This window comes from Struthio camelus, chromosome 4 (genome assembly GCF_040807025.1).
Source record: "Struthio camelus isolate bStrCam1 chromosome 4, bStrCam1.hap1, whole genome shotgun sequence".
NCBI classification, from domain to species: Eukaryota; Metazoa; Chordata; class Aves; order Struthioniformes; family Struthionidae; genus Struthio; species Struthio camelus.
Window position 1 is genome coordinate 42607561 of NC_090945.1, and position 72089 is coordinate 42679649.

General features: G+C 38.7%; 1 protein-coding gene across 1 annotated transcript; it reads right to left on the reverse strand.

The window, feature by feature from the left end:
• Positions 1-30815: 30815 nt before the first annotated feature.
• On the reverse strand, positions 30816-53232 carry NAF1 (nuclear assembly factor 1 ribonucleoprotein). Its single transcript, XM_068942411.1, has 8 exons — positions 52030-53232; positions 49280-49421; positions 46005-46098; positions 42210-42292; positions 40994-41154; positions 38394-38445; positions 34558-34663; positions 30816-31553 (listed from the first exon to the last, which is right to left on the reverse strand). The coding sequence occupies exons 1-8, from the start codon at positions 53145-53147 to the stop codon at positions 31141-31143; spliced, it is 2169 nt and encodes a 722-aa protein (XP_068798512.1). The 5' UTR covers positions 53148-53232; the 3' UTR covers positions 30816-31140.
• Between the last annotated feature and the right edge of the window lie 18857 nt (positions 53233-72089).

A 72089-nucleotide genomic window follows, 5' to 3' on the forward strand; every position in this document is an offset into this window, starting at 1 on the left:
TAAGTGCACTGGGAAAAATCTAGTGCTATGACATTACAGTTCTCTTTCAGTCCTCCAGAGGAAACACCTGACCACTTCTATATTAATGTCTTAACATTTTTTTCAGCTGGTCAGCTCCAAGCTGTTGGGTTTCTAAATGACTGGACATTACATTAAAAAAGTTTTTCTAAACATGTCAAATCAAAGTATAATCACAGTTTTACATTTTCTAGGGGATTTTTGTGTGTTTATTCCACTCATCAGGATGGGTCAAATCCAGGGCTGCCATAATTCAGAAGAATTAGACCAGCAAAAAAGGGACACTTAACTCGGAACACCAGAGCATCTGACCAGCTGGTATGTTTGCACAAAAAGCTTCTCTCCTGCCTTGTGCTGATCTGATTCATTCCTTTCTTAGCAGGTAGCAGGCTGAATAGCATAAGGAGCACCGCAGAGGTGTTCTGTACACTCTGCAACGTTCTGCCTTACCACCAGCCCAGAAACGCAAAGGGAAAGTCTTTTCCAAACCTCCAGGCTTGGTCTTTCCTTTTCTTCATAATTTACTCTTTCTGTGCTTTTTCTGTTGTGCAACAATAAAATGCAAAAAGTACTTCTAGCATCACCGCGTGGCATCATGTAATACATATGCATAAACTACAACATTTGGATCTGCATGGCCCCAAGCTTCCAGTTTCCTCAAATATTCTCCCATTATTGCCTTCTGCAGATCCCTCAGGCACATCATTTTCTTCGCTTTTGCACCCAAAGCCTTTTAAGTTGCAGTTCCTATCTCTTCACGGACACTGGCTGCCTCTACCAGCCTGCCAAACAGGAACAGGAGCTGGCACCAAGGACTGCGTGTTTGGACCTCAGTAAAATTGCAAGACCCTGCCTAGCATGGCAGCGGAGTAGCAGCAGGAGTTTACATTTGGCTGAGGGATGCAAGGAGCAGGAGGAACTCTCCCTGCGAACAGAGATGTGTTGAAGTCCTTGCCTCATATTATTTCTACTTCAAAATAGTTTGAAGTAAAACTTGCAGAATTTTCTGGAATTCTCCACTAGGCTTTCTCATCCTTTTCACCTTTCCTCCTCTCTAAGTCAGCTGAAACCCCCAGTCTTGCAGTTTGGATGCCTCAAGAACTACTACATCAGGCTTTCTTACTGTTTCTTCAAAAATAAGGATCTCCAATGTTTTCCTCATCTTATCCCAGTCCTCTTCCTTGCCCTGCTTCCTCCTAAAAAGGATGCTTTCACTTTGAAAATAAAAGTCTAGTGATACATTAAAATGGTGATAAAATCCTATCTTTTCAAAGACTATTTCATTAAATCACGTTAGTTTCTTCTTCTTTATATGAAATAATGTGTACCTATGTATTTTTGTGTCTATATCTCTTCAGAGAAAAAAATTGCTGAGAATTAGACTTTGGAAGGTTAATAAATGCATTCTTTTTGCTATTATTAATAAAAATACAAGTATTATATGTGAAAATTTGGCTTTCTCAGACAAGATAATATTGACCTACCTTTTTAAGAAACTTGGAATGCTGTTTTTAATTTTGTCCATTTGATACTTTTACAGGGTAACATCTTCAGCAATAGGTCTTTGAGCATTTCCAACAGTGCAAAAGCCAGGTCACAGTATTTTACTTACTTCCTTCTGATGGCTAGCTTAAGACTTTGGATCATTCCCTTATTTTAAGCTGCTATTTAACTTCCATGAAGAAAAGAAACATCTACAAAATGATCCTTCCTCAGTTTAGGAGATTTAACTTACATCTCTGAAATATAGAGACTTAAGAGTTTTGAGAACAAGTGGTGTTCTTTTCAGTAACTCCAATATCTGTATGCTATATATGTCCATGCAACCACTCTGCTTTAGGTTGGGGGTTCAGGAGGCCAGGGAGAGAAAGGGCATTTGCGGGGGAGCATGAGTTGTTTGTTATTTAAACAGATTTTTTTTATTAAAATTAAAATAGTGGTATATTGTTAGCCCTTATTATCAATGTTATTGATGAAAATTCCATGACCACCTTAGAATTTGAAAAGGGTTAAAGAAACTCTGCAAACAAATGCATCAAATACACAAATACAAATTATCCCTGAGAATGTACAGTACTGTGCAACATTTGACTCAGATTTTTGACTGTGACATGTATTTCAGTTTCTCAAACCTTCATTGAATCTACAGTCACCATCACAAAAATAAGAAACTCCTTGAAGATTACTGCTAGTAACCTGAAATAAGTCAACTCTAATTGGGCAACATTACAGAAGAGCAAGATAAAAAGATTGCAGATGTCACTATTCAGATAAACGGAACAGAGAATTATTCAGCAAAAGTGGAAGTCTCGCAAGTTTCCTGGAAGATTTCAGAACTATTTAGACCACTGCATTTATTTGTAACTGTGCTGTCTAAGTTATGACCTTTCTTCTGGAAATACTTCTCTAAAAACCAAAGATGTTATTTTACAAACAAGTAAACGATATCATTCGTTATTCATTTAAACCATTAAGGTATGGCTATTCAAACTTATCTAATCCTGGTGACAGAACATTGTTACGTTGTTTGAGCTGTGTTGCAGAGTGGAAGAACATCTGAATGTCTACAAACTAAGCTATTTAGCTCACCACTCCATGCAGTACAGTAAAAAACACTTAGCATGCATAACACTTCAGATTTCCTAATGCTTCCATCCAGCCACTGCATTCACTCAAAATACCTGCTTCTTTCTCCAAACTCTCAAATTACAAATTACCTCCACGATAAAAAAAAAAAGAAAAAAGTAGTATTTCAAGGACTAATATGTGACCTTTGTCATTCTCTCATAAAAGAGCACTGGATGCAATACTTGCCTCCCCTGTCCCAGTAGTTGCAACATGTCCTCCAGAACAGAAAGCACAGTGTGAGAGCCTTGCTGAACACCGCTGGTTAGAATCCTGCAATTTCATTTATTCCTTTATCTGCAGTTGCAGTAAACTAAATAATTTAGTCATAGGAATATACAAGCCAAATGTTGCTTTATGCTGTAAATAGTAAGACTTCACGCACTAAAGCTGTAACATGGATGCACATCCATAGATGAATGCACTGACAAATTCATTTTCATTCTTTATCCAAGATTCAAATACACAGGCATCTCCAGTACTGAAAACGCACATTACATGCAGCCTCCCAAGATTACTCATATTCTACAAGAAACTTGTAACAAATAGGACATGGTGCATTTTAACAGTAGCATAGAGGCTTAAGCAGACTAATTATCAGAGCTATCAAGTGCTGCCATCCTATAAGATTTCAATTTTTGCAGCCTAATATTTCAACAGTAGCAAGAAAGAAAAAAGAAATTATTAAGGTGACAGCTCAATTGTGCAGCAAAAGTCACATTATATAAAAACATCCAGTGAAGAATCAACTGCTTATTGCTGAACTTCTTCCTTTGTAATCTTAACACACGATTTTCCTTGGTGCCAAGAAACAGTCAATAAAAAGAAGCTTTTGTTCTTGAATAGCACCTTTGTTCTTTCTAAGCCTTAGCATGTTCTTCAGTTCCTGGATGCAGGAAGAGTGGAAGATGAGATTTAACATGGAGAAGTTTCTATTGCTTATGTGAGTATAGGTTTAGTCTCATATCTGACACTGACTCATATGCAGCTGGAAGAGCATGTTGGAAGTAATTCTGCATAACCAAGCTATGACTAAAAATCAACTATGATTTCAGAAAGCTGTTAACATTAGCATTCACACTTAAATTCCATCTATAGTGATAAAAATCACCACAACTGGTGGAAAGCATTTCCCCTTTCTTACCATTTATCTTTATTTCAGGCCAGGTACTTTTGGCTAAACACAGCCTGATGGGACTGTTTTCTGCAACAGTAAAAGATGTAAATTTTTTAATTGCATTTATTGAGGTGAGCAAGCTGCACCTAATAGCCAGATTAAATACAAGATATAAAACATCCTTGTCAGTACTTACTGAGCATGAAGAACACTAACCCACTTAAACTCAGAATTGGGCCAGAGTTATGTAGAAGTTGCATCCAAAGCTGGGGAACCTAAGAAATTTCTCAGTTCTCAGGTCCAGTACCTACCACTCTCAGTACCTAAAGAGTACATCAGGACAAGATACAGAAAATCGAAATTCCTTCTGAGAGACGCCTGCACCAGGAGCTACAGTGTACTTTGACAGGTCCCTAGGGCTGGCAATCAGAGGACTCAAAATGTGGCAACTCAAACTGAGGAGTGCAGCTGCCATAATTTAAGCACAGCTGGCAAGACTGATGCCCTGTATGTCATTCAGCAGGCTCCGCTAAATGGAAGTTGATTCTCTTTTCATATTGATTAAAAACCTTTCTTATTCCACTCATTGTAATATAATTATTCCACTTTTATATTTAAAAGAAAGGGACAACTTTTTCAAATTTCACTCATCCTAAAGTCACTCATAGGGCTGACCACTCTTAGGGGTGGTTTTGCTTGATTACTTGTTTTTACTTAATGCTGGCAAAAAAAAAAATGAGAAATTGGCTTTTGTTCTCAAGCATAGAATACTTACTTATCTGAACATTTTCTTCACGATATTTTTACATGGAATCTGGGGTTTATATCTTACAGAAAAACTACATTATGCTTATTTTTCTTTCAGAGAAAATGTTCTTATTTCCTGATGTAGTAGGAATGACACACCTGCTTATCTTCAGATCCAAGACTACTATAATATGGTGCAAATGATGCTTAAACTACCTAAAGCCTGTGAGCCAATATGAGTATTAAGGTATGGTGCAACTTGAGTGTGCATAATCTAACTTTATTCAGACTTTCCCCATGTAGGTTATACAGTTATAGAAGATATAGAAATATACGTTTAGAAACATACAATTACAGGTCTTTTTCCTCCCAAAGAAAGTAAAATGAGCATTAGTTTTATCTACAGTGTGCTGTAGAGGAAAACTATTTTCTACAAAAATGTCTTTTAAAATACAATTCAGAGTATTACCAGAGCTCCAGAAAAGACATGCTGAAATTGCATTTACTTTTCCAAAATGCTTTGAAATAATAAAAAACAAGTTTAGAAAGAACTATATGGCTATATGACCAAGAAGGAAAACTACATTTTGATGCTGAAAAAATGGAGTATCACATCAGAGAAAGAATGTGATATTTCCACATATGCACAGGGAGAATATTATTAAAATATGATATTCTTCCATAATGCTAATTTATAAGACATTAAAAATAGAATTGGTTTTGGAAATAGTTTCAAGAACACTTAAAGATCTGGAAAACTTGCTTTAGAACTAAGAACCTAAGCTATTTATCTGCCTAAAGGAAAGACTCAATAATCTTTCACTATCTACATGGAAAGAATATTTCTGATTGTAACAATCCTTTAAACGGGAAAAAACAAGATATAATCACAATTGTTGTAAATTCCCTTTTCCGTTATAAGGGATAAGGCATGAGCTTAAAATCAGCCTTACTTCAGTTTGAGAACTTCTGTAGGGGGATAGTCTAGCTATGGGAAGTTCAGTGCCTGAAAGCTTCAGATTCAGTTTTGAGGTTTCCAATAGAGAAATTTTGAATTATACCAAGGAGATTAAGCCTTCAGAGAATAAACTACTTCCATTCATCTTATATAGCTTTATATCAGGCCTGTAAGAAAGATATACGCTGAGGCCCCAAAAAGCGTGTCCTTTTAAGCTTGTCATTTTAGTTCCATGAGAACCAGTGATATAACATGCATGATATTATGAAGCAGTTCAGTTTGAGCTAACCTTTTTCAATAGTTATATTTTTTTCTTTCATCAAGATACTGACTAGAGATACTGCCATTATCCAGGACTGATCCTAACTGCAAGTTCCTGAAAGATAACACAATCGTACCTCCAGCAGCCTGAAATTTCACTGTGAATTCAGCTTTTTGTTTGTTTGTAAAGTCATATTCTTCCTGAAAACGCTTAATATTTGCAAGCAACTAACTTATGTTCAGACTGTGGTTCACAAAAGCCTTGTAAAGAACAAGGAGGTCTGAGCAACATGCAGAATCATAAAAAGAAGAGCAAAAAAGAGACCTCTGGGAGTGGACTCTCTCTCTCTCAGCAACCCTTTATTTTACTACCAAAATATTTTTCAAGTACAGAGCCACATGATAGTTCTGCACCTGTACATTGCCAGTGTAGCTGCTGATATGCACTGCAGTGAATTTTGAAAGCCTGGATTGTGACAAAAGAGATTGTCTGGCAGGCACCCAGCTTGTGCATGGTCATCCAGCCAAGTCAGCCTTTATTACTTGTCTTCTATTTCAAAGCCCAGAACTACAAAAAAAGAAATTTATAGCGACTTCAGTACATTCAGTATGCACACAAGCAAGGCTCATGATACACACGCTAGTCAGAGGAATATAGTCAATTTCAGCCCCTCAGTAAGGTCAGCCCATCCATCAGTGATGACACGCGCACAAAATCCCATAGCTCATAACAACTAGGTGGTAAGGCCTCACATGCTAAGAAAACTTACCCAACAGCCTTGAAGGAGGTGGTTGACAACTACTGAGGCTTTATGTCATATACTGTGAGAAGAGGAAGGCCTGTAGACTGGAAAAATCACTCAAAGCAAATCCTGCAGATGAAAAGTGATAGATTAATTTTTATGTTTCTTTGTGGATGGTGGTACTGTAAACTGAACCTATCCTGTACTGCTTGTAGATCTGGAACAACATTTGGTAGATGATGGTCCCAGGAACAACACTGCAGGTGAGTAGTAGGTAAGGATGTAGGAAGTCTGAGGATAACATCATGAGTCTGTTTTCTTTCGAATAGTGAACCAACCCAACCAAAACGGTACACTGCCTGGGGGCCAGCAGCGGGCCGACATTTTCCCTAGTCTTCCTTTTGCTATTGATGTATTTGAAGAAGGCCTTCTTGTTGTCCTTGACATCCCTTGCCAGATTTAATTCCAACTGGGCCTTAGCCTTCCTTGTCGCATCCCTGCACGCTCTGACAACGTCCCTGTATTCCTCCCAAGTGGCCTGTCCCCTTTGCCACATTCTGTACACTTCCTTCTTCTGCTGGAGTTTGGCCAGGAGTTCCTTGCTCATCCATGCAGGTCTCCTGCCCGCTTTGCTGGACTTCTTACTCAGAAGGATGCACTGCTCTTGAGCCTGGAGGAGGTGATGCTTGAATATTAACCAGCTTTCTTGGACCCCTCTTCCTTCTAGGGCCCTACCCCAGGAGATTCCCCTAAGTAGGTCCCCTGAAGAGGCCAAAGTCAGCTCTCCTGAAGTCCAGCGTTGCAATCCTACTCATTGCCCTGCTCCCTCCTCATAGGATCCTGAACTCCACCATCTCATGGTCACTGCAGCCAAGGCTGCCCCCAACCTTCACATCTCCAACTAGACCTTTTTTGTTTGTTAGGACAAGGTCTAGCATTGCACCTCTCCTTGTTGGCGTCTCCACCACCTGGGTCAAGAAATCATCAGTGCTTTGCAGGAACCTCTTTGACTGTTTGTGTCTAGCTGTGCTGTCTTCCCAGCAGATGTCAGGGTGGTTGAAGTGCCCCATGAGAACCAGGGCCTGTGACTGTGAGGCTACTTCCAGCTGTCTGTAGAAGGCCTCATCGATGACTTCCTCCTGGTCAGGTGGCCTGTAGTAAAACCCCACAACAGCGTCGCCCAATCTGTTCATTTAAAATATATTCTGTTCCCTAAATGGTTAGTTCCTTTTGCTACAGCATTTTCATTTATTTTCTCCAGTTAGTCTGAACACTCAGAGGAGAAAATATGAATATCCCAAACCCAGCTGAACATTCACAGCAACTGACTGTCCAATTTCTGTCCCAATTCTAGTCTAGGGCTAGAGACACTACAGACTTCTTATCCACTCATGTGGAGAGCAAGAGTTCAGAGCAAGGAGTGAAAACAACGTGCAGTTAATTCAGTAACTTGGACATCAGTCTCAGGTGAAAGATCTACAGTGCAGAAACTAACAATAAGTATTTAAAAATAAAAATTAAAAAGAGTAAGCTTCACTAATGTTTTTAAGTCTCTCACACTGATCACCATTTTTGCTGCTAGTCTATGGTATTATCCTTGCCTCAGAACACAAAATGGATCCTTAGGAAAGGCAACCTTACTTTATTTATGGAAAGAAAAATAACATTTCTCACATCTTTCACTGTAGAAAGTGTTTTACCTTCTACACTATGGTTCCAATTCCTCTTAAATTATAGATGGTTTATCTTTTAACTATTTCTTTAATAGTGTTGAATTACTCTCTGCAGCTGAATCTGCAATAAAACATGTACAAAATTTACATTATGATTCATAACCTATTTCTAACTGCTTGTAAAATCATTTTCACTCTTGCTAGATTTCAGACTCTCCAAAATAATCCTGCGGGAATTTTAAGTTCATTAAGCTGCAAGTTCAGAACACTATAGTGTTCACAGAAGAATTTAAAACTTCTTGCAAAGCTTGCAAGCATTTGGCTTCTCAATTTCAGAAATAAAAGGGAAACCATTCAGGAACCAAAAAAAGGGGGTGGGGGGTTGCTATTGTCTTTTGGTACTGTGAGATCACAGGGCTATGAAAAGATTAAAAAAAAACTTTTACAAGCATGCAAAGATAAGGTCTCCAACTGCAAAGATAAGGACAATAAAACACCTAGCTGCATCACACCTTCCAAGAGCAAATTCTTGACCAAGAATTGAGTATCTGAACTCACTGGAGGTTGTTTTATATCAGATAAATGAAATGAGTGTCTCAAACTGAAGCAGCTTTTTTTGTTTTAGGTCAACATAATATAGTATATTAGAATTATTGCTAATGCTCACTTGTGTCCAGTGATATTCCTGAGCCCATGCAAGTTGTGATCCATTGCTCTATATACTGATCCATTGCTCTATACACTGAATAAATAGAAAATAAATGCCAGTTCCTGTGACAACGACAATACAATTTACTAGGCAAATAGTAAAAGTTGACATGGGACTCTGCAGAACTGGGGCATAATGAGTAAATTTATTAAGATCATCGCAACTTCTTTGATCAGTACCAGTGGCTAGTTAAATCACATTTATTGCTTTATGAAAAGGACAAATTTTCTAATGTAGAGTTCAAACAAAACACTGCCATATTTGCTTAAAATGAACAAAGTGTAAACAACGATGCATACGGAAGCCAGAAAAATTCACCTCTGCTCAGAAAAAGTGCTTGTAAAAACTAAGGCTTAGGTTCAGAAAAATCTCAAACATGAATTTATGGTCTGAATTTATGGTTTCATGCTATATCTTTTGAACACTATTCTCTGTGCTGAATCAACACTTGCACAGCAACAGCAGCAGGGAAAATACTGGCACTTTCGACTCCAGTCAGCAAGCGCAGAGGAGTCAGGCAGCCTGGCAACAGTAGTACACGTAATCTTTAAAACTTCATCCATTTAACTCCTCAGGGAGAGGACCCTAAGTGAGCTGAGGCTGCTTTTAAAAGTGATAGGACAGCATCTACAGTCACTAATCAATTTAAAGTGAAATAAAATACATTTAGAATGGTTGAACACAGTACAAAACTTCTGAAAAATATTTGGTCTTTTTTTAAATTACTTAAATTTACAGGTTATTGCTGAATAGCTGTTACCTAGAGGACCCCTGCAGAGATTTGCTTCTACAGTATTGTATTCCTTACAGAAATAGTTCAGGGTAGGCTTTAATTCTTTATTATTTCTTTGAAATATTTGCCTCTCAGTAGAACAATACAAATAAAAAGCAGAACAAAAAAACCCCACAATATTACTCAAAGAGTGGGAGGGGGATCGATTTTTAACATCACTTTCCAAGCCCATTTACACAACTCTAAAAGTTAAAAGAAATTAGAGGCTGATTGATAGCACTTATAAATTCGATACAGTGTGAATGAGAAGATGACCTACAGCAAATTAGCGATAATATGTCGTCATTTATAAATGCAGTTAGTACCAGCATTTCATGTTGGGTGTCATCTGTGAGCTCTTCTGAATGTTTAGGAAATGCAGATAGTTTACAGGCCACACTTATCAGAAAATGTTAAAAACAACAACACTGTGCAATGGAGAGATTTTATCAAACGCTGAATTTTGAGTGACACTAATACTACCTTGCAAAATGCAATTATACACTTACACACACAGAGATGCTATGTTCCGAAGGCCTTAAATTTAACTTTAACATTATGACTACCACTTGTATTTGCTTTCATTACACCTATTTTAACAATAATTTTCCAGTCTACAGATTCCTAATGCCGTTTTGCACACCTATGCTGAGTGACAGCTTTTAACTGAGCAACTAATAGGAGAATCAATATCCAAAATTAAACAGCAGTGCTGCAATTGTTCAAAACCATAAGAGGCCTTCTCTCCAGTCCTAAGACAAGAAATGAACGTCTAAATGTGATTTCTTTTTAGTATCCGTTATTATTTCTGTCTTGTGAGATTTAATTTCTTCTCCTCAACTCAAGAAACAAAGACTGATTAAATGAGAGGACTGTGTGGTCTCAGAAACCTTTCCATCAGAAAAAGGTCTGGTCAACCCCCTCCCCCCCACCACCCCTTTTTAAAAGCAGAGCTTCTGCCCTTTCCAAATCAGTCATCCCTGAGAAACAGAAGGGAGAACTGCAAAAGCTGAACTTACAGAAGTAGTGGAGGGAAAGGAACCATTCTGACCTTTTTCCTCTACTCTCCTCCCACCTCAATTCCTATAAAGCCAATGTCAGTACATGAGTAAAAACGTCTGCTTTTCCTCTGCAGGAACCCTTACTATGAAAGGGCTGAAAATACTGATAGGACTGGAACTTCTGGCATCACTGTGAGAAAGCCTCCAGCTCCAGTTGAAATAATTCAATTCAAACTCTTTGAAAGTTAGTAAAACTGCAACTCTTGTCTCTTATTTAAAGAAAGAGTCCTTGTTTACAAACAAGTAGAGCATAGGTAGTGTCATTTACACTCCTTACAAAGATCAAATCCCACTGAATGAACTGAATCAACCAAAATATTATAGTGACAGGCACTTCAGAACTACATCATTAAGCCTCTTCTGTAAGTATGATGTACATCTTAGCCCTATTGAAGTGCAATTAAATCAAAATCAAAGAATGGAGTAGTATGCCTCTAGAGAAATAAATTGGTCAAAGGCTTATCTTCATGGCAATATCCAGCTGCTCCTCAAAACTTGCTCTTGATCTAGCTCTGCTTCTGACCTGCTGTGCGACCTTGAATAATTCAACCTTTCACCTCTGTGCCATGAACCTCTCTCAAAATTAAACTACACTAACAGGAGATAGGCTTTTCTTGCAGCATAATGCTGGCCAATTTCTGCTAGGTTTATTGACCACAGTAAAGAGTTATATGTGCTTGATTACCTAGTAAGTGATTATAATAATTTCCTGGCGGAAAAGATAGTCTATTTCACCGATTTTAAATGATGCTACTACCTAACACTAAAAGCAAACAAGGCTTCACATCCTCCTTAAAATTATTTGCCAGAATAGGAGGATGGAGGGAGATTATAGAAAGGTCAATAATTAGACTGATGCTTTGTCACTGGAAATAAAGTTATATCCATATCTACGGCAATGAAAGTCTACTTAGGACCTTGTAGGTAACACAGCAAAATTGATATATACAAAGAGTAATAACCTTACAGATGAGCTTGCATAGCAGGATGTTGCTTGCATAGCAAGCACAAAAAAGCAGTAATGGATAATAAGCTGAAACTGAATGAAAGCTCACATCACTGAATTGTGCTTGGTAAGGGGGCAGGAGGGAAGAAATTTGCTCATTAGGATTAAAAACTTTTCTAGGACACTGTTGTTAATTTTTTTCAGATCCTTTACAGTTTAAGCTTCTTCCTGTTTGCACTAATTTTTTCCCCCTCCTCTCATCAGAAAGCCTTCCTAAATCTCCTGCACCTGCTCTGGCAAAGTCCCAAGCCTTGATCACTTTAATGAGAGTCATTTTACAGCTTTCGTAACTCATAGAAAACCTTCAGTCTTTATGGTTAGTCTTTTACATGATTTCTCTAATGACTTCTCAAGGTATGATCATCATCCTCTATACAGTAGCTGAGATCATCCACAGGATTATATTTAGTTGTTAGCAGTACAGCTACAGAGTAAATTACATGGTGTGCGTGGCTCTTCCTCTTCTAATTCCCCAGGAGTGGCTTATTTAGTGTCTGCTAGATTCTTCCCACCCCCCGCCCCTTACATCTTTTTCTACCAGCAAGGAGCTAATTTTATTCTTATATATTCTTTATTCTTGTTGTTTCTTGTGGATTATAGTACATTGCATTACTTCTCTGCCAGTCAGATATACACTCATCTTCTCAGGTAAGGCCTCTACATTTTTCTTTCACAGCTTCTTTTTAGCAGTTTTCTGCTCTGCTTAATCCCTTTACTCTTTCGCTTGTTTGACATGCACAAATGTCTTTAGAAATTTATCTGTAGAGGTTTTACCCCCCCCCCCTTCAGTTTATCTTTGCCTGACAAAAGTCTTTGCTTGGATCTCTAACTTGTATTTCTCACTGTTGGAAATGGCACTGCTTCCATACTGATCACTATTCAGGTACTGATCATTCTTGACAAAATCCAAATTAACAGTTATGTTTTACACTCAAGCTAGAGGAATCTGGACTGTAGTCACACAGTTAACTACCTCTGCCTTCAAAGAGTAAGAAGCTTTATAATAGTAGAGCAAATATAAACAACCAGACTGACATAGTTTATACTGCATCATCTTAAAGATTTTGTCTTATTATCTTATGATAATGCTCTATGTTGCGTGAAAACAAGAGGTATTTAAGCTAGCTAGATATGCCAGCTTATTTTTCTTCTTCTAGACATTAGCATATCCATCTCATTCCTGGTCTAACTAACTGGGCAGTTAGTTTCTGCTTGAAAGATCCATGCTTTTGTATTTAATCACTGAATATAATAGGAGCATTGGATATAAATACATATTTTGAAAGACCTATTTTTCTTTAATCCAGTCTGTATGCAGCAGTAGACTTAGCACTTTTTCTACTGCATCCAGTAGATTTTATTCTATATTACTCCCTTTGGTTCAAGCAGATAGCTAATATGCAAACCTAGTTTCTTTGCAGTAGCAAGCAAAATAACTTGAGTCAGGCATACTACTTAACATAATCTCATTTCTAAACAAGATAATAAAATAGTGTAATATTTCTCCCACACTGAGAAATAATAACAACAAAGCATGCAATCTTATTTCCCACAAGACCACAAAAACAAAGAGCTACTTCTTTGTGTTTTAGAAATCCCCAGAGCTCCACTCCAGGGAGCCATATGCCAAGATAACAAACCTGTTTTTCTTCCTTTACTTCTTACCTCTGTACTTGACTCTCCAGGTTCTTTGCTGCTTTAACTCTACATGCATGTATGCTTTCCTGCATTACTCCTTCCTCTATGCTCGGCCAGCACAACCATTTGTGCAGCTATGCAATGAGCCAGACAGACATTACTGAAGTTGAAAAAGCTATCTAGCAAAAAAAAAGTGGTTAGCTTGCTTAAATTGGCATTGCCCCCAAGAAGCTATTGACCAAATTTCAGCCTAGGAGAAGACCCAAATTTTTAGTAGGGTTTTTTTTTTTTTTTTAAAGATGTAAGACTAATCTGTGGGCATTTTCCTCCACTTGCCTAGAATCTGTAGTTTCCAATTATTTATTGGTGAATACACATAATAGACATCTAGGACTAATGAGCAGTAGCTAGGCATTAAAGCGCTCATCACACTTGCAACATTGGATGAGTCTGTGCTGGTCAGATGCCAGTCAGTGGGAGAAAAATGGATCTCTCTTGGTCCTCAGAATAGGCTAATCCTCAGACATGCTGAGCTGTCATCCTCTGATTTCCATTTTCTCCCTTAGGGTTTAATACCTTTTCACATCAGTGCTCTTCGTCTTGAATCCTTCAGGATTAAAATAACTCACACTTTAATTTTCACAAAAAAACTAAGCCAAGGTCACACAGCTCTGCAGCACCAAACTAGGCCTTCGATCACAAACTGTTGAACCCAGGCTGTCTCATACCTTTACACATTCTACTGTTTCCATCTAAGATGAGACTGGTTTTCTCTACAAAGTTAATCCAACTGTCATTCTCTTCTGAGAACCCCACTTCATATAATCTCAGTACAAGCAAACTGTATGTACCCACCTGCAAATTAGTTTGGCCTCACTGATGCTATACAAATTTTTTTTTTTTTTACATCAAAGTAAACAACAAATGTTTCTTTTCTCAACCTAAAAACAAACTATGGCAATCCTTGCAAATCAGAAATGTGTGTGTACATATCTGCACGGGAAAATGGCCGACTACTAACCAGCATAAAGCTTCCAGTCAGAAGTCAGGCCTTTAACATTCATGAGTGATACCTTTTCTTCACTTACAAAGTATCACACTCTTCAAATATAAAAACAAAGTATATTTCAAGTATATGAGAAATCAAAGGTGAAACGAGGCAAGAAATAACACATTTGAAGTTGCAAGACTACAAAAACTGAATTCTGTTGCCAAGGTTTATTGCATACACTAGAGACTCTTCATACCCTTCCTTCCGTTCCCCAACACTTTAAGTCACATCCTCATGCAATCTCCTCCTAGGCCAGGAGCTGTGTATATGCACCCTACTTGCTCCTATAATCTTCCCCATTACTAAGATTTGCCTGAGATAGGTCATTTAATGACACTTTTTGAAGCGATAAAAGGGATTATGGTTATGCAAATATTAATAGGTCCTCTCAATCTCTTATGTGATTACAGGCTTACACCTACGAGAAATTTTTGTGGGATCTGCACTGAAGGCTAAACCTCCATTGCCGAATTCATTGAACTAGAAAAATTGTGTTCTTTCAGTATAGTTTGGAAAGAGTAATTTTGCTCTGCTATTGCAAAGCATCGCTTTGAAAGCACAGCTGAGTCTACCCTAGGAGCACTTTTTTCTGGCAGAGTACTGTGATATTCCTACACAGGTAACATATTAAACTTTTGAGCAGTATCTGCTTATCTACGTATTCCAACATGTTGTTCATTGTTATAGATAAACTATAGAAAGAAGCCTTTTTGGGTGAAGAAAAACGAAAGGAGAAATACAGTGAGGCAAGAAGTAGAGGTCAGGCAAGAGAACTCCTGCCCTCTTAAAACCACCAGCGCTTCAACTTACTTTAACAATTGTCCATGATTCAGTCAACTTTTTATGCATTTGAAACAGTACATATATCCAACACTTCTATGTGAAACATTTTCAACTCTTTTAGGCCCCGATCAGAAAATATATTTACAAATTCTGTGGGGTGTTTTGTTTTATTTTTTTGAAGGGATGCAAATAGACAGTTCTGTGTGTCTGAATCTTATTTACTATTGATTCAGACAATCAGCCCCCTGTATCTGACGGCTCAGGGAAGGAGGATTAAATAAAGTTTGATCCTGCTTCTACTATATCCAAAGCAAATTCTAGTAAATGTAATTGGATATATAATATCCTCCTAAATAGTGGACAACATCTAGAAAAATGTGGAGTTTCTTTGGGGATAAAATAAGTCTCTTGCCATGTTGAATTTTCCAGGTTTTTCCTGCTTAGGTATTATAACGCAACTGTTCTACTTGAAGTCTCTTTGGTTTCTGCTTGATATTATAAGTGAAAATAAGAAAATACTTGTCAAGTGGTGTTCTTAATCATCAAGATTACTTGATCATCAAGAGGTACTGTAATTACAAAGATATCAAATTGCTTTTCAAGTTTAAAAAAATATATCTTCTTTTATAATCACAACTTTAATGGAATTAGAAGTGCCATAATGCATGCCAACAGAATTGAGTACAGGAAACATGTTACAATAGGAAAATTAAATTAATCATTTTAAAAGAGGAGCAGTAAAACTGAATCTCCAGATTATCATTTCTTGATTATCACTGACAGTTTGACTGTGCTAATAATCTGGAAAAAAGTGCACTACTACAGTGAAACTGCAGTTTCATCATACTGATATGTGGATGTTAAAATCCCCCTAAACAAGAACAGTAACTACAGTATAGAAGACCGTCCACTTCGGGGACAGTACGATAAGCTTCACTAAGATCTGCCTAAAATCTTTTCTCTTATTGGTAGGTTTACTCTTCAGTTGGATCAGAAAACTGATCCCGCTGTAAAAATGAGCAAGGAACAGAGAGAACACAGTGGAGAGCACACCATCTTTTCAGCATCAGTGCATTTTTACGTCCACTTAAACCACTCATGAAACCACATCCCGATTACTGCCAAAATAAGAATGAAAATGGGGCAGGACAACTTCCATGCGATAACAAGGCTGCACACTGAAGAGCTGACATACTGCATGGAACAGAACAATGAACCACCATAGAAAGGGGCTTGACTGACAGGAGCGTGGACCCCTTTGTTCAGGCATTTGCACAGGGAAGACAAGACAAGGCACATCTATCCTAGCAGCCACAAGGAAAGTGAAGAAAGTGTTAATTGGCTTTCCAAAGAAAGCAGCACTTTGTCTTAAGGTATAAGATAATTTAAAATAATATTTTACTCTACAACGCAATGGAGTAAGAGTATGAACATGCTTAGCCACTATGACTCAGCAGCCTAGAGGTAACTTGTTAAGCAGTAATAACTCAATAATTTGCAATTATCTGTCTACAGCTATGTTACATTAGTTCAGAGTAACTAATGCACACGTGTGTATATCTCTACATATATCTATCAATTTATGTTGATAATAAAACATGAGATCTAATATTTTATTTCCAATAAATGAAGTCCACCAAGATAATTCTTCCTTGATTAAAAGGGAACTTGCTTCCCAAGGTTGCTTCTGAAAATAAGAATCTAAAAGCAAAAAAGATGCTTCAATGATTTTTTTCATGTCTCCTCTTTTATTACGTTATAGCTAGTTCAGAGTCAGTCCTGATTATTCTTTGTTTACTCACTTATGTTCTGTATTCTACCCTGAGACTGAAGCAGAATATCACAACTTAGTTGAATTAGTGGTTAATCACCTGTACAAAATCAGCCATTTTAGCTAGGATTTTGACTTTAAAGATAAAGTCAGAAGATTACAAGAAACCTGAATAGGCTTAGAAAACTGGCAGAGAAAGAGAGAATGCTTTCTAGCTATGACTGGAAATCTAGGAATCAGTCTGAAATTAAGATATCTGCATCTCTCCACTTAAGTGGTTAACAGGTGAACACTTTAAATACTGCTTGGTTCTAGGGTTTAAAATCCCAAACCAGTGCTACAGGACTCAAAGTCCTTAGATGCCTGTTGAAAAAGAGCTTGTTTAAGCTTTTTCCTCCAAATATAGGTTGGAGTTCTTATTTTAAAGTCCCTCTGTGCTTTGTTAGATTCATCTGCTATAGCCTTACCTTCAGGTTTGCCTAGTTTTAGTCATAATCTATAAAAAAGTTCAGACTTAAGGATCATCATCACTGGATAGTGAAACCAAATCAAAAAATTACAGAATACCAAGATTAAGTGCATCAAATAGCCGTGATCCTGCTCCTTAACAGATGCACGCTTGCTCCATCCACAGGCTGATACAAAACAAGCTAGGCTATAATGGCTTCTGGATTAGAGACTCAGAAGTTCAAGTCCTGCATGCAAGATTATTAAAAGCTATATTATGCAGTTGCAATTTGGGAACTACATATAAAATACATCATACAAAGACTTACTCTGAGTTATCAATAAAAAAATCCAGTACCACAGTCTTGAAAAGAGGATTGAAAAGTGGATTAGTCTAATTTTCAAAAAGGAAATAATTTGCTGAAATAATAAAAATCTGGATATTAACAAATCCTATATTTTAAGGTCTCACTTGCAACAATATTCAAAGTAAATATTTTATTCCTATCATAAAATACATAAAAAGCAAACATCTGATTTTCTAGTATTTTAAACTATTTTTTAGGCCAGTCTTCTCTCTCAAAGCAATTTTACATTACCATTTCCATAGAGCACTGCAGGAAAATAAAGTTGTGGGATTTAGACACATTTTCTATTAACCTCCCAGAAAGATATAAATCTAAATCCGTTTAGCTTCTTTAAAAAAAAAAATCGCTGAGTTAATTTGCTTTTTCTCAGGCCTCAGTTACAGTGAGTGTCAAAGAGATATCAGAAGTAACTCAGTTTCTGCCTTCTAGTCCTTTACTTCATACGCCTCTGATCTTTAACAGCTTTCTAAACAGAATAAGTGACACGTAAATGTCAAGGAATGTTCAAATTAAAACTATAAGTTAGCTTAATCGGACTAAAGCAGAACTTAAGTAGAACACTTAATCGTAAAACTCTGAATAGACATTATCCATTTTCTGCCTATCCAGAGAATCCATAAGGATTTCGTTGTTGTTTTTACTACTTATCACAGGTATTTCATAGTACCCAACATTTGAGCCTCCTATATGCAGCTGTTTTTAAACTATACAAAAAGTATTTTCACAGACATCATACAGTTCTGTTTATTAGGCATCCTCCTACAAAATAAATTAAAATTAATTATCTTTATTAAAAGATGACACTCTACTAACCAAATTTTGTGCAAAGATAACAAAAAATTCACTAAAGAAAAGCATTTTACACTCCTTTCTACAATACACTAATGATGTCACACATGTTTAAAAATGAGGCTTTACTAGTTTCTACATGTTTTAGTTTCATGAGCATGGAAAAAGAGAAACCTAGTAATTCGCACAGAGTTCTACCTGAAATAGAAATTGAATTCCTCTCAAGATACAAAATGTAATGTTTTCCAGACACCCATATTAGCCAGATTCTGTCTGGAGCCACGATTTAAATAGAATCTCCGAACCAGGAGTATAAAGACACTGACCTAATTTGTGACAAACTGGAATAATCACTTTTCTAAAAGGATAGTTGCTCTCTGGTTACCTAAAATAAACTCAATTTCCAATACATAATACACTCCACCAAAAGTACTTTGAACATAATAGGGAATATTTTACCCTGGAAACTCAAAAACTGACATTTTTTCGCTGTTCTTTCCCTTCTGCTTTTTCTCCAGTGAAAGGAATGGTTGATTTACTTAAATGGTTGAAGGTGACAAAATGATGATCTGAGACTCCTACTCTGACCCCCAGACAGACCTCAGGGTTTTTGTGGTATACTAATAATCTTCCCAATAAAAGTCACCCAATATTTCCTTTTTACCACATTGGAGCAGTAAACAATAGTAAATAGGATTCTCTACTCACAGATAATGAAAGGATCATGACCTACATAATTTACCCAAGTCTTTATTTTGCTCTAGGCGCAGTAATTGTTTCAATCTCAAACCCTAACATCACTGCTTCCTCACCTTATGCAGGATGGATAGAAGCCTTTATTATCAGATCAGCTTCAGATACTAACCGTATTGACAGCAAAAAGCAGGTATCCTGTAAGAGAATGAACGTATAATGCATATATACTGGGTATACTCTAAGGGAAAGAAACTAACCCGTCAGCCACCAAACGAAGAAGATTAAAGCAAGCAGGTAACCCATCTCTTCTTGATATGAAAGGCAAAAGGCAAGTGCGGTGGAGCATCAAGAAGCAGAAGCACATTCGTCTACTCTCTACCTTTTGGAATACTTTAACCAAGGCCAGAGATTAAATACATCACTCAGTGAAAAAGTGAAGCTGGAGGGTTATAAAAGATAGTTTTATGTAATATCTGTGAAATAAATGCATCATGGTGAAGGGTATACCAAAAAACTGAACGTTGAATCTGATTTTTGAGAAAATTGGTAATAAATAAGCTTCTTCCTTGCACTTTTAATGAAGCTTGCTTGGATACCTGGGGGCATACGGTTATACAGGATAACCTGAGAACAGCAGAATCAAGTGTTTGAAAATGTGACAGATAACTACTTAACCTTTCTTGTATAATTTAGGTATACTTTTCAGTTGTAAAATGAATACTTAGTATGTCCCTTTTTAGTCAAAGCCTTCAACCAAGGTTTTCAACTGAAAACCCACAAGAGATGCTCTTTTCTTGAACTCTATGTTGAAGAAAGTACTTTATTTCAAACCTCATCTCATGTAAACCTCACAAAAGAGATAAAATTAGCTAATTCACATACTAAAAACTGAATAAAAGTATTAAATGAAAATAGATAATGACATTTTAATGACAATGATCCTGGCAGACCCTGTGCCGTGCAGGAACCCCCGGAAGAAACGGCGAGTGATTGTTGTGGGTGACTCCCTACTGCAGGGGACAGAGGCACCTATCTGCCGACCTGATCTCTTGTCCAGAGAGGTTTGCTGCCTGCCAGGGGCTCGAATAAGAGATGTTGTGGAAAGACTGCCAAGGCTTGTCCACGCGTCGGACTACTACCCTCTGCTGATCTTCCATGTGGGTGCTAATGACACGAAAGGCAAACTGGAAACCATCAAACGGGACTTCAGAGCTCTGGGAATGGTGGTCAAGGGTCTGGGAGCCCAGGTTGTTTTCTCCTCAATCTTGCCTGTGAGGGGAAAGGACAGGAGGAGGAGTAGACGAATTTTCCAAGTTAACAGCTGGCTGCGCCGCTGGTGTTGGCAACAGGGCTTTGGTTTCTATGACCATGGGACCCTGTTTGAAGATCAACAGCTGATAGGGAGTGATGGGATCCACCTTACCAAGCGGGGCACGCGTGTCTTTGCCAACAGATTGGCCAGCCTGGTACGGAGGGCTTTAAACTAGGCAAGATGGGGGAAGGGGAGTGGTCTAGTGGCAGGGGAGTCAGTAAAACACCGCTCAAGTCAGGATGCCTCCAGCGGGTGCATACAACCAGGGGAGACAGCATGCAACGTGGCTATGGAGGATCCTCTTGCACCTCTCCTGGGAAGCCTGCGTGCTTGACTGGCTCTCTGAAATGCCTGTATACCAATGCACGCAGCATGGGGAATAAGCAGGAAGAGTTAGAGATCTGTGTGCGGTCGCAGGGCCATGATCTCATTGCAGTTGCAGAGACATGGTGGGATAGCTCACATGACTGGGATGCTGTCATGGATGGCTATGTGCTTTTTAGGAAAGACAGGCCAGGAAGGCGAGGTGGTGGAGTTGCTCTTTATGTGAGGGAGCAACTAGAATGTATGGAGCTCTGCCTCAGGGTGGATGAAGAGCAAGTTGAGAGCCTATGGGTAAGGATTAAAGGGCAGGGTAACATGGGTGACACTGTTGTGGGGGTCTACTACAGGCCACCTGATCAGGAGGAAGCCATCGATGAGGCCTTCTACAGACAGCTGGAAGAAGCCTCACAGTCACAGGCCCTGGTTCTCATGGGAGACTTCAACCACCCTGATATCTGTTGGGAAGACAGCACAGCTAGACACAAACAGTCAAAGAGGTTCCTGCAAAGCATTGATGATAATTTCTTGACCCAGGTGGTGGAGACGCCAACAAGGAGAGGTGCAATGCTAGACCTTGTCCTAACAAACAAAAAAGGTCTAGTTGGAGATGTGAAGGTTGGGGGCAGCCTTGGCTGCAGTGACCATGAGATGGTGGAGTTCAGGATCCTATGAGGAGGGAGCAGGGCAATGAGTAGGATTGCAACGCTGGACTTCAGGAGAGCTGACTTTGGCCTCTTCAGGGACCTACTTAGGGGAATCTCCTGGGGTAGGGCCCTAGAAGGAAGAGGGGTCCAAGAAAGCTGGTTAAGATTCAAGCGTCACTTCCTCCAGGCTCAGGATCAGTGCATCCCTCTGAGGAAGAAGTCCAGCAAAGCGGGCAGGAGACCTGCATGGATGAGCAAGGAACTCCTGGCCAAACTCCAGCAGAAGAAGGAAGTCTACAGAATGTGGCAAAGGGGACAGGCCACTTGGGAGGAATACAGGGACGTTGTCAGAGCGTGCAGGGATGCGACAAGGAAGGCTAAGGCCCAGTTGGAATTAAATCTGGCAAGGGATGTCAAGGACAACAAGAAGGCCTTCTTCAAATACATCAATAGCAAAAGGAAGACTAGGGAAAACGTGGGCCCGCTGCTGAATGGGGCGGGTGCCCTGGTGACAAAGGATACAGAGAAGGCAGAGTTATTGAATGCTGCCTTTGTTTCAGTCTTCACTGCTAAGGCCAGTCCTGAGGAATTCCAGACCTTGGAGACAAGAGAGGAAGGCTGGAGAAAGGAAGACTCTCCCTTGGTTGAGGAGGATCAGGTTAGAGATCTTTTGTCTAAACTTGACATCCATAAATCCATGGGCCCGATGGGATGCACCCACAAGTGCTGAGGGAGCTGGCGGATGTTATCCCTCGGCCACTCTCCATCATCTTTGAAAGGTCCTGGAGATCAGGAGAGGTGCCTGAGGACTGGAAGAAAGCCAATGTCACCCCAGTCTTCAAAAAGGGCAAGAAGGAGGAGCCAGGAAACTACAGGCCTGTCAGCCTCACCTCCATCCCTGGAAAGGTGATGGAACAGCTCCTCCTGAAGGTCCTCACTAAGCATCTGGAGGACCAGAAGGTGATCAGGAGTAGTCAGCATGGATTCACCAAAGGGAAATCATGCTTGACCAACCTGATAGCCTTCTATGACGGAATGACTGGCTGGGTAGATGAGGGCAGAGCAGTGGATGTTGTCTTTCTGGACTTCAGCCAGGCTTTTGACACTGTCTCCCATCACATCCTCCTAGGTAAGCTCAGGAAGTGTGGGCTAGATGAGTGGACGGTGAGGTGGCTTGAGAACTGGCTGGATGGCCGAGCTCAGAGGGTTGTGGTGAATGGCGCAGAGTCAAGTTGGAGGCCTGTGGCTAGCGGTGTCCCCCAGGGGTCAGTCCTGGGCCCAGTCTTGTTCAATATATTCATCAATGACCTGGAGGAAGGGACAGAGTGCACCCTCAGCAAGTTTGCTGATGAGACTAAACTGGGGGGAGAGGCTAACACACCAGAAGACTGTGCTGCCATTCAGAGGGACCTGGACAGGTTGGAGAGATGGGCGGAGAGGAACCTCATGAAGTTCAACAAAGGCAAGTGCAAGGTCCTGCACCTAGGCAGGAATAATCCCATGCACCAGTACAGGCTGGGGGTTGACCTGCTGGAAAGTAGCTCTGCCGAGAAGGACCTGGGAGTGCTGGTGGACAACAAGTTAAACATGAGGCAGCAGTGTGCCCTTGTGGCCAAGAAGGCCAATGGGATCCTGGGGTGCATTAGGCAGAGTGTTGCCAGCAGGACGAGGGAGGTGATCCTGCCCCTCTCCTCAGCCCTGGGGAGGCCTCACCTGGAGTACTGTGTCCAGTTCTGGGCTCCCCAGTACAAGAGAGACATGGCACTCCTGGAGAGAGTCCAGCGGAGGGCTACCAAGATGATTAGAGGGCTGGAGCATCTCTCCTATGAAGAAAGATTGCAAGAGCTGGGCCTGTTCAGCCTGGAGAAGAGAAGATTGAGAGGGGATCTCATCAACGTGTACAAGTATCTGAAGGGGGAGTGTCAAGAGGATGAGGCCAGCCTCTTCTCCGTGGTGCCCAGCAACAGGACAAGAGGCAATGGGCAGAAACTGAACCACAGGAAGTTCCACCTGAACCTGAGGAAAAACTTCTTCACTGTGAGGGTGACAGAGCATTGGAACAGGTTGCCCAGCGAGGTAGTGGAGTCTCCTTCGCTGGAGATATTCAAAAGCTGTCTGGATGTGATCCTGGGCAATATGCTCTAGGTGACCCTGCTTGAACAGGGAGGTTGGACTAGATGATCTCCAGAGGTCCCTTCCAACCTAAACGATTCTGTGATTCTGTGATTTTTCTCCTCATTAAGGGAAATACTACCTCTGCATCACCTCTTCGTTGATATCTGTCTTTTGGAAAGTTAGTTTATAACTAAATAGCATTTTGTTCTTGGTGATTAAGATATTCCTAGGTTTTAGTTTCTTCCTTGTCACAGGATCTAAAGAACAATCATGTCTTCCTGATTGCAAAGTTAATAATAATAATGCAGACAATAGCCTTTGAGACTTAATATAAACATATTTAGATACTTCATACCTATTATCACTGCCACATTAGGTTCAGCCCTTGGTGGAGTTAAGTTAATTTACATTTGTGAAAGGCATACTCACTTTACTCAGGTGGGCACAGAAGAATCAGAGAGAAAGTTATATTTCCAAATTGAAAGATAGATTCTGTGACAGTTTCTCACAACTGTATCTGTGATTAGGTGGCTGTCTTTGTGTCAGTAAGTGGCAGGCTTTATGCGTAATTGTCATTATGCTACACCTCAGAAATCATACAGAAAATTCTAACAGTGTTTCAGCGACATATATCAAAAAAGTTAATTGCTTCAGACCCACAAAAAAAATTATTTCATAGTTAAAGATTTGGTTTACAGTAAATTCAGACTATTCTACATTGCCATTCAATAATGCTGAAAAAACTTTCAGGTGATCCTAGTAAAGAAAAGTTCATTATACATCATTTCTAATATTCTATTTTTACCCTGAAAGATTATCAGCAGTACTGTAAGAGCATGGCATTATGCCTACAGTAATCCTTTTATTTGCCATGTCATCCTTGGCTGTATTTTCCATATTTTCATCTGTCACCACAGCAAATTTTATTACCAACTGTTCTGTACAGATGCAGTATTTCTTCAGTACCTGCAAGTCAGATTATGTGCACGGTTAAATTTAATATGCAAGAATAATTGGCTATGCCTTTGACTTGCACATAGATGTGGAAAAGAACCTGGAAACAGATAAATATAACTTACAAAAAAATCTACTTGCTTCTACATTTCATCTGTGTGGCACTAATATTTATGACCAGCATGACTGACTAGCTTGATTCAAAAGGTCTCCCCTTCAGCAAAGATTCCTTCATTAGCGAGCTAGATAACAGCTGTCATTCTCAGTTACCTTTTTTGTGTGTGGTTGTGCTGGGTGGAAGAGGGGGCTCTTATTCATTGCATTATTCTCTAAGTAAATCGTACAATACAAAGTGATTTACCCCCAAGAGAAAATGACAGCAACAAGATTTTCATTAGCATTAGTTCCCAAACAACTAATAGGAGAACAATTCTTCAATTCAGCTTACATAGAGGGAAACAGAAGCAGTCATTATCTTCCATAGCAAGTCCAACTTCTAGCACAGCATGGATATTTTAGATATTTGTATTTGTAGGATAATGAAACAGCATAATAGCACAAATGAAAAGCTGGGCTTAAATATCAGTAATTCAGACTATGCTAGCCATGCCTTTTAGCAGTTAGAGACAAAAAGCCTCTAATGAGAGGAGAAAACTCAAGAAGAATGACAATGTGTTAAGGTAGAATAAAAGAATAATTTAGGTTGGAAGGGACCTCACAAGGTCCTCTGGTCCAACTCTCCATTCAAAGCTGGATCAGTCTGGACATTTTCTCACACAGAGCACAAAGCTGAGCTCTGAATCCCTCCAAGAACGTAGATTCCACTACCTCTGAGCAACCTGTTGCGGTGTGAGCTTCCCCGCCACTCCATTGCATTGACCAGAATTTTCCTTGGGAAAAAAAACAAAAAACCCACAACTTGGAGTTGAACAGCAAAAGGACAGAAGGCAACAAATATGAAAACATCTGCCTCCTTCTTACTGCTGACTCATTTTCAAATCTGAATTAAAAGCCAATAAAAATGTAAGCAGCAGTGTTGTTTCTTTATAAGTTTAAAAGGAATCTTGTCAAGTATATACCTCCAATTTTGATTTTTCCCATGTTACCATATATACATGGTTATTTGTGAAGTAGAATAGCTTGCTCCAGTCATATGCATATTTAGGGGTTAAATCTCAACTTTCTGAGCAGTTATGGTCAACCCTCTCCTTCTGGCTGTTTTTCCTTCACTTGACTTTCTCCCCTCCCTGGCTCTTCATTCATCCTATGCCTTAAGTCCACTCTGTACAACAGGCCACGAAGAGACATTAAATGACATGAGGATAAAACTAAAGGTGTTACAGAAGTGATAGGATTCTACTATAGCTTTCCAGGCTGGATCAGAAAACAGATATCATAAATAAATAGTATTGCCCCACTGAAAGAAAGTACTTCACTGAAGACTTGCACCTGACCCTGTAACAGCCCAAAAGCCTAACAATCACTGAGCCAGAAGTAGCCAGTAGCTCATCGAGGTGACTCCCATCAGCCATCTGAAAATTCTGTCCCGGACTCAAAACTACTCTGATGCTGACACTGCTATACTCCTCTTTGAGAGAGGAAAATAACTACAAAGTAGAGCAAAACACACACCAACAAAAAACCCATCCTCTCCTTTTGAGTAGGAGTTACTATAAACTTCCCAATTACATCTCACTGAATTAAAAAACCAGTTAGGATAATGAAAACGTCACAAATTTAGCTAAAAAGTTAAACAAAGTTTAACACTGCATAAGCAAGCCATCTTAGTACTCCCATACCACATCCTTTTTTTAAGGAGTATGTCTGATGGTATTCAGACATAGAGAATGGAATACATCTGTTAATAACAAACATAAGAAATGAATTCACAGGTGAAATTACTCCAGAGGAAAGATGCAGCATGACAACATTTTTCCACCAGCCTTGTTACTCTTGGGCCACTGAGTAGTGTAACTTCAAGTTTCTTATACTAAAAGCAGGGTGGACAAGACAGATGGCTACCCAGAAGAGTTGTGAAGTGGTATGTGTATATACGAAAAGTAAAATTCTGGAATTCAGTTCCTTTTATTTTGGAACACAGGGTCTAATATAAAGTGCATTCAGTAAGCATTGTGGAAGCTGGGATCCGCCTCTTCTTCTCTCCCATCCAAATATTTGATCGCAGACAAGTGTATCATGCAACCTGCTTCATAAATTTATGATGTTTCTTTTCTTAACATATCCTATATATTTCAACTACTTTGCTCAACAAAACACCAGCTTCAACACTTCCTTTCATATCAGTGTACTAATCCAGCAACAAGTAGCTGCTGAGACGTGTCATTGCTGAATTCCTAGCAAATGCCTGCTTGCTGGGGTTTTCAATAGATATCAGGTTTGGATGCTACTGATAGCCAGAAGGGCCTGAGGTTTTAAGCCTTTCCATCTTTGTGGGCCTCTTAAATACATTAATTACAGTAATGCCTAAGGAGCATCTACAGAAAATAAGTTTTACTGCAATACATGTTGAATGTGTGTGACATTAAAGCTAAGTCTACATTAGCAAATAGCGTGGACTAATGGGAGCAGATCAGTAGAGAGAAAGTGTTGGTGCTGAGGACCTGATGTCCACACAGTGTACGTTTCATGGTTTCTATCAGCTAGCTGGTTTTTTAATTTGTCCGGGTTATATACCAAATTAATTCAGATTAAAAACTTCAAATTGTTCCTAGATAGTACTAAGGATGGAGCTGCAGTATACCGCAGCTCATTTTCCAGTAAGAGAGAAGGAAAAGGAAGATGCATCTCAACTGCCTTATTTGCCTTGAATTCTGACTTAGCATCCTAGAAACAAAAGAGTTCAGTTCCCAAGTTACTGTAAGTCTATTACAAGTATATTGCTCTAACATTTTAATGTAGTTGTGTTTAACACAGAAGTGTAGTAGCAGCAGTTTCAGTAGAAAAAGTTTGACATAAAGTACCCAAGAGATATTAGGCCAAACACAAACAGCTATTCTTGCTGCTAAAAATCTGTCAGGCAAATTCTCCCAAGCTTCATAGCTAGGGCTTCACAGCCCTGGGGACAAAAATAAGAGCTATTTGACAATTAAAGATACAAGCTATCAATATTTCCATACGACAGTCACTTTTTTTTTTTTTTTAAATTAAGTGCATTGAGTTTTATTTTCCTTCCCCAAACTGCTGAACTTGCAAATACACCTGTTTCTGATCTCCCAAAAATCACTGCAAGTTTACACTGCTTTACCAATAGTAAGTATCCAGTACACAAAAATAAGGGTCTAAATCTCTGTGAAACACTATTGACTTCAAATAGGTATTTGATGAAATTTAATACGTTAGCTCTAACTTCAAATTAAGATGGTGTTACTTTAATAATCTATTATAATGCTCTTTCTCAAGTCTTGTATGAGAAGCTGCATACAACCTGCATGTTTATCCTGTTCATCCTTCCTGGTATATCTTCCAAATATTTCAAACTCAGTATCATGGCTGGTTTTCACTGAATTCTATTAACTGGCTCCTTAATGTGACCCATACTCACTAAATGCAGAAGACCTATCAAATTTATATTTCTACATACAGTGTTTGGTGTGCACTCAGGCATTTATTTTGTGTTGCAGCTAACTACAAAGCATTAACAAAATATCCTGGTCTACAGTAAGCTTCTATCCAGTTATATTAGGTAATCTAATTTTGCATTAGGTTTTGTTACATGCAAAATCTTACTATAGGCAAAAAGGAAAATACCTTAATATAACTGAAATCTTAACAGTCTAGTCAAAAAATTATTAGTCCAGATCTAATTATTACAGGAAAAAAGAGAAGTGACCACTACTATAAAGTATCAATAGCAAAAATAGTAGTTAAAATTGTACTCATTTCCTATCTCCCCTTTTACTGATGTTTACTTACCTTTCAACTGTCCCTTCAGATCTTTGGGTTGATGGCTTCAGTTTGGGCCACTGGAGGGAATACAGCCAGTTATTAGCCACATCAAGCTTGATGTTAAGGTTGATGGCAATGGTTTCTTCCTCCTCAATCTAGGATCCACTTGGATTCAGTTTTAGGATTGCTAACACTCTCATACACCTTGCTCTTTCATTCGTCAGTCTGCAAGTTCAGATTACATCTGATTTTACTATATACAGTGCATTTTACATACATTAGATACTTGTTCTTTGTTCTGTTATTCCCCAAACTAGTTTTGTCTGGGTTTGCGTTTCTTCAACCAACTATTGGTGAGCTGTCTGTAGCCCTGGGGTCCCTGGGGTCTCCAGTGCCAGCCCATGCCCTCTTTGTCATCCCATGCCCGGATGCCTCTGCACCACATCTTGTGTCCTCATTTCTCTTAAGCCTCTGCTATCCCTTCAGGCCTGTATTCGTCTACCTTGCTACATTAAAAATGTAAATATCCCATTAAAAATTAAATATCCCATTCTGTACAGAATAATTACTTGCCACTACCAGCTATATAAAAACTCTGTTTGTGCACCATACAAACACAAGGAAAACAAAGTAGGTAGACCTACCTGGTCAGTAAAAAATTGCTATTACAGCTAAACCAAGTAAAGAGAGAGTTCCAGGCATGTCAAGATGAGTTTGTCCAAAGCAAATCTGATAGGCCTCAGTCCTGAGGCCTGGCAAAATCAGTACAAAGCTTGTGGCCTTTCACTAGCAATGGCAATGTCACATTACTGGGCTACAGTTTAGGCACCTAGAAATTCACTTTTCTCCCTTTCCCCACAACATAAGCATTTGCATTAGATTTGATAAGATTAAAACTGGAAACACACTAGATGTGTTTCACTAAAAAAAAAAAAAAAAAGCAAGAATATTCAATATTCCTGAAATGCTATTGTTCTGAGAAATATTTTGCCACCACTGTGTATTACCTGTTTGCTATAAAATTTGAGAAAGATACAGACACTTCTGTTGCCTGCTTATGAAATAACATTTTAGAGATATTACTTACAGAATAGAAGCATTATTGAAGTATTAAAACATGAACCTTCAGAAGTATGCAACTGAGAAGAAATTCCAGTTGTCAGTAATAGCATCCTGACAAGATAGCATCTCCACCTGTGCATTAAATTTTTGCTTCATTTTCAAGTTATTTGAAATTAGACTAGAAGTTATAATACTAATTTCCAAGTTATTTGAAATTAGACTAGAAGTTATAATACTAAGCAACACCAACAGAGCTTTATTAGCCTTCAAATACATACTCAAAGAACCTAATGACACTGGTAAGAGTTTGAGAATAAAAATACTTACTACATACTTCTATTAATGACAATTCTCTTCAATTGCATGACTTCATGTGGCACTAGCAATGATTCCTCAGTAAGAAAATCATCTCTGAGATGTCACTACTCCCTCAGCCCCCTTCCCCCCCAAACTATTTTTTTCCCCTCTTCATGCAAGGTAAAGAGTTTCCATACTAGTAAATCAGTCTGAGTCACTTTCTTGGAGATTGAGAAAGTGCAATTGTAAGACTAACCCTTTTGGCAGGAGAAGCTTGCTCCAGGCTCTCTGCTTGATAATTCCACCACCCCCCATCACCCTCCTTGTTGAAAACTGATGGACCTTGATCTTTTAGAAGAGACAGTTTTGACTGTAAAGTTTTTACAGCAATCAAGTTCTACCTGCATTTTGGATACAAAATTAAACAAGGGAGTTCTGAAATGACATACATTCTCCCCCTGTCAGGTCTAATGATCTCTTTCTAGAAAGGTTGAAAACCTACTGTATGAATCTATGAGCCTTCCTCCACTAGCAGCAAAAAAGCAGCTAGCAGAATTGCACTGGCTGAATTTTCCAAGCCATGCAGTTTTACATGCTAAAATTAACTTAAAACATCTAATCCATAGTTTAGTTTTGTTCTTCTCTACCTACCACATAGTACTAAATTTGTGGGAGTAATTTGGCTCCTGATCCAAATTCAGACCTCAGTTACTCCATCTACTTAAGACAGGCCATCCAGCTTTAACCCTTTAATAGTTCATTAATTTCATACTAACTAAAATGTGGGCTACAGGAGTTTGTCCTGTTTAACAGTGGTATTTCCCACATGATTTACATAAATTTCAAAGTTTACATAAATTGAATGATGGTTACATATAGGCATGATGGTTTAGCACAGCAACATACAACTGATCTAAAAATATTCAAATACCATCTAGGCCAAATATCATCACTATCAGACAGTATTTACATAACCTTTTTAATTTCTTGCAAAACAAATTTCAACCACTACATACCAGTTTCTGAAAGATTTTTTATTTATCATCCAACCTTGCAGATACTATAAAAATAAACCATTATTTAATACTTGGTTATTTTTATCATACTTTCTAAAGCAAAAAACAGATACTCAAAAAAATAATTTTCTTTCAGTGTCCCACGAGGCATCACAGCTCTGGGTTTGTTCTATTCATGCAGAAAACAGAAGCATCTCCAAAATATGGGAGTGAGGTCTTGACAGCCTTTCCTTCCTTCCTATAAACCGCAACTCTCTGTACAGATTTTCATGAAAACTTAGTAGGGCCTGAACTGAGATGGATTGCTATCTGAAGGCGGTGGAGGCGGCGGCGGCGGCAAAAATGGGTATGATGGGTTGTACATGTTTGGGCCTGTCCAAAGCATATTTAGGTTCGAAGGTGGAAGGTGATGCATTTCATTAACAGAGCCAAAAACTGGAGGAGGAGGAAAGGGAGGATAGGCATACTGTTGCATCATTGGATTTTCTTTTCTATGAGGTTGTGAAAACACTGGAGACTCCTGATGCATTCTGCTGTCTGAAGAATATAGCTGTGGAGGTCTTGCTTGCGATCTCAAAAAGCCCGGAGGTGCTGATCGAGGAGGAAATGGACCCCTTGATCTGCCATGGTATCCCCTTGAGTAATTTGAAGCAGGCTGTTGCATTGACTGATGAAATCCATTATTCTCACCTTAAAAACAAAAAGTTTTACTAATATTTTGCAAAAAAATTAAGTTTAATCTCAACAAATCTTCCAAGATGCTTTTGTCTTCAAACATGAACACAAATACATTAATACATATATTGAAAGAGTCTAAAACTAGGTAAAGCCACAGTTTTAAGTCACACATGAAGTGAAGTCAAGGAAAACTGAAAGAATAATCCTAAGGGTTGCAAATTCAGTCATTAACACAAAATTTCACCTTCTTTCCCTCTATGCATTTTCATTTGCATGAATGAACCACAGGGATACTCAAATTGTGAATATTTTGAAATCTTAGGTTTAAAAAGAAGATTTAGGAGCAACAAATTTTAGAACTGAAGATTTTAAGTCCGATTTAAATCTGTCAATAGGTTTTCAAAATTTCGTTCTGCTGCAAATTGCTACTGAACTTAATATTGAATAAATATAAAAGCATACATTCAGTCCTACAAAAATCTCTTTGGTGGACTTAAAAACCCTTATATTTATACACAGGTGAACAGAATGCAAAAGTTAATTAATTTTCTACTTCAGTAGTTTATCTAATAGAAACATGAAAAATCATCATAGTTACAACTTAAATTACATCTACACAGACAGATGATATGACAGATGTGAAATCATCTACCTGTGTTTAGAGCAGGCATACCATGCGCAGCATTGCCCTAAAGTGGTATACAGCTTTCAGATCTGTGTTGGCATTAGAGCAGAGACACAGGGGACTACCTGAAATTTAAATGCTTTCCTAACATTCAAAGTCAAACTGGTATTCTGGTTTTATGTTATCATTTAAAAAAATATATATATCAATGAACTCTAATACAGCTGGTTTGCGGAGATGATTTAAGCTTAAATTTAAATAGCTTTGTCAGAAGAAAGTCAGGCTGCATCTTTAGACAATTAATTTTTAGCATTCATCTTTCAAACAAATGTTTCTTTTTCTGTATAGGTCACACTGTAAGTATGTATTTAATGTTCATAACAAATGTACTACCATTTTATATAAATACTGTAAGAGTATTAATAAGATTAAGTGCTACGAAACTGTAAAACGGCTACAGCAAGAGCACTGAAATATTAAGTGTGTCCAAAGAGCTGCTAAGACATTCAAAAAGCTGTAGAATTTAAATTGACATGTGATCTGAAATGGATTTTAGGGTTAGAAGCACAAATGTACTTAGGTACATAACATTACATAAAAATCACCAAATCTGAAGAACCTTAATCGACCTCATCTTTGGCACTAAATTATATGGAAGCATCTTCCTCTTTGAAAGCTAAAGCCATAAAGATAGCTGGACACCAAAATTCCTATTCATTTTCATGGGGGGGAATTAGGATCTTGGATTGCTTTATGCATCTAGTCCTCTGGGAAGCTCTGGAGTCAAAGTACTTCAATAAATGTTTTTGTTTTTCTATCAAAGCCGCTAGCAATGAACCAGTTTTAATGCATTTAGTATTAGAGTTTTATGAAGATGTAACCAAATAAGCTTCCAACTGAGAGCGAGTTTGTGCCCCAACTTGCCAGCTACCCTTGCCGTTGAACTCCATAGATGAAGCCAAATTGCCCACAATGTCATTTTTAAAACATGCTATTTATAGAGAAACACAGCAAATGTTAATCCATGCTCCCTTAACAGACTGAGACAGCTCCTCCTGTTGTGTTATCAGATACAGAACATAGTTCAGGAACAACCTCAGCAAGCCCTAGGCAGAGGCAGGTCTGCAATGAGCTGGCAAAATAAGGTTATGGTAGAAAACATGCCACATGAAGTGTAGAAAAGCAGAAGTCAGGAAAGAAAGTCATCGGCAATGAAGGAAAATCGTCACACAGGGTTCAGACCTTTCTCCTAAAGGAGAAAGGGCAAACGCATAAGGCACAAGCCAGTCCAAGAAAGACCACAGCTTTAAGGGTTAGAAGGGAGGGACAAACTGTGTACAGAGCAAAACAGCCAACAAAATGCTTTCTGACTTCTGAGCTCAAGAGAAAAAGGGTTGAGGCATGGCAGGGGATGGTAGGGAGGGATGCTTTCTGTTAAAAAGGGAAAAGCAGCATCAAGCCTATGGCAGGAACTAGCCCAAGAAAATCAAGGGCAGGAGGGAGCACTGTACAGTGGAAAAAGGGGAAGATAGAAGCAGCAAGCTGATGCTCCAGCAGTAGAAGAAAAGGAAGCATGGGAGTGCGGGGGTGAAGAGGGCCAACAGTGTTTAAAGGGAATGGTGCAGAAAGCACGCAAAGAGGCAGGTCAGTGAGAAAGTACGTTAAGATTTTCAACTAACGTGGCAGCCAAAAGCAGGCTGCATGCAAGCATAAGGTCAAGAGATTGAAAATTTCGTTGCTGCAAACGGAACACAGCAGCAAGTATATGCCTGAAGCAGATCTGCAGACAGCAGGAGAAAGGAGGGTGAAGATGACTGTGCATACTATGAAGAACTATATCTAGTTTATTAAACTACTATAGGCTAATTTACTTAATGACTGTATTGGCTGAACAAAGACTCCCAGTGGGATACACAGATAACTTAATTTTGAAGGAGAGGTATTAATGTGTCTTGGGTGAGGTAGAGGTAGGGTTTTTTTTTTTGTTTTAAGTCCTTGAATGCCAGAAAAAATGAGATTCCAAAGACAGGCCTATGCACTCCTCCATTTTCTCCCTGCGTTCAAATGTTTAGGTTGAACTCAGGCCCCAGTGACATCTGCAATAAATAAGCTCCACACACCATATCTGCACTGTGTGTCAGCTGACACCTTCTTAAGAGCCTCTGAGTTATCTGAGGAATGCCATATACCTATACTACTTCCCCATTTTCAATGCACTGGAAAAAAATTCATTCTCTAAAAATAAAAAAATAAAATGAGAAGCTAAAGGAATGCAGTTACAAATTCATAAATAAAACTTTGAAAAGCACAAAAACATTGATTAACAAGGATATCGTTGAATTTCAAACTAAGTTTAGAAAAAGGAAATATTCTCCCATAGTATTCACTCACTTGATTCATTTGTTTCTGATTTCAGTTTCTTCCTTATTTGATTTTGAGGCTTCTTTTTCTTTTGTTTTGCTTCTCTTTCTTTTTCATCATCACTGAAATCCAATGCCTGATTAAAAAAGTAAAAGTCAGACTGCATACAGAACTTCAACTCTAGCAATAAATTTACAAAAGACTCCATCATGCAGTCAATTTCAACTATTATGACTGCACTTTCCTTTTTTATTCAAGGAACTATCACGTTCAACTGGCTTCTCAACACAACCAAAAACCTAGCCCTTTACAAGTTTTTCATAAGAGAAGCAAACTCTCAGAGCTTCTTTTTCCTACACCATTCAAGTACTAAACACAAATTGTTAATTTTTGATTGTTTAGATATTATTAGCAACAAAGAAGAAAAAAGATCAATCATTTATACTACAGAAATATCTGAAGAGCCCATTACTGCCATCTAATTACAAGAAATAAGCCTGTACCCAAATTATTTTCATGTTATCTTCTACAGCTTACTGCTAAAAACAGCAGTGCAGATTTTAGGACATGCAGGTATTTCAACGGAGAGTTTACCAAGGGGTTCTATTTCACTCTTCCCAAGAGGCCTCTATCAAAAACAAGAAATTACTTGATTCTTACCCAAAAGAAGAGTAAAAAAAGTAACATAGTAGTAGCTGAGGGATCTCTGAGGAAGCTGGCTAGTTATTCTCAAGAAAAGCTTTCAAAGGCCTATAAGTTATCCAAATTGCAGGCTAGGTAAGTTAAAATATTAATAAGCTATTAATATTAAACCAATATTAAACTCAGCACAGTTATTTAACTACATTAAAGTACACTAAAAAATACATTGCAGAAAATTTCCATTTACTGACAGTTTTAGACTAAATCTCACCGTTTAAACATCACTGTTCCTGCTAAGCTCTCAGTAGTAGTGTAATTCCAAAAAATATTCAGCTTTGAAGAATGATGTCACTTACAATACACTCAATCCAACTGCACCGTTTTGTTCCAGCTATGCAAGGTTTTGCTGGCTTTAGAATCCTAGCTTACATTTACAAGGAGAAAAGGATACTAATGATAGGAAAGAAATTCAGGAGCATAATTCAGTCCCCAAAAAATAGTTCCCTTGTCTGACTTAAGGGAGCAGGGCTTGGGCGTTCTCAACAACACCATGCTAACGAAGTGCTGAAAAAACATACTTAATTCAGGAGACAAATATTTCCTGTTCTGCATAACTAGATTATATTCTTATATATGAACAAAAAAACATGAAAAATGTAACAATATGCTATACACCTCCAAGACAGACTTTTACTAACTCTTTTTTTTTTTTTCCCTAAGGACTTCAATATGCCATCCTCCGATGGAACAAAAAATCATGAACAAGAGGTACCTTCTGTTGCTAGCTAATTTTCACTTGACATTCCCTAAAAGCTGTCTCACAGAAAATCTCTTCCTGCGAGCCCTACAGCAAACAGATCACATATTGCCATCCTGTGACCCTGAAGACAAGTCCTGGCAAGATTGTATTACTGAGTTTACAGTTAAACTGAGCTAAGTACAAGCCTGTCAGAAAAGAAAAACTTAAACGGTATCTCAAAAAAAATAGCACAGACAGGCCTAACATGTATTTAAGGTTCACACAGAACTAAAGCTTCATAGCATCACAAAAAGAATTAAGTTCAGAAATCCCACACAATTCCCCACGGGAGTTAACCAAAAGAGCTGTAAGAATCTACTACTAGCTGAGGGCTCTAAAAGAGTCTGACTGTATGAGACTGTTTGAAGCATCACTAACAAAACTTTATCTATATCCTTTCCAATGCCTTGTGCCTTTGAGGCAAAAGCAACCCTGTACCAGCTCAGTGGTTACAATCTGGATTTTAGCTTACACTATATCCAGTAAAGCTGCCCAGAGCTAGTTAATCATCACAAGATGTTAGACTTGGGTTGTTTTGGAGAGAACAACCCACACAGACACATCATAGTCAGACCCACCGCTACAACAAAGGTGTCACACAAAGCAATTGACTGTCCTCAGCCATCACTGACCTCTTTCAAATTTCCTTCCTAAAACAAAGTACAGTAAATCTGAAGTTCCCTCTGTACATTCATGTTCATGGCAAGGAAAAAGGAGTCAGATGTGACCATGCACCAAGTAGCCTGTAACATTAATAGAACACAGGACAATTCTGGCCTCAGAAGCTTGCAATCAGATTGTGAGAAAGTTTCTGCATATTAAGAATGATGGCACTGACATCAACAAATATCAGCTTTGGAAAAAGTCATGACTCCATGTCTACAAAAGACTTGACTCTATACCGCCAAATATTAAAGTTTCTTAGGTTTCCACAAATTCAAAACAAGCATTTAAACGCTTATTTCCTGAAAAGCTTTAAAAACACTACTAAAACTAGGAACAGTTACTATTAGCCAATAAGTACACTTTAATATCAACATGAGAAAGTCACTCTATGAAATTAAGACTAGTTATAAGGAAAATAATTTATAAGTATATAGAAACTTTTTAAACTATTAGCACATATATACAGTCTACTTCTAATTCTCAAATGACAATGCTAATACAAGAAAGGGAGGCAATTTACAGAATTGTCAGACAAGTATTCTTAAAGAAAAGTCAATGCTGCTCAGTTCGACTCATTTTTGTGGGAAGAAAAAAAAGAAAAAGTTTCAAAATACATCCTCACAATATCGAAAAAACTGATGTTCTCGGCTGACAGACTTATGCCATAAGACATTTTCAAGCATAACAAAGCCTGCATCACAGCATTTCTCCATCAAGTCAAAACAATTGGCTTGGAATAAAGATTGCAAACGTAAGAATTGGTTAGAACATGAAAAAATTTCCTACCTAAGAAATTGAGCAAGAAATACATACTGAAGAACTATGTTAACATCACAAACTTTCACAGAATTCCCAAAAAGCAGCTCATAAATCTTTTTAGGACAGTCAATGCTTTCAGAGATTTCACCTGTTTTCTTTGGGCAAGGTAGGCTCGAAGTAAAAATTGCAAGAAAAAAATGACTCAAGTTTTGAGCTAGAAAACAAATCAGTCTCATGGAAACATCTCAATGAAGCCACCAGCCTTGGGCCTCTTAAGGAAGAGAATGATCATAAAAAGCATCTTTAAGAGTGTGGTTAAAGAGCACTGGACAAAAAAGCCTGGAGGTCCCTGAACAAGTCTTTAGAGACCCTACAGTTAAGTGGTATTGAATGAGTGTGAGCAAGGAGCTCCCTCTCCAGGTTACCCTGTAGGACTTCCTTTGTATGAAAGAAGCTCACCTCCTCTCACACAGTCAGCATTCCATAAGAGGAAGCAGTAGGCAAACCTTGCCAAGGAGAAGGCAACAGAAGAGGCATCAAGTTAATCTAACAGAGCAGGCAGCTTAAACATCCTTACAGTATTCTACAAAGCATACCACTTGGCCTTTAAGAAAAAATTGGGTGAAAGACAGCTGCAGTGAAAGAACAGCAAGAACAAGAAATCTCTATCAGAAGGAAAACTATGGGGCAAGCTAAAAGCACTGCTACTCAAAGCTCAATACTGATTGCCAAACATGGTCTTGAAGGACCAGAGGAACTGAAGATCAAGACACAAGTTTGTCTAATTGCAAAAATAAGTAGGAAGTAAGACAATTAGTTCTCTCTACACTGACTGGGAGATCGGCTCAAAGGAAAGCATATCATCTTTTCAACAAATAAGCATATCCAACTTTTGACTGCATAATAGTAAGCTTACTAATTAAATAGTTACTCTGCGCAGACATTTTTCTATATATATTTTTAGGTAATCAAAACTGTAAATAAAAAAAGCCATCATTACCTCCGGTGGTGGTTCCTGGTCATTCTTCCAAGATGCATCTGACCCTTTTTCCCTAAAAAGAAAAGACGCAAGTTAGACAGTCAAGAAGGGAGATGATCTAAAGGAGAATGAGAGATTTCTTGTTTGAATCATGTAGTAGCAATATATTCCAGCTTAAAAATAACTTACAAGAACTGTACTGTAGCAGATAGAGCAATTTTTTTTTTTCAAGGTATCATCTGTTAAAGCAAAGTTGCCCATTTTAAAAGGAAGCACTTGTTTCTGTGAGTCATTTCTAAGCTAATAGTAACATTTGTCAACTTATGTCTTCAGAACATTCACCACTTGCAAAACGTTCCTACTTTGGTTGAAGATGGAACATTTTGCATAGGTAATATTAAGCTTTGAGCAATATTCTCTCAACATATCTTGCTGATGCCAGATTGTCCAGCTGAACCGGGATCATTTATTGCAATTGTCTCATGCTACCTACAGTCACCAGCTTTCTTATTCTTCCCTTCCACTCCTTTGTATTCAGAACATATTTCCAGTTGAAAAGGAAAATGAAGTAGTCCAGGCAGATGCAAGCTTTAAGCATACCTACAGCAAAGGAAGCTTGGAATTAAAACTTACTACTTGCAAAATGCAAGTACTTATAGGCAAAAAATTAGGTCTAAGGCCTTCAATAGGTGCTCTGGTAACCACAGGTTTCACGTGTTCAAGAAACCAGTGACAATCAAGCAGCAATAACAAGATCAAAATATGTAACAATCAGCTCTAGAGAGCCTAGACTCAAAAGGACCATAGTCAAAGATGGTCCGAAGAACTCGGGCAAGTCATTTGGAGGTACTTTGTGCCTCAACCCCTATCCGTAAAACTGAAGCTCAGTCTTCACATATCACTAGAATACCATAATCACAAACAGGTTGTGCCTTTATAAGCAACCCGTATTAGCATGCAAACCATTCTAAAGTTACAGGGAAGAGAAAGATGAGTACTTCATATGACTAATTTCTAAGCTGCAGAAAAATATTTACCTATGCAATGATGGAGAGTAACACCCCTCTCATTATGAACAAATTTCTTCCCTCCTTTCTTCCTTTTGTTACTTTAGCATAATAAGTGCCTGCGAGAAATATCAGACCATACAGGAGGAAGAAACAAAAAACCACACACACCCCCCACCAAACCCACACCCGTGGGCATTAGACAATATGGAGTACTACTAATTGCAAAGTCTGCGTCTTAAATTTCACTGCTCTTTACACAGCTTATCTCACTATGACAAGTCGGTGCAAAGCACAAAACATTTTAAGCTTTGAGATATTTAATACTGACTGGTTCTTTACAGTAAATTAAGCCTTTGATTTCTGAACTCAGATATTCCAAGACTAAAACTAACAAAAGGTGGACTCAGAGGAATCATGAACATCCATGAGATTCTTCAGAATCATTTCATGTATCAGGTAATACAGGCAAAACTAGCAAATCTGTTTTTAGCAGTAGATTACTTGTCAATGGATAGTGCAAAACTTTATGAATGACACTTCAATCTATTTGGCTAAAAAAAAGGAATTCAACATGAATACTGGCAGAATTGCAATTAACACAGACACCAGTATTGCTAGCTGTGGTCAGAAATATTTACGAGCCAGATAAGAACTAATACTAATAAACTGATTGGGTCACACGAGTGTGATAAAGGTCATTTTTTAAAACCTGTAGTTATTTCAGGCAATAATTGACAGGTAATTAGAAAATTAACATCTAGCAGCCATTTATTATGCTCTATTTCTTAATCTTTATCTTTGAATAGGCCTCTTTTGAAACAGTGAAAAACACTCCTTATCTACTCATATGTTCCATTTTATTCAAGTAGATTGAGACACAAATACTATCAAGAAGCATTTATTCATATGTTCTATTTTACTTGAGTAGAATATGAGACAAATACTATCAAGAAGTTCCTGAACATCGTTGTACACTGCCACCCAAATCCCACCCCCTTCCTCAAGTTTACAGCAGGTAATTTGCCATATAAAATTGTTATTCTCAATTACCAATAAAACTGTTATGCGGATAAAGTTTCAGTTCTGGCCTTGTAACTGAAATAATTATAGTAAATGAATGCCAATAGGCCATCTTGTTCAGAATTTATTATGATCAAGTTCACTGTAGGATATTAGACCATAAGAGTGGTCTCACTAAAAAGTTAGTAGTGCTACACAACAAGAACTTACAAAATCAGAAAAAAGTTCATCTTGCAAAACATGTGTGCGTATGCATCAGAGGGTAGGGGAAATGAACCAAGTTTCTTCAGAAAAACTGTTTCTGGTTACATTTTAAGTAGCACAACAATACGAAAAGAATAAAAGATTAACACGTTATTTTGAATAAGGAGTTTCTAAACTTCAGTAATTTTAACACTTCAATAGCTTGTAGTTTACAGCTATTCTGCACTGATCTCAAAAGCAAAACAGTACAATCTTATTACAGCACAGTTGAGTTCTAGTATCAAACCTATTCCCTACAGTTTCTCACTCATCAAGGCTAAACTTAAATTCAATATTTTTAGCGGCATTAAAAAATTATAACCAGGTTAGAAAATAAGTCAGACTCACTGCGTTAGTTTCTCTGCAAATACATACTGGGTGAAGTCCTCCACTGACGGAGCAAAATACATGCTGTCTTGCACATTAATACCTTTCGCTTTGATGTGCTCAGAGCTGTTAAACCTCAGCACATAAAAGGGATGTAAAACAGGACCAAATATCTCAAATATCTGAAACAAACAAGACATATTTTAATAAACCACCAAGAACAGAGAGCTAATTTCACTGTAGACAACTGTGAAGCTTTAACATATTTTGTATTTAAGAACAGTGCTTGATATCTTTCAAACTGCAGCACCAAATAAAGTCATCTTCAATCTATATTTTTTATAACCTCATTTTCTCTGTATTTCCTCAACTGCTGTTTAAATTAAAATGCGAAAGAGTATGCATGCACGCACATCCACTGATATTGCCTTCACCCATCCAACTGCAACACTTTTGCTGCCCGTTTCATTTATCATGGTAATCTTCATTTTGTCAAATCTCTATTCTTCTCTTTCCACTTTTGCTTTCAAATCTTTTACACACAGAACAATCTCCTGACTGTTTATTCCTCAAAATTCATTGCTACAAGAAGCCATTAGTTCTTATGCATGTTCCCTAATGCCATGGAGGGCAAAGAATTCTGAGATGTTCCAGGGAACATGCACAATTTCAGCCAGCATTTTCCTGTGTTTCACTCACATTTAGTGTAAAAGAATATTAATGTAGTGAAAGTTCTGGATGATGGCCTTCCTCCACTGGAAAACACACAAGATACAACGCAATGCCCCCCTCAGCAAGTATTCTTCATACACTTGCATATAGCACACATTGGTCTAGAAATGGAACAGGCAGCAGCAGAGAACAGCTGTGTAACTTTCCCCATTTTTCCTGGGAGTAGACCCCAAATTCTCCAATCTTTCCCCTAACTCCTGCTAATAAAAGAGCATAACCTATTAATACAATATTTGAATGCAATCACTCCCCTTCCACAAGCCCTCTCATAAAATAGCAGAAATTTATCATATCTTGCAATTCAAAAGGGGTTTCACAAAATTCAAGCCAGCAATTTTAGAGATTAAGTAAATGACTATAAAGAAAGTGACTGCATAGAAACAGTCAAAAGCACAAAGAAAAGTAGAAATTAAGACTCTTATTTTAAATCTTTTATTTAGTTGACTTCAAGACTATTTGCTGGAACATGAAATACTTTATAACATTTTTCATGCTTTACCCATACCTTTCCTGCTGCTTGCCGATCTTCTTTAAAAATTATGCTGTCTTCATTTACTGGAGGTAGACCTCTCAGAGATTCAATTATTACTAAAACAGGAAAAAAAAAATCTTCAGTTAGAGCTTTATGCTCTAACAAACAGCAGTATGTAGTTAATCAGAAAGAAATGTAAAAAACACACAATTATTTTTAAACTAAACTTAATTAGGCTTCACTCAAAAATCCTTGCACATGCACTAAATTGCTTAGCACTTGGAGAAGGAGTTTATAACTGTAAGATTTACACTGGTTTACAGAATTATTCTTCTCCAGAGAGGGAAGAAGAAAGGAGATATGATATTAAAAGGTACAGAAGAGGAGTCTGAGATGCATATATGTGAAACATTTGTTGTATTTCCACAAGCCATTTCATATTCGAGAGCACAGCAGCAGTAATTTTTTTTTTTTTAAACTGTAAATGCACAACTACCTTCTTGCTATTCCAAAAAAAATCCCCCAGGAAAAGAGAATGAAGATAACTATTTGTTATGGCTTTTCCTAGCAGGTCATAAGACTCAGCCTAGAAGACAAAAGTGCAGCAGTCCCTAAGTAGCCACTGGTGGTGTCATCCATGTATGAAGATACACGATTTAAAACACATTCCTAAATTTTAATGTCATAATAGTCATATACTACATTTAGGCCTAATCTATGATTAATGAAACTATGAGTGGTCAGATAAAGCAAGCCCTTCTAATAGCTCGAACATGAAATCTTAACACTTAAGAGACTTGTGCACTTACAAATGGACACAAAAGTATGTTCCTGTTGTGACTGAATACAGGATGTGATATGTAGGTTATACAGTCACAGCATTCTTAGGTTTTCCAGATTCAAAAAAGTAAAAAGCTTATTCTTTACTAAAATCTTGAGAATAGTTTGTTCTTGTATTTGTTTTTTGTTTACATCTGTTGCTTTAGTCTACAGAAATATTTCAGTCTTCCATTAAATTCAGTAGGAATTCTGCTTAAAGCTGTCAATACAGAGACCTAGCAGCATTACACTCAAATTCTGAATTCAGGTTCTGAAGGTAGTTTTCTCCACCTCTAAGACAGCATAATGCTCAATTAAGCATTCTCAATACCTCTCCACCATCAAATAAAGTCACTCAAGCATACAGTGTCACTATAAAACTCCACTGAAAACAAAACTGTCTTTGCTAAATTTGCATAAAAGGACTTAAAGCAATGCTCATACACCTCACCATGCTAAAATACTCAGGCTTCACTACTACTTCAGCGCACAAACATCTTGCGACATGTCAAGCTGTGACAATGCTATAGGCTTAGATTTATTGAATTACATGCAAGAGAGGTAGGGAAATTGGTTTATTTTCTGCCCACCTATAATACAAAATATACAGTAAAAATAGCCAGTATATCACTTAACTCTCATGAGAAAAATGCGTTAGAAAAAACAACTAGACCTCAGAGAACACTCTCAGCTTGAAATAATCATTTATAGCTCCCACCCTCAAGCAGGCTAGGGAAAACATTCTGCAAATGCAAATCATGCCAGTCCCATGAAACCCAAGAGAAACATTACCACCTACAGCCTATTTGGCTTACAACTCCCCCCACACACCACACCACCCAAAACCCTCAGCTTCTGCTTTTCCATAACCCAAAGCGCAGTCCCAGGGCAGGTTTCTCAAATATACCCAAGCTGTTTAGTTTCCAGACTACAACCCACACCCTGATTTTCCTCTATTCCCTTTAAGTACCTTGCAGCAAAACACTGCAAAGTTCTGTGAAATTCTGATATGTTGAGCAGAAGTTAATGTTCACAGACAGTTTTATTATCTTGCTTTTAGTTACTGTGAAGCAAGCACAAATCTGTATTATTCATTCTAGCCTTGAATTCATTTCACAGTATGAAACAGCCTACTTATAAGACACTATCACACTGCAGACTGATGAACTCTGAAATTTGCTGCAGAGAACAGCAGAGATTTCTGATAGACAGAAGGGACAGAATATTCAAGATACTAAATTATTGCCAAAATATCTGCGTTCCAAACGGGACTTTAATCCCTGCTCCATATCAGAAACAAACCTTATATACACTTAGGTATCAATTTAGTTCAAAATAAAACAAAACACCATTAGCTGGCAGAAATTGAAACTAAAGCCACTGAGACATCCCCTTCCAGAAGGGAGGAAGGGGAAGGAAAAACATATAGGCAGAAGAACTCACAAAACAAGCTAGTAAAGTCTAAAAATAACACAGGTATATTGGGTTTTATTTCACACTCATGGGTTTATTTCATGTATGATTATTATTCTGTTTTCTAACTTAAAACAACCAATATGGCCTGCTGAGTTTATATATTTCAGTTAAATAAAGCAGAATGTAAATTCAAGAATTCAGTTGTTAGTGAACCGACAGACTGGAAAAGGTTCAACTCACTAGTAAGGATGAGAAATTAAAGCTGGCTTTCAAAATTAAAGTATTTACAAATAGCTTTATTTAAACATTCACATAATTTGATCAGAAATAATGGCAAACTATCATTCAGTCATTTCCCTTTTAAGCTCTTTTCAAAGTATTGTCTCAGCTAAAAACAGCCCTGTTGAAGAACCCTATTCTTATCTATAAGCAAGAAAGGACAAGTAGAACAACGACAAGATCACAATCTTCAGTTCTTTCAAGCCAGCTTCTGTCCCATGGATAAGATTAAGCCTCACTCAAAACCAACAAAAACTTTGCACCAACAAAGTTATTGCAAAGGAACTGTCTGCATTACTAGGAGTATTTTATAATAAAACAAATTTTAAAAGCAAAGGCTATCCAATTGAATTTTTTGGTACCTTAAACTAAACAGTATTTAACTTCAGAACTAATTTCAATTTCCAACTATCATTAACAAATTGCTTTGAAAACAGTTCAACGAGTCTGGAACCTTTCAAATAAGCGTAAGGACAAACATACTATAAAAATTTTATTAGTATCAGCTTCTGCAGAACTTCTATTTCACTTATCAAAGTCTGAGGTCCAGGCAGACCTGAAAGTGTCCCTAAATGCCTGCTGCCTACAGCTAAGCTTACATCCATTGTATGTTTCAATCCTCTTCAGGCTTACCCTCCAGCATCTATAAATCATGTTAGTCATGCTGTCCTATGACTGCTGACACCAGCAGCTTGTATTTGGTCAAGGTGCCAGAATTAGGATGAACAGAAAAAAGACGAACGTGCACAATATAAAAATTACCCAACGAGCACTGCTAAAGAAACAAGTCTTTTTTCGGTCATCATACATTAAAGATCAAGCACTGGGGACTGACTTGTACTGTATCTGTACTTCCAGTTATCCACCTCCTATATCTTCAAAAACAATTTAAATATAGCACAGTATAGCTATAGCATAGATTAAAGATTTCTTAATATATTTTAAGTGTTCGTCCTATTGTTCCTAGAAGTAACACAAAAGTCATAATACAAGGCTAAAAATTTTTATGAAAAAACTAGAACACGGGAGTCCCACTAAACCATGTGCAGTTAATATTCATGATACCTTACACTTAAAAGCGTATTCCCAATAGCCAACTAAAAGAATTCACCAAAAATATAATTTCTGGTCTATCCATTAAATGAATTTGCATTCAGCAATCTGCTACCCCTTTCCTATACAAGGACAGTGTATCAAATATTTAACAGCATTATGAAACAGAATACTGTAGTACTAACATTTTGAGGGAACAGTTAAATGCACAATATAAACAAAATATTTTAATCAAAAACGCAAAGTAAACATATCGCCTACCCAGCTGTCCAATAATGCTTGAAACTGTCCCAAAGAGCTTCAGTTCAACCTCATTAGGCAGTATTACTGATAAGTCTTCAACAGGAGGCAGTTCCTGAAAATGAGTCAATATTCAGAATACAGTCTTTTCACAGTAAGACATTCATCACTTTGTTACTGCATAAATTTGACCATCCTTAAAACCCACTAGTATTTTGAAGATTTAATTAAAAATCTACACTTTGGAAATGTCTCCTTCAGAATAATTCTAAGTTAACTTATTTTGGGGAAAATGTTAACTTTGAAGACATCCTTTCTGTTAAGGCACTGCTCTACATATTTCCATCACCACTGAAGTAGAACCCAATTTTATTCAACTGGAGAAAACCAAGCAGGAGTGGGAGTTTTGTTCTTTTTTCGAACTTTCACATTAGATAAATCAAGTTCAATATATGACACAGTAATTACATAATCAGTAATCACAGACCAAGTAACTTCTAAACACATTCAATACATGACAAAAAATTACATAGCAAGAGATAAAGTAGCATGAAGTACACAAGATATATATTATCTGATTTGACAAAATGGCGTCCATGAATTCCTTGACTTGAGCCATTATAAAAATGTCAAGATCACAATAACCTACACAAAGAAAATGATTTTTAGCTGAAAGTCGTATTTGGTAAGGGTAATCTTAGAGAACATTTTTGAAAAAACACCAAATTTTTGAAAAAAGCCACATTTCAGATACACAGTTAGAAATGAGTATTGCATAGTATATATTCTTCGAATTAAACATTTTCCTTAAATGTAAGGATAGCAATCTGCTATTAAATATTCTGCAAAACGAAATTCATCATCTACTTCCAATTTATTATAAACAAGGTTTCTATGCAAATACTACACTACTGCAAATTCAACATGGATTACATGGAATACAAGGTAAGGGCAACCTTACCTTGTACGTATTACCTTCAAACTCAACATCTGCAATTGGAGGTAGTCCTAAGTTTAGCAATGAATTGCATCTTTAAAATTCATCTCTCATTTCTAAAATAGAACTCCAATAAAAGAATCTTATCTTGTCTCTTACGAACAACTTCACCCGATCACGTTCATTCTTAAGGTAAGTCCTTGACAAAGACTGCTAAGAGCAGATCAAAAACTAAACTGAGGCCAAGTCTTTTCCAGATCATACAATTTAGCACTAGAGTCAAGACGAGAATTCGAATAGAAACACCCACATGCTTTCAGGACAATAAGTGCTCTAACATTAAAACCAAATTCACTGCTGAGACTTAACTTAATCATAACAAGTCAAAGTAAAGACCAGAAAGCTTATAAGATTTTGGTCACAAAACTCAAATTGTGGAACAGCATAATCTGTCATATTATGTTCAGTATCTGCCCGTTCTGCACTTCAAAGTAGTAAGTTTTCTAAGGTAGTTTCATTAGTATTCTTTAATATAAGCAGATTTTTCCCTTGTGCACATATTCTAATCAAATAGACTTTCTTTAATCTTTACTTTATCTTTGACCCATGCTTTAGCAAATCAGCTATTATTGGAGACTTCCCGGTAAAAGCATAGCATCCTACAAAAAAGAAAATGCTTCATTTTTAATCACTTTAATTTTTAAAATAATACACATTTAACAAAGTGATCTACATCTTTACACGGAAAAATTTTTATTACTGTATTATAGCTTAGTACAAGACAGTAAATCTAGTTGCTAGAACTAGTTATCAAAAGCTTAATTACAGTTTTGTTCAACCATTGAAATTGTTCTAGTCTAAAATCAGTACTTAATGAAGCTTTTTTGTGATCAGTTGGACTTGAAGATAGAAAGATAACAGGATAAAACAGTAAATCAGAACGTTTTCACACTAACATGAATAGTATTTAAGTCAATACATTGAAATTGGTGAAAGCTATTAAGTACATCTATTTGAGCAAGTATTTTTGTTCAGAAGTCCAATGCTGTTAAAAAATGTTCTCATGGAAGCGTTTATGGTTCTATTACTGTCACAATTTGAAACGTGTGTGTAAATAGATGTAAGCAGAAGACTGACATTTTACTCCTTCCATTAGTTGCTAGCTTTAGAAAGCTGAAAATCTTTCTGTAACTTGTTCCAAAATACTCTTATGTTTCTTCAGTGCAGCTAGCTTCTTGGTTGAATATATTCAGACACAAATACAAGTCCCTACTGCCTTACATTTCAATGTAATTGATCTTCCATAGCAAGCAGTGAGAATTAAAAATTTCACCAACAGTGAGCATAGGCTAAGGAACTAATGTTCAAAGGATCCATCAGGTATCTACCACATTGGAGAGCCATGTAAAACAATACCATCATCCCTGTCACTCAATTTCTTGACTTACCTTGAGCAAAGCCCTTGCAACCCAAAACCAAGATCTCAGTACACAATGGTATATCTGTTTTTTCTACACTTCTAGTCATCTCTTGTACCCTTGTTTGGGCTTCCATCTAATTCTAGAACATACTTTTTATGAGGGGGAAAGATCTACTCTGTATCAAATAACTGAAGATGATGTACTGTTAATGTATAAATTGACATTAAAGTGTTTTATTACCCTTTTTATTTATGATCACAAATGATTTATCCATTATCAGATTATCACTAAAACTCATTCTTTTAAACGCCTTAACTTTGAGATTATGAGTAATAATGCAAACAATAGTTAATAAGCATATTATTTATGAGAATAAAGAGGAAGAGCTAGTATCTCAATGCAAAGTAAGGTTGTGATCTCCCGTAACTGGAGCAGAATGGTAATAAAAATAACAACAAAAATTACAATTTTTAACAAATACAAAACAGTTCTATGACAACTCATAGCTTTGATTAAGTGAGAATATGCAATTTGAATCTCTGGTAGGCTTGAGAAGACTTCTAAAATTTTCACATATTTGAAATTTATCTGCAAGATGCATCAGACCTTCAAGTAACCCTCACCAGATAAGGGCAGTGAAAGTCTGCAATATGCAAACAAAAAGGGTACTGTAATACCTTTTCCAGAATCTTATTTTCATAGACATCATCCAACTGATTTCGTACAAATCTGAACCCAGAATAAGTAGTACCTCTCACTTCAGAGGGATCTTAATATATTGAAAGAGAACACGTTTCAGTTATTAACTATGCTATACCTAAATCAGTGTAGAAACGTACACTCAATCACTGTTTTGTGACGACTTAAATATTTTTAAGTTAACGTATGTTAAGTTGGTTTACTGTAAAAAGGCTTAAAGGACAACACATTTTACTTACATCAAGAGGCAACTCATCTTTTGTTTTAACACTGTAAGATCTGTTATCCTTTTCACTTGGATGATCATCATCATCAGATACTGTTGAAGGAGAATGTGAAGAGGAAGAAGATGTAGTTGATGAACTATCTGAATCTGTATCACTGAATAAAACAAACACTGAAGTTAGAATATGGACTTCTACCTTACAGTTATATAAACAGTGGCTAGGTTATAAATTACCCAGTTATATTTGGATATCAGATATATTTAAGCAGCAACCTCTTCTGAACCTACAAGTTACTGGCCAAGAGCACAAAAAAACTGAGAAGAGTAGTGGCTTCAGCAGTTTGAGGAAAGGCTAACAATTACAATGGCTTGCTCAGGTTCCCACTGTTTCACTGTTGAATGGTGCATGTGACATGAGAGCAATCATCTCAATAAATTCTCCTAGTCCACTTTCTCCTCCCGGCTATCCAATGATAGGTGTATCCAAGAGTCCAGTGTCCCATTGGCACAGCTCCTATTATGAGACATATGTGATAAGTGCAAGTCCCAAACTGTACTGTAATAGGCTTGAAGTGAAATGAAACAGGAGTCATAAGATGATCACCTTAGTGCAGCACCTAGTAAAACAGCCAAATTAGGAGCACACTGTCTACACGCTACAAGCGCATCTCCATTTCATGCACCACTTAAACTATCAATATTTAACATTTTCCTACGTAACTAAGCACAAAAGAAAAAGAGAGAGTACATTAAACTACCTGTCACAGCTCAAAGTCATTCTGGCTGTACATCCTCAATATTAGGCTGAAGCTAAGTGATAGCCAAAAGACTTGTTTCAAGAGAAGCACCTTGTGCCACAAAGGAAAGCAAAACCCACCCACACATTAATTTCAGAGATAAGAAGGAATGAATTCCGTAACTCCTGCCCAAACTCCCCAGCTATGTATTCACAGAGACTAGTCATTTCTTTTTTCTAACTGGCACATACGTAAGAGATGTTTACAGTCCTCAACTCTTAATATTCCTGTTAAGAACCAAAGAAAGAAACCAGTCATTATTCATATCGGTACGTTCCTTTTAGCACAAGGCTAGGTTCTCCAAGAGTTAGTGTGAAAAACCAGTAGTCAATCCTTGTGGCTGACAACACAAGTTGCAAGTTTATGAAAGTTTGCTTGTGTCAATGTATGTTTGTTTCTAGGTTTGCATCTATCCTTTCTTACCTAGTCTGGCAGTTAGTAAAGGCAGATTTAAAAACAAAGTAATAAACTACAAAAATATTCCCTTTTAAATTCTTTGATATTGCATTGTCTCTTTCACAAGCAAACTGATGGCACTGAATCACCTGTTGCTGCTATTTCTTCCACAAATGCTAAGAGAAAGAAAACAAATAAGAGCACCTCCCAGAAGAGACCCTTTGAAAAAGCCAAGTGTAGACTTTTTGGAAGAAAATCAACATAGATAATGTAGGTATGGAACAAAATTAGTGAGATTACCAAAGAGAATTAAAAAGAGGGATGAGTTGCAGGGAGCCAGCCAAGCAGGCTAAAGCTATAGAAACTTCATCTGAAATATTCATCTGGAAATTGGAGCAAAGATTCTGGAAGCAAAAAAACACTATAGATGAAACCCCAGCCATACTTCAGAAATCTTGCTCTCCATCTCGTCCTGATGTTCTAGAAAAACTTGAAGGAAGCAAACAAAGTACTTCCCCAGTCAAGCTTTAATTCATTAACTATTAATGAAGCTCAGTGTCCTCTTTTTATGAACAGATCCTTAGACTTCACATCAGTCACCATTACTTAGAAAGAGCACATTTCTTGCTGTTACAGAACTGCAGTGGCCAAAGGAAGACACAGAACTCATTAAACCAGACAAAAAAAACGTGCCAGCTACACTGAACACCAAAGCATAGCTGTGAGTAGAACAGAAACCCTTTTACAAACACATATAGGTTGAGAATCGCCTTTTCTATTGAGGTGTCAACATCTGAAGAGTAGTTAAAGATCTGCACTGTACACCCTTACTTCGACTCTTACATTCAAACTTTTTCCAACAATAACACAGAAGCTGTCTTATGAATGATGTAGGAGCACCCCAAGGGGACAACATCAAACAAAACTTATTGTTTGTGGCCTAAATGCTAATGTTTTCTTTCAAAATCATGTACCCTCAAAGTCGTTATTTTGGAAACTTATTAACAAAACAATGCCTCCATCACCACAAATGCGTTAGCCAAATACAACAGAAAGTATTGTTTTTAACTATACACCCTTTGCAGATAACTAATAATCTCCAGTATGTACTTCTATGCAAACTTTAAAAAAAGCATAGCACCTGTAAATGTCTCTTGGTTCTCTTAATCACAAAAGGAGTTGAAATCAAACCACAAAAGTAATGAACACAAAGACACAAAGGAGCAGCAACTCAAGCATCTCACTTGAGAAAGTGTTAAGCTGAAAAACAGGTAGCTTGAATACCACGAGAGGAACAAAAAAAATCCTACCACAAAATGCATTCAGTCCACACACACCCCAGCTGAGCCTAAGAGTGAAACAATCCCAAAATCGCCTGGGAAGCTCAAGAGGTTCTTCCTCCAGCTCTCAGTAGACTCACAGTGGGAAAGAGACAAGGAACCAGAGCACAGGCATTCATGGGGGAGAAGACAAACGCAGCGCTGAGGTACAGGGCAAGCGGCCTACACCTCGGCGGGCACCGGAGGCGACGCTCCGCTCGGCCCCTGCCGGTGCGTGGGGCCAAACCCACCTGTCTGAGCCCGACGAGGGGGCGGCGGCAGCAGCAAGCCCGCTGGGACCCCCCGGCGTCGGCAGCTCCCCTTCCCGCGGAGGCGCCCCTTGCGGCGCCGCCAGCAGCAGCAGCGTCCCTTCCTGCGGCGGCGGCGCCGGCAGCGCCCCTTGCGGTGACGGGGCCCCTTCCCGCGGCGGCGGCGTCTCTCCCCGCGGCAGCACCCCTTCCGCCGGCAACGGCGGCACGGGGGTCCCTTCCGGCGGCGGCGGCGTCTCTCCCCGCGACACTACCCCTTCCGCCGGCGGCAGCAGCAGCACCGCGGCCCCTTCCCGCGGCGGCGTCTCTCCCCGCGACACTACCCCTTCCGCCAGCGGCAGCAGCAGCACCGGGGCCCCTTCCCGCGGCGGCGGCGTCTCTCCCCGCGGCAGCACCCCTTCCGCCGGCAACGGCGGCACGGGGGTCCCTTCCTGCGGCGGCGTCTTTCCCCGTGGCGGTGGCAGCACCGGGGCCCCTTCCGGCGGCGGCGGCGTCTCTCCCCGCGACACTACCCCTTCCGCCAGCGGCAGCAGCAGCACCGGGGCCCCTTCCCGCGGCGGCGGCGTCTCTCCCCGCGGCAGCACCCCTTCCGCCGGCAACGGCGGCACGGGGGTCCCTTCCTGCGGCGGCGTCTTTCCCCGTGGCGGTGGCAGCACCGGGGCCCCTTCCGGCGGCGGCGGCGTCTCTCCCCGCGACACTACCCCTTCCGCCGGCGGCAGCAGCAGCAGCACCGGGGCCCCTTCCCGCGGCGGCGGCGTCTCTCCCCGCGGCAGCACCCCTTCCGCCGGCAACGGCGGCACGGGGGTCCCTTCCGGCGGCGGCGGCGTCTCTCCCCGCGACACTACCCCTTCCGCCGGCGGCAGCAGCGGCACCGGGGCCCCTTCCCGCGGCGGCGTGCCTTGCCGCGGCGGCACCGGTGCCGCTGCCCCTTCCCGCGGCGGTGTCCCTCCCCGCAGCGGGGAGCAGCGCGCTTCCTCGGCTTCTTGGGGCGGCGGGTCCCGGCCTTCGCCCTCGCCGGGGCTCGGGGCAGCCGGGGCCTGCGGGCCGGGCCCGAGGCCGCTCTCAAACGTCAGCATCTCCAGCTTCGCCACCACCTCCATGGCCCCGCGCGCCGCCCGCCGCTCTTCAGCCGCCCCACGCGGCCGCTCGCCCCGCCCGCGGCCACACGCTACTTCCGGCCACCGGTAGAGGCGCGCAGGTACTGGCTGGGGTTGCCTGGGCTACAGCGAGGGGCAGGGCAGGACGCATGCGTGGGCCGGGGGGCGGGCCAGCGCGGCGGGGGGCGGTGCCTCTGTGCTGCGTCACCAGGAGTCCGCCGCGGGGAGCGGCGGTTGCGAGGGGAGCGGCTCCTGCTGGGGCGGGGCGAGGGGGGGAGGGGGCGGAGCTCAACGGCTGCCCCCCCCAAGTGGGAGGGGCGACCGCGGAGGCCATCGAGGCGGGTGGAAAGTCGCTGACTCAATTTCCTAAGGCTTTAATTCATTATGGGGCCCGTTTAACCTGTGATGGATCTGGGCCTTTTGTTAAAATAGACCATTCTGTTAAAAACTAAAGAGAGGCAAGTATTGTTAATCGGTGGGCAGGACGTATTGTCACTGATAGTATAACAACCGTAATTGTTTCTATGTATTCAGTTTTCATCTTGTCAGAATTTTAGGTTTAGTTTACTTAAATCTTAAGGCTTAATAAATTTCACGATTAAATCAAACATGGTAAGTGTTGCTTTCCTTAGGTTTGCTTGAAAGACAAAGCTAGAGGTCACTGCTGCTCTTTTACATGGGCGAAATTCTAACTGGGACATATTGGGATGTGTTGTTATTTCAGAAATATGCTGACAACATGCAAAAGATTCATGTAATTAAAACTTAAGCGCTTAAGAAAACCTCTGTAATATCTATTACCGTAATACCTAATCCTATAATAATACCTAGCCAAATACCTGTAACACCTGACCACATCTTTAAGATCATCAAAACGTTCACCACAACATATACGTCCATTTAGTGTTCTGTGTTCATAAATATCCATTGTTACTCTTCTGTAGCTTGAGGGGGGGTTTGGTATCTGTCCAATGCCTCACACGCTCTCTGGAGGAGCCCTTTGGTGTATTAGGAATCGTCATTTCTCTTTGTATCCCAGGACCTGGCATGCATAGTACCCTCCCCTGTGGGAGAGACAGGAGAAACCTCCTGCCCCAGCTTTCATGCCTTTGGTGACTTAAAGCTCTTCCTCAGGTCAGTGACTCAGGAGACAAGACATATCTACTGAGCACAGTTTACCCATGGCAAAACCCCCAAAGTCTGCAAAAGGCAACATCAAGAGGTTGTGCTGACTATGAGCCTACAAAAAGGTGCCTTTCCCAGGCTCCAAACTGACTGTCCTCCTGCACCAGCAGTATTTGTTCCTGACCCTCACAGAGCCTCATGACACCGTCCTTTTGGTCTGGCTTCCAAATCAAGACTGAAGGCTGTCTTAATCCCAGGCAGCAGACACTGCGCTGGGTGAGCAGCACAGTGCAAGGCTGTTGGAGTTCTGAGGAGCAGGAACCCTGTAAAAGAATAAAATATTCCCTATGATAATTTTGAGAGCGCCAAAGAGGCCTGGGATTTGAATATATGATGAGAGCAGAGAAGAGGAAGGTACATTTTCTCAGTGCGCATTTTCTGTGTAGTAAACTTCCCCTCCATCTCTGAGAGAACTGCATGCTTATAGCTCAAAGGGTACTCAACATTTACTTCTACTCCAGGATGTCAAAACTATATTGAAAAAAAAGTCACAAAAGTGCTTCACAAATACCCCAAACAGGCAGGAGCGAACATCCAACAGGCAATAGATGTCCTCCTCTGCAGCCACTCTCCTGGGAATATTACTTTGTTTGCAACATGACACAGAAGACGCAACCAGTAGACCTTAGTAGGAACATTAAGCCTATACACATGTGCACGTAGAGTAATTCAGCCGTATTTTTTTATATTTATCTAAAAGTATGTGTAGGCCAAGCAAAATGGGGACATTAGAACGTTCCACAACAGATTTAGCATTACAGGAGTTTGATACTGAAGCGAGGAGCCTGTGTGAACTGAATATGTAAACAATAGACAGAAGTAAATTCCCACGTAACTTGCACAGTTAATCAAAACAGCTAGATTACGAAGCTGCTTGTCCCCATTGACTACACTGGGATCCAGAAGTTAGGATCTGTAAAGGCACATGGTCTGAATATTACAGCCCTATACTGCAAGCTCTTTAACGAAAAGGATCTTCTGAAATTCACACAGTTAAATGCCAACCACAATTAGATGCCAAAATAGTTGCACAGGAATTCAATGCTGAAGAATCATAAAAATGATTTGTATTGAGTCTCACTAGCAAATATGTTTTCATCCCTAATGAAGTGACAGAAATGGGGAGAAATACATACAGCTAAGGACTAAGTAGAGGCAGGGTCTTGCTAAAGCCCAATCCTGCAAAAATAGATTCTGCAATGGTTTCATTTCAAAACTAAGCAAGTGGAGTGTTTTGGTAGTTTGAAACTTTTGCTTACTTATTTGTTTTTCAGGGCTGGAGAATTTGCCTGAAATTGACCCTAATACAGCGTTTATGAGTTCTTCTGTGCGAGGAAGTCGATTAGCGTGGTCAAGAGGAGAAAAAGCCTTTATCGCGATCAAATCCTTTCCTAACAAAACAGTAAAATAATCTGTGTGATAGTACAGACTGAACTACCTGAATGATGAGGAGATGAAAATGAATCTTTTGTGCTAAATATACAATTCTTAATGCAAAAGCATATGCAAGTTTCTGCCTTGCACTTCTGTAAGCAAAATAATTCACCTGTCTCATGAGTCATGTCTTTCCTGCTTTTTAAAGCATTTTACCAAGAATTTTGTAGTTGTACTCTGGCAACTAGATTGTGTTTTGACAGCTTCCTCCATATTTGCACAGAACTGGCAGCATCCTTTGAACAAGAAGATACTTTTTTTAGTTCAAACACTGCAGGTTAGCTTTTAGCATATAAGGTAACGCTTCTCTTAGAATGAGGACAATGAAAGGCACCATGCACAATACACATCATCATCCATTCAACCAAGCCATTTTTAAGTAATCTGCAAAGCAACAATACAAGCACTAAGCTGTTCTAGGAAAAGAAACATTTGATAGATGAACACTTGAGCCAAGGTAGCTCTAACACTTGTTTTCAAGGCCTAAATGCTTAATAATTATTACTACTAGGACTGGCATCCAGTGTCATCTGTTACAAAAGGGCTAGAAATGACTGTGGGCCTGTTTTCTGCCTACAATTTCTTTTGATGAAGCTCTCTGGAGGTGTTGTTTTCTACATTTATTTTATCTATTTATGCTGCTAAGATAGGTGTGCGTAATTGTTTCCGTCATACCTTTATAGCTAAAATGACACCATTCGAACTATTATTACAATGTTTTATTAAATTTCCTTGGACGCAATTTAGGAATCTGTTAAAAACCGTAGTTTAATCCTCATATCTCTCCTGAACTTGAAGGTTGAAAATTGCTTGCAGATTTCAGTATGCTGCTTTTTGTGTCTTAAGTGGAGAGTAGAAAAGGCATGAATAAAAAAGGAAGACATTTCCTAATGATATATTTGAAATATGAAAATAACTACTATTGTAACGTTTATGATTCATACATTTTATGCTTTTTTAATTAAGTGGACTACACAGAATGATATCCGAGATTATGGGCAGTATAAGAACAGTGTGCTTTAACTAATAAAACTAACAGTAAATTTAAAAAATGTACTTCTATATAAACACATTTTTTTCTCAGTTTTTAGGTTATTTTATTTTGGTAATTTAGCAGCATTTTGTGTATAGCCAATTTCAGTTTTTCATTGGCATAATCAGATACCTGGTTAGATCTTCCTTGAGATCTCTGTGTCAGTTAGATGTGTTTTTAAAAATAAAAGAACAAGCAAGAAAAAGAACACCCTGGAAATACCATTTTAAATATCTGCAAAAATAGACAACTACTTAGACTGTAAGTTTTCTGGTATATGTATTATCCGTGATGTTTAGATTTTATGAAAATAATAAATTAGTTTTAGTGATCTGAAAGTGAGCTATTACAGGGTCCTGATAGTTTAATTTGCTTATAAGCTTCTCCTGTTTATTACCACTCAATTTCTCTCTCACGCAATTCTAGCAATACAGACTGAAGTTTTAAACAGGATCACAGTAAACAAATTACTCCTCACAGCTCTAAATGGAAACAAGAAAAGGGTCAAGAAAACCTTCAGCAGGTCATTTCTCCTCCTGAAGACTCTTCTCTGTTCTGGGCAGAGGGATGGTGGGTATTCCATTGCAGTGCGGATTCAAGCATAAAACTTGCACTGAGGAAGGAAATCACACCACCAAAAATGCTTTGGTACAGTCAAGGGTTTAACTGGAGAGCTGAAGAGACTTTAGCAATTTCATTAGCACTGGTCAGAACAGCATTTACTGCTCCTTTACATGTTGCGGGGACACAGCATGTTTATACAGCTTGTCAACTCTTCCAGCTCAGGTCTGCACCAGTCCTTCTCATGTGAATACAGAGAGAGAAAAAAGAAAGAGAGTATGTATGAGTTTGATTAGTACTGAAGTAAAGGTTCTGGAAAAAGCATTTTAAATACATAAAACTGCAGTTACAATAGGGCTTTTTGCCAGCATAGTTCTATCAAAAAATGACACCTGTAGCTGTCCTTGCCACGTTTAATGTTTCCACCGTAATCTTACTCCAAGTGGCCCAAAGCAAGAGGTTGGCATTTCACATCACCCCTTACAATATTTCATATTTAAAAAAAAAAAAGGAAAGAGAATTCTTGTTATAATCCCGCAAACTGCTTTCATTCTGTCCTACAGCGACAGCTAAGTACATGAGCTGAATATTTCTTCTAAAATGACCAGAAATGTTAGAATGCTAACATCTAGATTGTAACTCTGACATCTGAGAATAGTGACTCCAGGGAAAGGAACAAATCACTTTACAACTTTCTTGAATGGTTGGTTCTGTTTGCAGGCTCAGAAAAACAATACTCAGAAAAACAATTTTCTTCTGTTACAAGAAGCAGCCTTAAGCTTCATGTGGACTCCGCACACTGCACAGTAGAAAAAGACTGACTTTCTTACTACTTCTTTCACTAATCAAAATTTGAAAAATTTACAATCAGCAGCACTTCCCTTGTATTAGACAATTCTTATATACTAATATGCCCTTATGACAATTTGTAGGAAAGTCTGCATCCAAGAGTGATCACTCCTGCTTGGATACTTATAGAGTGAAAGTGATATTCACCTGGTGGTGATGACTGTGGTGCCTGCATACCGTTGCACATTCATATTGTTATAGTCCATTTTCAAGGGAAAACACTCCTGATTTTCCGGTTCAAACGTGCTTTATATAGACTTTCTTTTTTTAGATTCAGATGACCATATACAACTGTATTATGTATCACCTGAAATACTGCACTCTGAGAAGGCCTTAGATTTGCAACAGTTTTGCAAATGCTGTTCACATAGCAGAGCCTCTTTTATCTGAAGTATTGCGAGGGAGGTTGAGGTGTTCACGGTCAGGAGCAGTGAGAAGGAGGGGAAGTCAGGTCAACAGAATTTCCTCTACTGCTATTGCTATTCGTATTTCATCTATCCAGATGAATCAATGTTGTAGCTTGCACAGCTAAAATTCCTTGTTCTGAAACAAGATTAAAACAGTTACAGTACAGTACAGAACATTTGTACTTGTTTCAAAGCTCCAAATAGTTGTACAGAGTTAAATTATACAAATTCCTTTGTTGTTTCTGTATATGAAGGGTTAGGTAGGTTATAACTAGATGAAAAGAAACAATATGACTTCTAAGTATAAAAGACTTTTCCCCCCAAATGTATTTTCAAATTTGGAAAAACATACCTCTTTTGCTTTGTCCTTCAAAATACAGCCAGTAATTTTCTGATGATTAAGCTGCCCACAGCTAATTTCATCTATTCAAATCCCTTCACTGATGGATTGACTGGTTCACCTCCAGTTATTCTAAGAGTTTGTACAATTTATTTGTCAGCTGTTTTATTACAGTTTATTACAGTCCTTTTCTAGTTACGATTTTGGTCCAATATTTTTCATTATACTAATATAGGAAGAATTTGGTTAGTTGCCAAACCAACTGCATCCAAGCTTCATCTGTACATGTAATTTATTCTGGTACGTATAAATAGCTCAGAAATTTCAAATGTCTGCATAGCTGAAATCAGCTTGTTGGAGTTTGTCAGGAGTCATATTTGGACAGATTGTGTGTGGCATACATAAAAGTGATCTCAGTGTAGATGACTGGGAGAAAAGAAAAAAAATAAGGTGTGTTTTAATAACCTGGTTGTTAATTATAAATTATTGTTGCTCAGGCAAGTTTCCCACAACCTTGTGTTAAGTTTTCATGGCTACTAGAGCTTTTTACGGACTGTCTCTAGAACCTGGAAGACTTTTTTTTGCTGTTGACACATACCTTTAACCAAGCCATCTCATTTAGGCTACACAGCCTAGTATTCTTTCAGGGGTTGCAATAATGTTTTGGGTAGACAGGCATGCATTAAAGCATCAGTACATGATATTAGGCATAACATTCATGAAGAAATTAAAGAATATGATCTTTAATCTACTTATGTAATAACCAAATCTAAAAGGTCTTTCTCCCTATATTCATATGATTTGCTGTAGATTTCAGTAAACCTGCCATTCTAGGTTATATTTCTTACACCATAGTTTCATTTGAATGCAGCATAAACTGATGCTGCCAGCAAAATAGATGGTCTTGCCCTTCCTGTTCTCATCTGCTGTCCTGTTCCTTGTGCCAGGACTAGTGTTCATACAGCCATGAGTAAGTCACAAGAGGAGAATGACCCAATGAAAATTAAACTGTCTCCCCCCAGGTTAGTTTTCAGCCAGGTCAGTCTCAGATCTCTCATTTCACTGTGTAGCCTTAGAAATGCTAGCACTAGCATAAAGGGACTGGGCAATGTGAAATGAGTAGTTAGGACAGAGGCAAAGACAAGTCTACGACATCTGGTGCAAGTATAAATCTGTGCTGGATTTAACTGCTGCAGGATCATGGGCTAGAGAGGACACTACCTGGGCAGCAAAGGCTATTTCTTGAAACCAGTCCTACCTTTTGGTGCTTTTCAGTGAGGACGGTCACAGTCAGTCTTTTCCTCAGAACTTATTTATTCAGGAGATAGTTTTGGTCGGTAGTTCTGTCCTGCTGTCAACATAATGACTTTTTTATCTCTTTGTAGGTGCAGAAGTTGCTTTGGCAGGTCATCATCTGTGCTTAGCTATAAGCAAATCTTTGACTCAGAGAAGGATAAAATCATGTCTAGCCACACTTTCTGCTAACTCAAAATGTATTTGCCAGCTTGGAATTGCCCAAGATTTTGTTAGTAATCTCCAATGAATGAAACATCTCATTTCTGTCTTCAGCCCAGTGCTGTGGTATGCACACCCCACTCAGCTTTGGCAAGAAAATTGTCTGTGGGGTGATGCACTACATTAAGCAACAAATCCTTTTGCATTCAGACATAACTACTGGGAACCAATATATGTTTAGCCTTTGGATCAATTATTCTAATTCTCTGTACCTACAAAAAAATTACAAAACTTTACAAAAAATGAAAACATCTCAGAACATGGAAGTCCTTCTGCCTAGCAAAAATGGCTACTGAAAGCACATTGCCTTAGTGCTCAAACCTTATCACTGATTCCTCACAGAACATCAGATCAAATACAAGATTTCAATCTTTTTCTTCAAAGAGCTCCTCTGGATTGATCCAAGCTATTGGATAGTTAAGATCTGCACCACACTGTCCCTCAAATGAGAGCTACGAGTGAATTATCAACCTCATGAGTAAAATTTGTGCCTGCAGCCTTGCTGGAAACCACCTAATGAAATAAGGAACTCATTCTTGGGAGATATTAGATGCCTGTCAGCTCAGTGCCTTCAGATAAAATGAAAAATCCTTTACAGTCCTCTTCTTATACCAACACCAGTAAGACACACATGGAGATAAACACAATTCAGAGCACTTACTTAAAGATTATTCAGAAATAGAGTCAGAAAGAGAACAAGAAAGCACATTTCACATTAGATATTCAAGTTGAACCCAGTGTGCGACAGGGACCTAAAGAGAGTGAAAAGAGAAATTAGACTGAGCATATTACAGGGGATATTGATTCTGCCATCTGAAATAATTCCCAAAATCATTAGTTTGAGAGTAGCCAGAAGGCAGTCTGTATCCACAATTTGATTTTGAATGTTTGTGCAGTTCCTAATTAAGGGGTCATATACTGAACTTCCCCATGGAATGCACAAGGGTGGATTACATGCTTCCATGTCTTTCCTGAAAACACACACATACACTTAACCTACCTTCATGACACACTTGTGCTTTCTTTCATGGACTTCATAAAACTCTCTCCCTCTGCTTTTCCCCCCAAACTTCAGTTTCCCCTCCAGGGGATTTGTGTTTCACATCACCCCTGCATCTATCCTGTGAGTTTTATGTGCCCTCTACTCTCTTCTCCCATCATACCATGTTCCTTTCCTTTCTTGTTTGTCTGACTTAATCCTTCCTGTTTTTGATAGCAGTAATTTGTTGTTGTAGATACAAGGTTCTTTGGGAAACAAGGAAGAGAGACCTGGAAGAGACCTGGGTCATAAAATCCAGTCTCTTGCGATCTCAGACAATCATGTGATTCATGTTTGATCCAGGACTGGAGAAAGATCCACTTTCTGCATCACAAAATAGAAAATATTTCCTCTTGTTTTATGGACTGTACAATAAGATCAAAAGCAATGCCACTACAGTGCCTCAGAAAGAAAGTAAAACAGATCAGATGAAATCACATCCTCTCTCCCTACAGTACTCAGTGGGCATTGTTTACATAAATTACCTCGTTTTGAACAGGCAAAGGGAGAGGTGTATATATATACATATACACACATATATAAATGCCAAACTCCAGTGTCCCATAATCTGAGCCAATACCTTTTGGTTAAAGGTAATCTGTATTATTATTATTATTATTATTATTATTATTATTATTATTATTATTATTATTATTATTATTATTACAGTCCTGAATCATCTTTCCTTAAACTTTTAAAGATCTTCTGAATTCTGATCTCTGGTCTGTATGCTGATTAATTTTAAATAATGTATTTTGAATACACAAAAGAGCTGAACTGTTTAAACTACCTGTGATGTTTCTCAGCCTGAAGCATTAGATGGCCAATATATGAAAACTTTGCTTTATATGAAAACTTACCTGCTGTCACAGTGCTCTTGTAAATAATGACATGGCAGCATTTGCTGACAATACTACATGATTGAGGATAATGAAGATACAACTGACTGTGAACATTGAGAGGCTGAGTGGCTGGGTATGTCAAGAGGATGAGGCCAGCCTCTTCTCCGTGGTGCCCAGCAACAGGACAAGAGGCAATGGGCAGAAACTGAACCACAGGAAGTTCCATCTGAACCTGAGAAAAAACTTCTTCACTGTGAGGGTGACAGAGCATTGGAACAGGTTGCCCAGAGGGGTGGTGGAGTCTCCTTCGCTGGAGATATTCAAAACCCGTCTGGATGTGATCCTGGGCAATATGCTCTAGGTGACCCTGCTTGAGCAGGGAGGTTGGACGAGATGATCTCCAGAGGTCCCTTCCAACCTAAACGATTCTGTGATTCTGTGATTCTGTAATAAAATGGCAGGTGAATTTCAGAATGAAAGACTGTAAAATAATATACATGAGAAAAAAAAGCAATTTTACATACACAATAATGGGCTCTGACCTATTTACTACAAATCTCAAAGGAGATTTTAGGATTATAATAAATAGTTCTACTAAATAAGTAGCTGAGCACTTAGTAAAAATTTGAAAAAGAAAAGGTAAAAGGAAAAGGAAAAAGGCAAAAGCAAAGGGAAAGAAAAGAGAAAAAGAAAAAAGAAAGACAAAAAAAAGCAAAAGCGACAGTGAAAGCAAAAGAAAAAAGAAGAGAAGAGAAGAGAAGAGAAGAGAAGAGAAGAGAAGAGAAGAGAAGAGAAGAGAAGAGAAGAGAAGAGAAAAGAAAAGAAAAGAAAAGAAAAGAAAAGAAAAGAAAAGAAAAGAAAAGAAAAGAAAAAAGAAAAGGAAAAAGAAAAGGAGAAAAGAGAAAAAAGGAAAAGCAAAAGCAAAGGCAAAAAAAAGGAAAAAAGAAAGGAACAGAGAACAACAGGGAAACTATCATTATGGCACAGAATAAATCCACTGTGCTTCTCCATCTTGAATACTATATGCAGTCCGTCAACTCAGAGAGCGTATAGTGAAACTGGAACAAGGGTAGAGGAGAATGACAAGCATGATAAAAGGTATGAAAAGGGTTCTGTACTAAATAGACAGTTTTCAGTCTGTAAAAAGACGATCAGAATGTGCTGTCAGAGAGGTTTATGAGTGATATGAATAAGAAACAATACTTTACAATGAAAAGAGGCACTAAAGCAATGCAATCAAAACATTATGACATTAAAACATTACAGTCTGCATGAGGCAGGTCAAAATGAAAAAAGAGAAAGATGGTTCTTCACACAACATGTAAAATTGAGCTATGGAACTCCTTTCCACAGAATGTGATTGATACTAGACGTTTGCATGGGCAGGGCGGGGGGAAATCTATTCCAGGCTATAAATTGCAAAGATAACATCTCTGCCTCAGAAAGTTCCTGAGCCACAGATTGCTGGAGGCTAGGAACATCAATGCTAGCTGTTAATTATGTTTTTTCTTTAAGCAACCACCATCATCCGTTGCTGCAGATATGACACTGGGCTAGATGGATCTCTGGTCTAAACCAGTACAGCATTTTTTATGTTCTTTCTTTCCCTGTTGCAGAGCCTGTAGCACGCCCGTTCAGAGCAGTAGCTCCCAAGAGCCTGATTCCAACTGACACGGCCTAACATCCGGAAGTCCTGCCAGCACTGGCCATTGTACAGGAACTCTCTGGTTGAACTGCATATGTACAGTAAGTCAGACACAGAAGAAATGCACTGAGTTATTGTACAAATGCCGATCAACCAGTGGTACACAGAGCTGGTCTGACATTGCCTCAGAGTCAGACATACCATGTATGTGCTGCATGGTATATTCACTCATATTTCTGTACAGAATTTCACTGACAGAGATATAGGTGCCTTGGCCAACAATAAAAAACAATTAATCAATTTCATACACTGTGTGTTTGCTTACTATTCCTGCTCAGAAGGTTAATTTCAATCACAATACGGCGCCCTAAAGCACAAAGCATTTTTCTTGAAAATAGGAATGTAATATCTGCATTCCGTGTTGTATTTTACCTATAATAATTAGTGGATGCTCTCACCAAAAAATTGAGTGTGCTATGAGACACATCATCTAATTTATTCAGATTGGATTTTAGTTTATTTCAGGAAATGACTATGTCCCTTAATAAATCTTACTTCTCTTATTGCTTAGGCTAAGTAAAACAAAATGTCTCAAAATTCCATCTATCCGTTAGTATCTAGGGTTTACTTTCTGAATTTGGGAGATATGCAATAGACTTATATTGGTTTTATTGTTCAAGATGGATTCAGAGGAAACTAGAAAAGTATTGGTTGCTTTCTTTATTGGTTAAGCTGAAAAATGGTCATATTCTAGTAGAAGTTATGATTGAACAGATTTATCCTCATTTACCATCTGTATTTAATAAGTGTCTTCAGCTGAGAGGCTTCATACTTTTGGACCATGTCTTTTTTCTTCAGCTTCTACTTTCTACTCAGCAGTTATTGTGAATTTAAATATAAGAGGACTTTGAAATACTTGTAGTTATTCCTCTTTTTTCAAAAATGGTATCTTCAGGTATCAGTGCATTTTAAGCATAGTTCAGAGTTTCACCCTTTCAAGTATGTTGTTTCTTAGTAGGCAGCTTGTGAAGCGAATGGGAGGACTATGTCTGTGGGATTTGAAGGGACCCACAATATAAGATCTCATTTTTAAGCATTGTTCATACTACACATTTTAAATGCATAACCAGTGTGTTTGAAACTAGTTATTTATGTTTGGCTCTCAAGACTGTGTCTACAAATATCACACTTAACAGTATGTTGTCTGTACCTCCAGTCTGGATAATTTTCTGAATTTTCTTTCTATAACTGATTAAGGAACAGAAGTCTTATAAATCTCTAACCACATTTATATGCCAGTTTGGTTAGCGACCATACATATTCACTGTGCTGATTAGTAGCACATCTCAGAATTAATTGTCTGATTTATAGTTACTGTGTTCTTTGCCCCTTAGCTAATGTAGAAATAATACAGGATAGTTTGAAAGATATTTTCTAGGATATAGTGATAGACACAAAGTTAAGAAGTATGTTCATGATGGAAATAAAAACATAATAGTGATTTCAAAAAACCTGCTACAAAGATACAAATTGAGCCTTGTTATTTGCATTCACTTCCATCAGAGTGGCCATGCCTTAAGACACTTACAAAATTGTAATTAAGAGTAGGAGCACGGTATCTGTTTCAGTTGCAATAAAAACAAGCTGGATTTCGTTTTCTACTCTGGAACTGAAAAAAGCCTTATGTGGCAATGGTTAAGGCTGATCATATCTGATAGTTAATTATCTTCCTTATAGATTTAAGCACTTCTATAAAGATGGCCTTATTTTATGGATAAAATTCTCCATATAAGCTAACACACATCCATCAGAAACATAATTCTGAGACAGTTCGGAAAATGAAGCAAAACTTCACCAGAAGTTCAGTACTTTCAGCTTAGAAGCAATGTATCTATTGCTATCCAAAGTGTACTGCCCCTATCCAAGATCATACTTGGCTCGATATTGACATTGCTATCCAAAGTGTACTGCCCCTATCCAAGATCATACTTGGCTCGATATTGACATTGCTATCCAAAGTGTACTGCCCCTATCCAAGATCATACTTGGCTCGATATTGACATTAGGCCACTTACTTTGTTTTGTCCTGTTTTCTTTGCCAGCAAGAGGAGAAGGCAGTAAGAAAATGTTCCCAAAGATCACTTTAAGAAACTAAAAGTTTTCAGTAGAAAAACAAAACACTAGCAGAGGTAATGACATGTCATCTGATTTCATCCTTGTGATGAACTTGTTCATAAATAATTAGATTTTAATTCTGTCAGCAAGAAAGGCATCATTCATCTTATGGCTAGAAAGTGACACTCTTATACTTTAAAAAAACATGGCTGTCTCTGGTAAAACTAAGAGATGCCTATAATTTCCTTAACTGGATTTGCTTACTCAGGTAACTCAATATATTCAAAGGAAATACAATCCAGAGCTGCTCATTTATTTTATATTCACCTGGGAATGTCTGTTTATTGTGAATCATTGAGCTCCTTATTTCTACAAAGCTGAAATCATGTATACACAAAATGGCTACATGCATACACACAAAGAGAAGGCAGCTAAGTATTGCTGCATTTTAACCTTCCTAGGTAACCACTCTGTTCAGTTTCAGAGTAAGGGATGGAGTTTAGTTGCAGAGATGCTCGTGAAAAAGAAGAGAAACTACAGATGGCATATGCTGCAAGTATGTAAATAGAGCCCTTTCTCCAGACTTACTTCATAGTATCTTCAGCCTTCTTCTTATCCGTTCAGGCTGCTGGTGCTTCTGCTCTGATTTCCCAGCTTTCTATCCTTTACAACCAAAAATACAGTACCTTAACTTAATAGTAGTACTGATATCTTCTCTCTCTGTCAATGAGGAAGGAATCTCATTGTATTCTGGAGAGCTTAATACAGGAGTGGGAAAGTACAGATGGTAAGTACAAATGATATCCGATCAGAGGTCACACTGTCATCAGGGAATCAGTTCCTTTACTGCCAGATAGAACTTTGGATTCACTGAGAATAAGAGGAATTACTGCCAAGGCACAAGTCATCCTATGTGACAGATTGATGAAAACACTGATTTAAAAAGATGAAGAGAAATGAAGCAACAGTGATAGGGCAATTATTTCCATAGGAAAAAAAAGTTACATCAAACACTACAGCAAGACAATGATTGTGGGAAAGTACAGTAGATCTGGCTACTGGTAAAAGTTGAAAGAGAAACAGTAATTCTCAAAGAGAACATAGTCTAGGATCATTAGTTGTTAGATTGGCACTGTGAAGTATATGATATTGACATACGAAGCCCTACTTTTTGGACAAAGAAACTGTAAACCAGCAATTCAATTATTTGGAAAAATATAATATAAAAGAGTAGATGAAAGCAATATCAAGGTCTTTGGGTGGATAATGATCAAGGAATAGAATTGTTTTTAGTGGTTGCATAGCCATATAAATGTGAAATTTAAACAACAAAGGCCAGGAGAAAGAATGAGTAAATTTCAAGTATGAATGTAAAGCAGATATTTCACAACTATATTATTTGAGTGCTTATCTCTTTTTTAATCTTTTAAAAAATCTGTTTCCATTGCACTTACTCCTAGTAACCTTTGTACACGAAATAAAAAAAATTAATACAGAGCCCTTGAAGGACAATTACTGAAACGAATAAAAAGCCTGCTCTTCATTTGATTTATTACTTTGTTGCCAAATGCATTTAATCATTTTTGCACTCACTTCTTTCTTTGTCATCTGTTATTATACAATGCAGTAAAACTACTCTGTGATTTGAATTTTAGATCAATAAGCCAGGTTTTGGGGGTGGGTGTCCTTTGTGAAGCTGACCAGGATCAAATAAATGAACAGTACTAATAAAGCCTTTACAATGTTGCAAAGCAGTTTGTTTAGCTAATGCAGTGATTACTCAGCTACTAGGTGCTTTTTAATTATAAACCAGCAATCTCAAAAATAGAAATAGTTACGTGTTTTTGTTAGGCAAAATTTTCTCTTTTTTCTGCAAAAAGTACATTGTGAGGTTATTCGTGAATCTGGAACAAATAATATATAGAATAAATTCCAGTAATATCAGTGAATTCAAAACTGAAAATCTGGCATTTCATCAAATTGCTGATAATTCCAGATGGTACAGTCCTATCTGAAGCGTGTTCAGAACACAAGTTCACCAGTTGCAGTAACTTGTTCTGAATTAAAATGTTTTCACAGATAAGTGTTTCATTTTCTGATCTCCATTTACCTAATGTATATGCTAAGTAAATATGCACCAGCTGATCTCATTTTGAAGAATGGCAGTATTTACATATTGATATATTTTTCATTCTTTTTCAAATACTGTATTTACTGGACATTTCTGTTTGAAAAATAAAAAAAATTGGTTGAAAAATCTTAACATCTATAATGCTTCTTAGTGTCTGACAAATTAAAATGCATACTGTATTCACATATTCACTGATAATCAGCTGGAAAAAAAAGGCCAAGTTAGGAGGAAGTTAGGCAAGCAAGCTTTGCAGTGCAATTTCTAGTCTGTTTGCAGCTCAGTGTGGAGCGGTCTTCAGGATTTATGTGCTGCCTAAACAGGAACTCCAAATCTTTGGAGGTGTTCTGTGCTGTCACGGATGGATTCAGTGGTCCTAAAATTGATTTAGTTTTTAACAGAAAGTTCATACTTAGGCTGAGCATAAATAATAGGAATTTCCACACGAACAGATTAGAGTTGAATGGTGGACTCTCTGATATCTATAGAAGTTTTTTTTTCATGTAATTCAGTAAGAAAACGCACCTATTTCGTTTCTGTTTAAGTTCAATATACCCCTTGTCAATGCGTCACAGAAAATGGATCAGACCAAGAACATTAATATCAACTTTTTTTTCTAATATTTTGTATTCTGAGCCCTAAAAGAATGTAAATGGCATCTTGATCTCTTCACCATCAGAAAAGTGTGCACCAAAGGCACCTACTCAATCCAATGCTTTTTTCTGGATCTTTCAGGAGGTTTGCTGTTTCATAATAGTGGGGTTTTTTTTTTTTCCGTCTACAATCTTATTTTCTTGCAGAATAAGTTATGGTCATATTTCTTTCGCTGTAACATTTTCTTCCAGTACCTCTCAGAATTTGTGACCGTTCTGTGAGTATGTTCCACTTCATATCAGTCTAAATCCACAGCTGTTCTGAGGCATGGCTGTTGTTTCTGAGACATAAAGCTCTGCATAACCTGCTTATGAACTGGAGCATGGGAAGCAATGGAGTATCCTTTCAGTGGCTTCTCAAAGTATGAATTTTTGAAACTTCTAGTTAATTAATCTCTAAGGAAATCTGCAGAATCCATGCTGGAATTCAGATACTTAAAATTATGTAGTTCTTTAAGAAGACCTAATAGGGTGAGTAGAATCAGGTACGGATTCTGTAGCAGGGGCTCTTGAGCAAGCATAGGAATAACTGGGGCCTCAGAGTATAGGCATACACTGATAGCAGAGACCTCAGGGACAAACACAAATCATAAATGGTCAATGAGTGTCTCTAAGAGAAGGCAACTTTGAAAGCTGGGTAAGAATGATTGTAAGGTATAACAAAGAAAACAAAGAGCATATATCTGATATATATAATACATCTCATATATGATAAAACCACAAAGGAAATAACAAGAAAGTACAAAAGATAGTCACAGCTCCTACAAGAATGACAACAAAGGAAGAATTGAGAAAGAGGAATTGCTCCAGCATGTCTCCCCACTTAAGAACATGGAACCTGATCAGCACTGCTGCTTATCCATGGCAGGTTCTCCCTCCCTTCGGTAGAGAAACAGCACTGCTTCTTGGTTTGCCATTTGCCACAATTCACTACTACAAATGCAGAAATCATAATGTAAAGTATTATCTGTTACTATATCACTGGACTATGTAAATTAAAGCATTAGAGACCATTGTTCACGTTTGTGTGTCTGTGTCTTTTCTGCTCCAGTCTTCCCACATGAAATTATGAAATGAGAGGCAAATTTTATCTGTATAGTATTGCCTATTCCTAAAAGGTTGGTGAAAAATATGAGTTCATATGCCTTTAATATTTTCCATTGTTAGGGGCAAGTTATAGTTAACAAACTGCATGACTTCAGTTTTCACCTGTTTTCTTTATGTCCTTTCAAAAGCATTTTTAAAATAATGTCATCTGATTAATGATACACCTTACCTATGAATTACGTTCAGGCTAGAATTGATTTCTTGTTAATGTACAATGCACAATGTCAATTCACACAGAGAAAAAGTTCTCTTTAGCAAACTATCAATTAAATCTTGAATTATTTTTTAGAACACTGATGGTGTTCTGGATTGACAGACTTACCCAGGTCTGGCATTTGCCTTTGTTAAAATTTCTAGCATGTGGAGATAAGTTATTAAAGAATCCCTGCTAAACGTACTTAAATTTTCCCACAATGTAGTCAAATTGTTTTTTATTGTCTCCATTTTTAGATTGTCACCAAATAGGAACAACAATCTGGATAGCACTGCTTTCACTGAGGATCCAAAATGAACTTTTAGAGTTCTGGTCTTTCTATAGGCTTCTGCGTTACATTCTACGTAAATAATGTTCTCATGTACCTCTGAGATACTTCAGAGGAGGCAGTGCCGGTGTTTGGCCAGAAAATGCTGAAGTACGTCAGAGGGGGTATAATAATACATTTGGGCACATGTTCATTTTGCAGTGCTGCAGGCAGAATTTCATTAATACTCTAGTAGTCAAAATTCAGCAAGTCTAACCATAATTTTTATTTGAGGTTTCTCAGAGGTAACAGAGGAGGCATCTGGGCAGAAAGTGGTATGGTACTGTAGAGGGAACAGTGCTGGGTTATCAGACAAAAGGTGTTACCTCAGAGGATAGAGCAGAGTTTTTGGGGGGAAACACTGAGGTACCTCAGAAGGAAAAGTGCCGCAGTTTTCTAAAGAAGTGCTGAGGTACTTCAGAGGAGATAGTGCCAGGATTTTGGCAGGAAGGATGGTGTACCTCCAAGTGAACAGCAGAGGGTTTTGGGTAGGAAATGCAAAGGTACCTGAGAGGTGACAGTGGCAGGGTTTGGGCCGGAAAAACTGAAGTATGTCCAAGGGAGAGAAGAGGTTTTATAGGAAGCATTGAGGCATCACAGAGAGCAGAGGGCTTGAGCAAAAAATATTGTGATACCTTGGAGGAGAAAGTAAAGGGCAGTACAAGTTTATGCGCGGGCAATGCTGAGGTCCTCCAGAGGTGGTAGCGCAAGTTTTTGGGTGGAAAATGCTGAAACACCTCGGGGCGGGGGGGACAGTGGAGGAAAATGAACTGCCTCAGTAGAGGATCTGGGAGGGCAACGCTGAGGTAACTCCGAGGGGACAGCGAGGATTTTGGGTGGGGCGCGTCGCAGAGGTGTCCGAAGGAGGCAGCGCAGGGCTGTGGGCGGGAAACGGTGATTTACCTCAGGGGACCGAGCGACTCGACCGTTGGGGCGGCTGGGGCGGGGCAGCGCTCGCGCAGCTGCGAGAGGCAGGGCAGCCCCGTGAGGGGAAACGCTGAGGTACCTCAGCGGCGACAGGGGAGGGGGCTCGGGCTGGGAAAGACCGAGGTCTGTTAGAGGGGACATGGAGATTTTGAACAGGGAGGAGCGCTGAGGTATCTGAAGAGGGCAGTGCGGCGCTGTGGGCAGGAAACCCTGGTTTTCCTCCGAGGTGGGGGGGGGGCGGGGCTGCCCCCGATGTGTCTGAGGAGGCAGCAGAGAATTTTGGGCGGGAACCTCTGAGGTACCTCACAGATGGTACTGCAGGAATGCAGGTGGGAACCTGTGAGGTACCTCAGAGGTGACAATGAGCGATTTTGGTAGGAAACGCTGGTGTATCTCGAAGGGGACATTTGAGATTTGCAGAGGGAAGTTCAGAGCTGTCTGAAGGGGCAGTACAGATTTGTGTGCGGGCAATGCTGAGGTCCTCCAGAGGTGGTAGCGCAAGTTTTTGGGTGGAAAATGCTGAAACACCTCGGGGCGGGGGGGACAGTGGAGGAAAATGAACTGCCTCAGTAGAGGATCTGGGAGGGCAACGCTGAGGTAACTCCGAGGGGACAGCGAGGATTTTGGGTGGGGCGCGTCGCAGA

Bases quoted from the DNA above. Each gene is read 5' to 3' on its own strand.
- NAF1 (XM_068942411.1), bottom strand. From the start codon at position 53,147: ATGGAGGTGGTGGCGAAGCTGGAGATGCTGACGTTTGAGAGCGGCCTC. The intron at 46,099-49,279 runs GTAAGTAAAATG...ACTCATTTTCAG, and splicing joins AAGATGAGTTGCCTCTTGAT to GAACTGCCTCCTGTTGAAGA. The intron at 42,293-46,004 runs GTAGGCGATATG...TTCCTGTTTTAG, and splicing joins AAGCATTATTGGACAGCTGG to TAATAATTGAATCTCTGAGA.